The sequence below is a fragment of the Tauraco erythrolophus genome, chromosome 2 (assembly GCF_009769465.1).
Source record: "Tauraco erythrolophus isolate bTauEry1 chromosome 2, bTauEry1.pri, whole genome shotgun sequence".
Lineage (NCBI taxonomy): Eukaryota > Metazoa > Chordata > Aves > Musophagiformes > Musophagidae > Tauraco > Tauraco erythrolophus.
In genome coordinates this window covers 97443471-97515313 of record NC_141466.1, presented here as the reverse complement: position 1 = coordinate 97515313, position 71843 = coordinate 97443471, and positions in this window count along the sequence as shown.

Here is a 71843-nt window from a genome sequence, read left to right as displayed (position 1 = left end):
TATGCCTTTCAGCATAACTATTGGTGTCACATTGGTATTGCCTGAGAGTTTGAAAGAAAAAACGAATGATGTTATTTTACAGAAGCCACGTTTGAAAAAGCCACAATGGTTTTCTTGTCATCTTGCAAGCAAGAAAAGAAATAAATCATTCTTTGACCTTAAAATTTGAAAATCGACTATAAAGGACATTTTAAGTGCCTGTGAAAAGTCAGATCACAATGTGCCTTGTCATCTTCAGGTACTTCGATCTTTCATCATTACGAATGTCTTTTTTAGTTTCAGAAGCACAACAAGTTTTACCAGAAATCTGGGAAGCTCCAGACAATCATTGAGCATGCTATTTACCTACAAAAAGTCTAAGACTGCTATGGTCAGGTGCCTGCTATCTTACAGACCTCACTGTATGTGCAGCCATTGAGATTTTATCATTTCTCACATGCATTTGCCTAAAGTACCTGGTTTTGGTCACCTGGATGAATTCTGTTTGCATCCACACAGCTCAAGGAAGGTCCTGCCAGAAAGTGATCTGAACACCAGCAAGCTCCCTGAACCCTGCTCAATGCAGCCATCCCCACCTGTACGTGCAGGGCACGTGCAGGTGAGCACACCTGTGGCCACACGAAGAACACCCCACAGTCACTGAAACCACACCACGGGCATGAGGACAACCAGATGGACACCAGATAAGATTGGTCGTAAGTGCAGGCTCAAGCCCAGGCCCAGACACAAATTCAGGGGACACGTCCCTTATGAAACCATGGAAGAGGCAGCAGCTACCTTGACAGCAGCAATCAAAGCTCAAGTTTCCAGAAGGCTTTTAAAATTGTCAGACCTCCTGCACTAGCCCAGAGATGAAGGCACATTCAGAAGCTATTTATTGCACTTCAGGTTCTGTTTTCACTCCATAAAGAAAAAATGTTTTGGCCATGAACGCAGCCAGTTGTTGGCTTTTGCTATGCAGACGCAGGGAAACTTCCTAGTAACATCTTGCACTGTCATCAAATACCATGAATTTGTTCCTTTGCACTGAGCTAGGCTCAGGCTTGAATTCTCGATTCCTAGACTTAGGAATCTAGACAAGTCACTTAACTTGACTCAGGGTAGCATTGTTTTAGCTGAGGTTCACAGCCTCTTAAGGCTATAGAGGGCCATCCAGAACATCTCGTCTGACCTCCTGCTGCCCCTAGGCCACAGACTTCAGCAGTTCAAGAGCTATACTTGGTTTCAGCAAATTTCTGCTAGCAGTACCAGGAAGATCCCCAAGAGTTTTGTTTTTCAGTGAGGAGAAGGCAAGATATTTATTAGGTGTTTTCTGTAATGCAGCTTGACAGAAGGAGCCACAAAAAGACAGAAGTATGATAAAATCTCCATCACTCCAGTCCTTACACCACAACAGGGTGAGGACAGACCAGATCATTTCCAGTTGTTCTCCTGGGTCTCAATACAGGGCTCGGGATGACGCCTCTCAAGCAATTCTGCCATTTCTGATGCACAGCCCCTGGAGCACTTCCCTGCCTCTCGCCCCCACTCTCTCCACCCCATCCTTCCTCACTGGTGAACCCACGAGCAAAAACACCACCTGAAAAAACATTATTTCTGAAGGTTGGTTATCCACCCTAATAAAAAAGTCTGAGATCTCTGTGTAATTGCAACCAAGAAGCTGTGTTGTAAAAACTGAGCTCATTCATAAAGAAACAAAGGGAAAAGCTGTGTGCAAGGGATATTCACAAAGCACAACTCCATCAGCTCTGGCTTCAAACCCTTCACGGACCTTTGCTTTGGTACCCATGTACACAGGCTGTTCCCAGGAAACCTATATGGAAGAACGGAGAGAAAGGTGAGATGATCTTCTCTGCTCATAGGCATGAAACAGAAACTACGTGAGGATTTATGAGATACTTTTCTCTTGCTTTCACCATCTTCAGAGATTCATGCAAACTGTCTAGCTAGTATGAATGATCATGGCCAAATTCCTGTGGGAAAAATTCTTGCTGAGTCAAGCTGGTGGAAAAACAGAAATTCTGCTTTGTGGGAAATTCCAGGACCTCTGTTTTCTCCCTAAATTAATCGGAAAAGTCAGAAATAAAAACTTTCTGCAGAATGACATTTCCAAATATTTTTCTTGAATATTTGGAAAAGATGATAGGCCGGTCTGAGTTTTACAAGCCACAGCTCTGTGATGTGGGCCAAGTGTCAAACCTTTTGGACATTTCTGTGCTGCAATTCCAAAAGCCACACCAAGCTGCAGTAAATGAATGCCACACCAGAGATGGTGCTCCTAGCAGCATCAGATTGCCCTGCAGAAAACGTAGTGTCTGTGCAGGCAACATGTGTGACCTTCCTCTATAAAACACATCAGGTTGGAAGGAGATTCCCATCCTCACAGGGCCATTTGTTGGACTTTCTTCTGATATCTGTGCAAGGTGAAAGTATGTTTACATTGTGAATACTTTCTCCTTCCACTGTCATTACCTCTCCCACACACTGTGTGTGTTCCAGTGACGCGCAACGGAAGTTACAGCTGACACAGGAGAGGGACAGGCTTTAAGATGTTCCCCAGAGCCTTGAAATAAAGGCTATTACAAGGAACTGTCTGTGCTTCTTCCAGTGCGGAGAGTGTATGCACACCCACATGGCAGCTCCTGAAGCCTGAATTGTGCAATCCTGTGCAGCACCAGCGAGGCTTTGAGCAAATAGTCTTGTACAGCACGCGCTGAACTGAGCTCATGAGGCTGAGTAAGGGTGACTTCAACCCTGCATCCTTTCTCTGCATCAGGAAAAGGGAGTAATGGTCAGCAGCAGGCAGCTTCATGAGGTGGTGCTCAGTGGATGGACTGTTTCCAGCGCAGTAGCCCGCTGTTGGGACCACAGCCTCCAAGGCCCAGGCTGTAACTGGGAAGAAGGGCAGGAATAGACCAAGACCTGACACCGCTCCTCCAAGACAGAGCTGCACAGGCTTTCCCTAAGTCAAGCCAGAATCAAGCACAGATTCATTAAATAAGGCAGTCCTCAGACAAGGTCTCCCAAGTGCCCAGGCCACCACAGACAAAAGATGGTTGAACCGCAGTAGGATGAAAGAATTGATCTGTTAAATCCAACCAGCACCTCCTCCTTCTAGACTGCTCTGTGGCATATTTGTAACAGCAGCATGCCAGGGAGACTGCAAACACAGGCATTAAGGGTTACACTACGTGGTGCCGGAGAACTTTAGTTAGTTTAGGCAGTGAATTTACCGAGGACTGACTGGAGCACAAAGGAAGTGGTGTGGGGGCTCTTCACTGGCAGGCAGAAACAAAAAGCATAACAAATCACTGCAAACTCCTAATGGGAATCAGAGGACAGAAGGGCTGCAAGGCATATACATGGAGCACACAAAAAACAAGAAGCGGAGCCTAGGAAACCAAGTAGAAACCAAGTAGTTGAATTATTTCTTCCTAAGTTGGAGCATGAAGTTCCTGTCTTGTAAAGGTGCTGTATCATTCATACAGCCCATGCACCAGGAGAGCCACTTGGGGCCTCTTCAGTGGGCTGTAAGAGGAAGCAGCACAACTACAAGCAGAGATTTCAAATTGCAGATACTGCTGTCAAGGTGCTGCAGGGTTATAAACGCAAGCCCTGATTCTGCTGTGTGCTTCTCTCAGGTGCCTTCCCCTGCTCCACCTCCACATCTGGTTAACTCAGCGGTCCACTCACAAATTGCTCCTTGCGGGACCAGGGCCAGAGTTGTGTAAGCACATTCGGCTTTGGGGAGTCACTTTTAGTGAGGCTTAAAAGGTCTGGAAGAGAAGAGGTGTGAAACTTCTTGAAAGATTCATCATTCTCACTAATTCCACCAGACAGGAGAATCAAAGGCCAAGTGACTTGATCACATCCCTCTTTCTCCCTTATTCCCAGATCAGGAAAGAGAACAGAAGCAGCAGCATGCCACAGTGGTGAGAGTGACCCGTGGCCACAAGGTTACAGGGAGTAGTGAATACCCGGGAAGCTTTCACAGAGCTATTGCTAAGGGGTTTCTAGTGGCAACATCCTACCAAAACCGAAATCAGGCTGAATAAAGAGAACAAAAGAGGGGTGGAATACACTGGAGTGGCAGTCACGTGGTGCAAAGGGCTAGGTTAATTTGACGTTTAGCTCCCTTTAAATACATTGGGAATGGTTTGAGTATAAGTGAGATTCTTCAGTGAACTCCTGCCTGGTGCTACTTTCTCTGCAGAGGAGTGAATTCCCACCAATACACCACCCAAAAAACAGACTGTTATAAAAGTTTCCTAGCTCAACTACCAAACCCTACAGGGAGGAAAAATGAAAAAAAGTGGGACTGGCAGTCTACTGCAAGACTCTCCCCAGGTCTTCTACTGCAAGGGCCAGCCTTTACGATGAGCAGGGTTTACGCTAGCAAGGGTTCATCTGCATGGTGGACTTAACTCGTGTGGTTTACAGTCCAGTCCTCCTCTCCAGTTAGCTGGCTTTGCAGAAAAGCAGCTGTACCTCCCAGAGTCCCGAGTTCTGTGGGGAAACAGCATCATTCTACGAACCCTTTCCCAGAGAACTGGGAGGAATGACGTCTCTCTGACCCAGGGCAAGGGGGGCATTATAGGAAGCCCCTGGAGAACTTAGAAGCACGGGAGAGGGGCTAACCTGCACCCGCATTGCAAAACAGTTGTGTCAGCAGCCTGAGGGTTGTACTCTAGCCCATCTCCTTGGCTGGCCAGCCAGCTCAAGTCAAAAAGCATCTCTGATTTATAGGGATGTGGGTGTGGATAAGACAAGTTACCAGCAACACTGGAGTTATAATCTTATTAACTCTGCAGTGAACACCCACCCTAACTAAGCAGAAAGGCCAGGAAGGCAGGGTGACTCCAAAAGAGAAACAGGGCAGCCAGGCTTGCAGTTCTGGTCCAGTTGTAGCGCCTTCCCCCTATCATTCTCTTCATCTCTTCACCCACGCACCCAGCAGTCTCAGTGCCACCTGCACAAGGTGGGGGTAGGATGTGGCTTTCCTTTCAGTCTCCAGGACACAGGGCCTCAGCAGCAGGACCCCCTCCCCCTGTCCATATCGCAACCACTCCTCCCTCCTCCGCCTCCACCCCGAGACCCTGCAGCTGGGCCCAGAGCACACAGCCAGAAATGGGAGCTGTCAGCGCAATCACTGTGGGTTTCACAACCTCCGGTTACTGCAGCTTTAGTTTATTTGCTCTGTGTGCCAACATATGTGGACATATGCTCCTGCGGATATATGTGCATCTATGTGCCATGTCACCCACCTCCTAAACCACAGGGGAATGTCAGGCCTGTGAAAAGGTGAAGTCCATGGTTTGGCAGCTGCGTGTTTTGTGGTCGCTCTGTGTATCAGATGTGCATGGGAAATTCCTGCTCGACTCTGGCAACAAGTTTCTCCCTTGGCTAATTTTTAATGGCAAAGGTTTTGTAATCACCATCCAAGCCTGAGGAGCAGAAATTCCTGAGGGGTAATTGGCTTTGTCGGTCTGTTTGGTGCACTCAGCCTTGATCTCTTCAATTACTGTACGCATGTACCTACTCTCACACTGACATGCCGGTGAGGACAAGCCTGCCGGCTCCATGGATGGGTGCGTGTCTTCAAGCAGCGCAACCGCCCTGGTAGCTAATGCAGTGCACGAGACATGGGGCAAGGCTAGCAAGCAACACTGGTCTCACCTTGGTGGCAGCCACTTCAAGAGCAAGATCACAGAGGAGACAGGACCTGTGAGGATAGCGGGACAAATGAAGTGGGCCGCCAGTTGGTCTTTTTCCACCACTTGACTCAGGTTGCTGATCGCAAACTTCTCCACCTGCCACTATACAGGGCATCTTCTTATCGCCAGCAAGGCCTACTTCATACAGAAAACTGGTCTGCCACTCTAGCAAACCCTTCCATGAGACTCAGCTTCCACTCACAAAAAGTCTGCAGACGCCAGGGTGGCTTATCCCAGATGAATTTGCTGCCAGTAGAGCAGCACATTGTCTTAAGACTCTTGCCAACACAGCTGTATCAATGGGAGGAGCAGGATTACTTTTCCTTTGCTTAATGGGGTTATGCAGGCAAAAAATCATTAGGAATGGACCAGGCTGATGACCCCTTAATGCTGCCTCATCAGCACGCAGCATTTAAAGGATGTGTATGACATTGAAGCATGCTTTGAAGCCCCTCCATGGGGCCTGAGAGGGCTACACATAGGCACAAATCTTCAGGCACAACATCCGTTATATCAGATTACACAGTGGGGTCTCAGGCACAACAAATGAGGTCAGTGTACGCATGCATTATCCTCCTCGTGCACCCCATGCCTTCATCATGGTCTGACCAGAGCATTCCTCCGCACCTTCTCCCATTCACATTGGTCCCACTCATGTCCCACCTGTCCTATGTGTTGGTCCTGTCCCACTCTGTCCTCCCCATCTCCCTACAGCAAAGAGCTACCTCTTTTCCCTCTCTAGCCCTCAGGTCTGCCTCCCTTTCTCAGATTGGCCCCAGAGCTGCTACTCCTCCGCCAGCGGCCGGCGGATTGTTCCCGACTCTGCTGTCCCCAGAGTTCACCGCAGGCAACTTTCACTCCCTCGTCTTCTGTAATTGCGGTCGGCGCACCCCGAGCTGGGGGCACTCATAAATACCACGGCCGTGTGAGGGAGTCTTCCAGCCAGTAATTGACTAAACTTTCCAGATGCACTTCCAGCAAGAAATTAAAAAGCAATGTGACCCTTGTCAAGGGCACGGGCACCACCCGCAACGCAAACACCCTCTCCCAGGAAAGCCCATCCCCACATACATGGGGCCGGCGGGACCAGCAGGAGCCACAGCAGCAGGAGGCGCCGGGAGTGGAGGGGCCGTAAATCACCCTCTCCCAGCCCCCTCTCTCCCCCAGACCCTTATGCGCCACTCGGCATGGCGGGTGCTATAAGAAGGATGTGAGTGGGGCGAGTGCTGCCGCCAGCAGAGATAAGGTCCCACCAGGGCAGACCCCACTGCCCTGGGAGCCTCTGGACTCCGCAGGCACACAGCCCGGCCAGCGGCCACCCACCCCTCACTGCCAGCAGGGCAGCGGGCCTGGCCCTTCACAGAGGTCCCCAGAGTGAAGGTGCCTCCTCCTCCCTGCTCCCGGCACCAGCTCCCGACAGCACTGGGGCTGCTCGTTCCTCTGCCATCGCAGCCTGCCGTGAGCAGCCCCGGTGGCTTAACCGGGGGGGCTGTCGCTTCCCCATCCTCTCTCCCCTTTGTCACACGAGAAACAGCCTCAGGGATTAATGAAAAACAAACAAGTCAGGAGCGTTATGCTCAGGGAGCGAAACGGCCGCATTGACAAATGGGCTGATCATGTGCACCCCTGACAAGACACCCTCTTCCCCGGCATCAGCCCACAGAGGCCGCGCCAGCTCCCAGAGGGCCCGTCTTGCCAGGGTCATCCCGACTGCAAAACAATGCCATCACTTTCCAAATAGCTTCTGCTCCATCCAGCAACTCTGTGATGGGAGAGGAGGCATAGCAGAGTCGCTTTCCTGCTGGCAGACTAACTGTCAGCTCAGGCTCCGAAAAATGTAGCACGATCTGGCAGAGCTTCCACCTCACAGGGCTTTGCAAGACTCCAAGGAATTGGGCAGCGTGGGGCGCAGGGCAGAGAGACAGGGGACAGAGTGCAGACGGGAAAGAGCAGGGAAGGCAGAGGTCCTCGGCAGGGCTGCCTGCGATGGGCAGGATCTGGAGCCTCTCAAGGCCAGGGCCAAGGGACTGGAGGAGGCTTTGGGAGGAAAATGCATCCTTTGTGTGCCGGGCTTCTGCTCCTCTTCACTCCCCCGGCGCAATGACCACTAGGGCAGAAATGATGGTCTCCAGCTGTAGGGCTTGAAGACAGTGGAGAGGGATCCTGTCTCAGGAGGGCATTCCCTAGCACCGTGTGCAGTGAAGAGGCAAAACCGTGTGTGCTGTGGCTCACTCTTGGTCAGCCATGATTGGTGGCTGGGAAGTAGAGGCCAGGAACGGTGTGGGGAGAGCAACGGAGAGGTTCCTGCCAGGCAAGACAGGGCTCTCTGGACAGGGCACGGTGGGAAGTTCCTGGGGAGTGCCAGTGATTCACAGCATCATGGGCAGGCACAGATAAGTGGTTGAAAGGTCTCTTGCCCTGCTAATCCCACTTCCCTCTGATAGCTTTAAATCCGTCACTTAAAAATTCAATGTTTCTCTGTTGGAGAGCTGGGTGGCCTACAGGATGAATGGAGCTCTTCACCCCTGGGCAGCAGGGAGACTCCAGAAAACAGGGCCAGGAAGGTGCTGGCATGTTAGCACGTAGCTGGGTTATAATTTACATGCATACACCATATGCTTACTCCCATTAGCATCTCGACTTGGAAGGTACCCAGTCTCCTTTCACCCGTGAAGTAACCAGCCTCAGAAAGCACTCGGAGGCCTGCGTGGCTATACTTGCCTGCAAAATAGAGGCAGCTACGCCGAGACCAAAGGCAAGTCTTGAACATCAGGCTCGCTCCCCTTTGATGGAGTTATAAAGATGGCACTTTTCATGGAGGGCAATCTCAAACTGTCTGTTTTCCCTGAGGGGACACAGCACACAAAGACATCCCTGCTGCAATTTCAGTGACCTCAGGTGGCGTGCAATAGGGATCGTTTGGGTTTGCATATTTAAAATACACCTATGAGATTGCCCAAGGGTCCAGTAAAGATCAATTAGTTAGTAGGAGAGAAGTCTTTAACTGCATGGCTAGTCTGCATAAGCCACGACCTTGAGGGCACTTAAAATGAGATTGAGTCCATGGTTTTATTGAGTATGGTTTTATTATTGTCACTAGGCACCATTCACACTGAGTGTGACAAATACTATCCTCCTCTTGCACTCCTCTAGAAAGACGCAACCCCTTCAGAAGTCCCAAATAATCTGCAGAGGTAAGTGAGGCCCTCAAGGGTCAAACCGGTGCTCCCAGCTACATAGGAGGGCTTTGCCTTCAGGTCGACGTGTCTCCGAGCAGCTTACCCGCTCTCCCACCACCCTGGATGTCCACAGCCCCACACCATCCCCTCCTGTTCTTTTCCACTGTGTTTCTATCATCTCCGCTTAACGAGTGCTGTAAAGTCAGCTCCCTGATCTCTGTGGGCAGGCCCAGTGCAGGGTCCCAGATGGAGGGCTGGTGGGAGGATGGGTGCTGAGTCTGTATATTCTTCCAGATCTTCCCCCTGCACACTCCTCCACGCACAAATATCCCTGCTCCCATCAGCGGGTTTGGAGCTGACGTCCTTTGTGACGCGGGTAACATCCCGCAGGGACCACAAGGAATGATTTACCCCAGCCAGGCTCACGGACCCTGCCCGCTCCAGCTGGGGCGGCCACACGCTCACTCCGTTGCTGGCACTCACAGGGCGCTGCTGGGTCACGTTGGCTCACCGAAGGTCGGTGACAAAGTCGAGCAGCACCGATCTAGACCCACCCAGAGAGCTGCCCTTTGAAATTCTGTTCCTCTTCCCCCAGCAGCCAGCATTTTCCTTACTTCGGGCTGTTAAAAGGCCATACTGACGAAAGCCCTTGCATGCCCTCTTGACCAGCATTTCCAAGCATTGAAACCAGGACTGCAGGTGTTGAAAGCGCTGGAGCTTGAGCCCACACCCCTGACTGGTGCCTCCGTCATGTTGTCACAAGGAGGACTTGGACCACATACAGGAGCGGTGGACTATATACAGTCGTTGCTCCAGAAAAGGATAAAGACTCTCAAGGAACAGCCTCAAAGGCAGCCTTACCATCACGTCAGCATGTACCTACTGTGGAAAGGTGTTTCCAGAGACCCTGTCTCGTTCCCTGTCCTGATTTGACCACACAGGAACCTTTGCAATAGAAAGAAGCATGACTAAGCACTGTGGGACCAGGACAAAGGGAGCTCACATAGTGAATGCCTAAAGCGAGGTGCTGAAATCCTGTCATGCCTTGGTGCAGAAGGTCGGAGCTCTCTCACTAGCTGAAGAGCTAAGTTCTCTCATCAGCGTCAAGCTATGGCCTCGGGTCAAATGCAGCCTCCACCACAGTGAGAGAAGCAGCCTTTGTCTCTCCCTCCCTCCCTCCCTCCCTCCCTCCCCTCCCTCCTCTCCCTCCCTTCCCTCCTCCCTTCCTCCCTTTCCCCTCCTTCCTTTTTTCCTTCCTTCCTTCCTCTTCCCCTTCCTTCCTTCCTTTCCTTCCTTCCTTCCCCTTCCTCTTCCTTCCTTTTTCCTTCCTTCCTTCCTCCTTCCTCCTTCCTTCCTCTTCCTTTCCTTCCTTCCTTCCTTCTTCCTTCCTTCCTCCTTCCTTCCTTCCTTCCTTCTCCTCCTTCCTTCCTTCCTTCCTTCCTTCCTTCCTTTTCCTTTTCCTTCCTTCCTTCTTCCTTCCTTCCTTCCTTCCTTCCTTCCTTCCTTCCTTCTTCCTTCCTCAGCATCCCCCTCTCTCTGTCCCCCAAGCTCTTCCCTGTCTTACATTAGCAGCTGCAGGAGGGGATGAGCAGGGGATGGACATGAGCGAGAGCTCTACTCATCTCTCCCAGAGGGAATTTCTCACTCCCTCCATTCTGCTCAGCTGCCCAGGAGGCAGCCCTGTCACCAGAGGCAGCGTCTGGTCTGCTGTGTTGACAAAGTCACAAGAGATGTGGAGTGCACATGGAGATCAAGGCAGGGCTGACACAGGCTTTAAGCCTATTCCCCTTCTCTGCTCATCAGAGAAAGGAGGTGAGTGTGGGGGTGGCAAAAGGAGAAGGGTTGTCTTCTGCACTGTGCTGAAGCCCAGGAGCAAACCTTGGCTCCTCTATTCCCCTAGCTCAGCTGCGCTCAGCCACTCACACTTCTCTGTCCAGTCCTAGCTGGAGTCAGCACAGGGTTGACAGCTGAACACATCACTACATGACCTCTGCAGAGAGGGCAGACTTTTTCCTCATATCCAAACAGTTCCTGTGTCAAACACACCAAATTTTTGCTCCCAGACTCAACAGTGAAGCAGGCTTTTCTGACAAGCATCCACAGAGCACGTTGTCTTCTTCCATCTCTTCCGCTCTCCTATTGCACGGTTCCTCATCTGGATGATTCCTTATTCAGATGCTTATCTGCTGAGTTTGGCATCAGCCCTTAGATCTGAGCGCTCTGCCCACAATCCTGCTGCACCCCTGTTTGCAGAGGATCATGATGATGTACACTGTAACTCCCTGGCAGCGGAGGGCAAGTTAGCATTTGCCTGTCAATTGTCACACACATCACCCGACTGATTGGCAGTGCTCAGCCGTGCCTCCGTTTAGCACAGAGTTTGCTTGCCAGGAGAGGTTTGCCTGTTCCAGAGGCTGGGACCAGAACCATCACCAGCACCACCAGCAGCAAGAGCAAAGCCCTGCTCCGGGTGCCCCCTCCCCGCATCCTCCCAGACATCCAGGCTCTGCCCTTCCTCACAGCCTCCCAGCTGCTCCCACCCCTGCCCGCTTCGTTCCCCAGTCTGCCCTTACAGCTCACTTCAGCTAGGTGGGGAAGCTCAGGCGTGTTCCGTACACTCAGAACAGTCTCCCTCTGGCATTGCAGTGCTCCCAGCACTTTGTGCTCTGGTCTCTGGGTGCTGGGGCCTGGTAAGAGGTCGGAGTAGCCTGGTGGTCCCCCGGGCAGAGCGCACATCCCCAACGATCCCAATGATCGCACTGAGGGTGAGGCAGAATCGGGCCCAGAGTAGCCGGCCTTACAAAGCTCGCTCATCGGGCTTTGCAGAGGGGTGTTGGAGCTAATGCTGTCCGTGACGTTTTGGCAGATGGATGAGTTAGCAATAGCACTTCTGCTGGTGCAACAGTAGCTATTCTTCCCAGTATAGAAATGTTGCTTTTAAAGAAACCCCCATAGCCAGACATGTCTTAATTCCACTGCGAGCCTGACAATAATAAAGGCCAGCTTAGCCTGAAATAGCTGGGTTTTAATGGTACTTGACTCCCACTGAGGACAATAGCGAATCCCACTCCCGCAGGACAGCAGAAGTGATGCTGAAAAGCTGGCTCGTAGTGCTGCTGCTGCCGGGAGCCCCAGACGCACAGCAATGTGGTGGCAGGACGCCTCACCGTGAGAGAAGAACAATAGGATTTCTCCTTCCCTGGACTCTCTGTCTCCACCTTTGTATTGCAAAAACAGGTTTGGGTGTGATCCCGCCTATGCCCAGCAGCAGCTTCGGCGGTTGCGTGCACAACGTGCCCGCTCCTGGTGTTGCTCATGGAGGAGGAGGGCGTCTGTGCCCTGGGCACGTTCCTCCCCCTGAGGCACCATGCTCTCTCCCTCTCCAAAGTACACATGCCTGCACCACCGCCCCCTTGCCGGCAGTGGAACGGTTGCTTGGGGCCTTTTCCATGCTGCAAGCCAGGCTGGAAGAGGAAGGCCGGGCTCTTTCCAAGGTGCCCCGCCTCCTAACATGAAATCACGGAGCCGATTGATGCAGATGAGCACGTAGGGCAGTGGGAGGGTCAGTGTGTGCTGTCCCCCGAGTAAAAGAGCTTATAGTTTACAGCCAAACCTGGCTTGACCTCCTCCAGGATTTCCCCAGGGAGCCAGGCTTTCTTCTCCAGCTTTCCTTTTCTCATTTTATTGTTTTGACCTTTATAGCAATATCCAAGTAAACCCCTTAGGCTAGAAACCAAGGGGCTGCAGTTTTCCTCAGTGATCATTGGAAGTCAAGAACAAGGAGAGACACATACTAATTCACTCTGCTGCCTAAAGTAGCACACACAGGGACCAGGATCCCACCACCAGAAACTAGAGGGGGGTCACATCTGTACAATGCAGAGCATTAGGTGTCAGAAGGAAAAAAGGACCAGAGAGGAGGGACAGCCCTGATGCTACACACGTACGTCCCCAACTAAAAGCCACTGCCAGAGCAAACTGTGAAGACCCCAGGTCAGGATGAACTGAGTTACAGTAGCATCTCCATCCAATTTGGCTCCCATTCTGAGAAGTGCCTGTGGTAAGCAAGCTGGCAAAGCCTGCCAGAGCCAAGCTATACAGTAACATTAGCTGTCAGAAGCAGAGCCTCTGGGCTATTCCATCTGAGGTTTTTGATTTGTTTTTTAAGTCTTGCTCTGATTTTTCCAAACTCCAGACTCTGGCAAGCATTCTGGACAGCCTGGTAACTGTGTGCTAAGTTTGGCCTGAAAGCATATAATCCTAATGAGAATAGAAAGACCTGACTCTTCCGGGAGCTCCTGCTAGGCTTCAAAGGATCCAGGACTTACCAAGCGGTTTTGAAACCATCCATGACTTCTGCCCACTTTCTGATCGCTGCTGAGGAGGGAAGGCTGCATGCATGCCTGGGAAGCAGCATGGGCTAGGAGAGGAAAGCAGGGGTTGTTCAAAGGGAGGAGGGTGGGAGAGGTAGGGGTCTGTGCAGCAGGGGACGGGCTGGGGGAGTTCATGTGCCAAGAGGAGGAACAGGAAGGACGTGCACAAGTTCCTTCTTGTTGCTGAAGAGGGTGAAATGGCGTGGTGTAGATGAGGGGGTGGGAGGGGAAGGGAAGATATCCATCCTTTGGAAAAGGGAAAGGCAGGGCAACAAATGGAGATGCAGAGCTAGGGAAGCAAGGCTGGTGTCAAGGGATGAGTACAAACAGGAGAAGGCTAGGATAGACAGCCTGGGAGCACACACATTAGCCTGCTTGGATGTCCACATGCATGCTGAGCTGGGGCTGCTGTTTCTTCATCTGCCCACTGAGCATCAGTCCTCTGAACCTCACAGTACTGTAAACGCCTGCCCCAATTGAAAGCGCCTCCTAGGGCTGGAGAGGCTCCAAGAGAACAGGCTCTCTCATCCCAAACGCTTTCCACCTTACATTGGTTTTGCTGCGTATGTCAGAGGGGAGCAAATATGTGTTTGTTTCAGCAGGGACACCACTCTGTGCATAGGTAAGTAGGGGATGCAAATGTCCACAGCCACTACCAACACAACACAGGGGCCCTTGAAACTTTTGGAGGGTTCCTCTCCACCACCACTCTGACAAAGAAGAGAAATGCTGTGTGCTTTAGCAGAGAGATTTGAGGCTAAGGAGCGCAGAAAGGCGTGAATGATGAAAAAATAACACTGCCACACAGGTATTAGTACTAGCTCAGGATATCACATGAACTGAGGCAAAGGGGGAAACTGGAGAGTCAGGAATGCAAGTCCAGTCTCGCCACTGGAGAGAAAACAGCAGAGCCCCTCTGTGTATCGCTCCTCTCTTGTCAGATCCAATATTGCCCAAGTTAGGGCTGCACATGGATGTGCTGCTGATGGAGCACTGAGTGGGCGAAAGCCTGAGGCTACACCAAGAGGTGGTGTACCTCATTGTTAATGTGAAGGGGCATCATCACCCCCATAGGCACCACAGACACTTCAATGCCTGATCTCTCACGGATTTATACACTGGCCATCCCGTTGCAGGAGCGCCTTACGTGGAAAGCCAACCGCAACGCATCTAGCAGACCGCACAGAGATGCTCACCTGCCTGCCAGCTGCTTCCTGCTGCTCTGTCTGCTTGCTTCATCATCACTCCCTGCTTGTGAACATCAGCCTTTTCAACACCAGTCAGCAGCAGTCATAGCTGTTGCTTAATGACTTGCTGCACAGGAGCCTGCTTGCCCAGAAATACAGAGTTAACGGCCTGTCTTCCCTGCTCTCCATGGGTCCCACGATGCATCCCTGGGGAGGACCCAGCCCCACCACTCAGTCCCCACCCGGCAGCAGCGAGGTGGGTGGTGCGTGGCAGCATCTCATCCTACGGACAAGTGCTGCTGCACTCAATGCTCAGAGCTGGCAAGGCCAGTGCGTACCATTGTTCTGTACCCCAAACTGTAACACCTCAGCTCTCTTAGCAGCCCCAGGAGTACACACACACACACACACCACACACACACACACACACATGTTCTCAGCCTGGGCCCAAGTAGAGCCTCTGATGCAGACGTGCTCTCCTACCCAGCACTCATAGACAATGGAACTGGTCTTACCAAAAAAGCTGTAGACAGAATGAATCACAGCCTCCTGCGGGCCTAGTCTCTGGGCCCTTGCCAAGGAGATGAGGCTGGCAAAAAGCACACGGAGCTGCCTTCTGGCTTTATGTAGCACTGGGAGGAAACACCCTGCTCACCGCTCCAGGAACCAGGTTCACCCTGGGAAAGGAGCAGAAAGGAAAAGCGCTCCAGCAAGATGGTGAAGAATCCCCAGGTCCGGAGTGGGGGCTGCCAGCGAACAGTGCTCCTGGAGTCACAGCCCACTCAAGGAGCCACAAACGTGGAGGGATGCAGGCAAAGGTAATGTTGTAGCAGTGAAAGAAAACAGATCTCCACTGAGGAAAGCAGCCGCGAGGTTTTCCCCAGAAGGCGGAGGTGACTGTGTCTTGCTCTGGACTGGTCTGCTCTGTCCTAGAGAACGTAAGAACTAGCACTTATTTGACTTGTCTCTCTCAGTCCTGGTTTCGATTGCTTGTAACTTGCCACTTTCACCACTTGGGCTGACATTTTCCAGACCAGGCATCTGCCTTAGCCTGTTAAAATAAAAAGAAGGGGGGAAAAAAGAAAAAGATCCACACACGTTTAGGGATTTTAACTGTTTTCAGAATACAAGGAAGAAAAAGAGGTTGTTCTGTCCATGCTAAAAAAATCAGCGCTTACAAGTGGTTAACTGAGAGTTTACAGTTTAAAGCAAGAACTTTAAATTCGGCAAGGGAAGTGCCTAGCTGCCAAGAATATGTCTGTGCTGTCCCCAAGAAAAATATTCCTGAATTTTGATCCAGTTATGAGCTCGATACTCACACAGAACAGACTTGGCAGAGTTGGTTGCTCCACGCTGCAAAGTTTCTGCCCAAAGAGAGTGTGCTGTTTGTCCACACGCAGCTCCCAAGTGCAGAATCAAACCAGTCCTACACTGGAACATCTCTCCATGTCAATGTGTTTGGGGTGGGGGGCACTGACCAAAATTTTATTTTCTCTGCAGAACATAAGCATTTGCCTTGTAAAATCTTGCTGAATCATCCAGTACCAATTGCCAAACATTAACTGAAAACATTTTCCAGACGTATCCTAACTTCATTCGCTTCACACACCTTTTGATTTCTGCTGTGACCAAGATTGTGTCCCACAAACAGCTCTGGTTTCCTTCCTTAGAAATGCCTAATTTACATCCACCAATCCTGAGATCCGTGCAAGTCAGAAAAACCCACAGAAAAAATAATCTGATGATGTAACTATAGTATCTGATCTTCTATATGCACCAGGGAGTTAAATCCTAGATGCAAGGACAACCATAATTCCATCACTTCCTCACTGAGGAGGTTTGACAATATTTTTAACCTCTATTGCTATTGAGGCTCTTGCAGCACCTTCATCTCTGTGGTTTCTAAGCTAGTCCTAAGCAATAATGATGCTGCCTCTGATTCCTCTACCCTGCACCCAGGAGAGGAACCAGGGTATTTTGAAGCCTCTCATCTCAGGCATTATGCTTTTGGATAGAGTTGGTAAAGCCGGGAGCGCAGCCCATAGACATCCACTGCCAGAAGAGCTGGCCCTAGCACAGCAAGCCCAGACACCTGCACACCCTTGGTGCTCCTCAGGTCTAGAGAGGGAAGTTGGCACTTTTTGCCAAGGGCCACGGAGCTACATCTGTCAGAGTATTTGGAAGTCCAGATTTCCAGATTCAGCTTTCACATCAGCAGTCCAGAAAGCAGAAAGCAGAGTAAATCAAGTGTTAATGTACATAGCACCTTTCATACCAGGACCCCTAGGCACTTTGTGAGTATAAATTTCACCTCTCAGCCGACCAGAGAGACCAGGTAATAAATACTTTTTATTTTTGCAGAGAAGGAAACAGACACTGAACATGAGGCGAATTTCCCATAGACAACGGGTAAGCTGTATGCAAAGTTATGAGAGGAACCCAGGTGTCCTGACTCCCTTCTCTCTGCTCTGGCCATGACAGTGAGCTGGAATAGCAAATGCCACACACAGAAAATAATAACACAGGACTGTTGCCTTACAGAAATGCTACACCCTCTGATATTAGCTAAGACATTTATGTCCACATCTTCCTTGTTCTGCTAAATATTCATAGCTATGCCTTAGCCACACTGATAGTGATGGATATAGCAAAGGGAGATGGAGAGGAAAGAATCATGATCCAGAGTGATGAGTATTCATGGGGTGGGAGATGGAATAGGAGTGTTTTCCTCTCCTGTCCTCTTTATTAGCATGGCGAGATTTGCAGGGAGAGTAGTGGGGTTTTCTAGTTTTCTAATTAGACTGACTGATGTATTTGGGAAAAAACAGACAAGCTGTCAGGAGCTTGAGCTCTTCTTTTAGGTCTGAATGACACATCGAACCTCAAGCTAAGTACAGACTGCAAACAAGCATTCCAAGTTTAATTTCAGTGTGCCAATCAGCTAGGTGTTTTGGAGGAAAGGGAGTTGTTAGTGCATCCACAGCAGTAGGAAATATTAGTGAGGGAGAGGGGTAAAGGCTGTTAGTTTCCATATAATAAGTAAAGGCAGAAGTTCTTGCCAGGCAAATAGCAAGGAATTAGTGGAAGAGCAGGGAGCTGGGGAAAAACATAAAACCAGTATTGGTGCTGTATCCTTGGTGTCTAGCATCCATTAAAGTCACAAATTTTAATTCCCTACTCATCTTTTGAAGGTGTGCCATAAGGATCAGGATCAAGTCTGTGACAGTGTGGCTGTTTGTTCTGTGAACAGTGCTCTCCTGCCTGTGTAAGCCTGTTCCTGTCATGTACCAATGCCCCATGCAAGTTCATTCATGGCACAGTGGGGGTTTGGTCCCCTGCTTGTTTCCCTGAGGACGCAGGGCATGCTGGAGGACATGTGCCATGTTCTGTATGCCACTGTGATGGCTTCGAGACATCTTAGTGCTTGTATTCTCTGTTGCTGAAACAGAGTCTGACTCCAGGGTGACAATGGTTTGTTGCACCATAAAATCCCCTGCATGGATTGTCTTCCTCTGAGACCTAGCATAGGACTGGGAGCTCCCTGCAACATAAGCCTTGCGCTGTGCAGGCTGTCCAGCCTCTCTGCAGGGGTTACAAATGGTTATCCTGACACAGGCAGGACTGCACTCATCCTCAGCCTGCCCCAAGTGCTGGGAGCTGCCATCACAGCGACCACACTTTGTTACACTGGAAGCTGTAAATCTGGATGACTGTGTAGGAGGCATGGGGCAATTTCTCAGGATGAAAGAGGTGGTACCAGAAGAGCCTTCCCTCCAGCCTGGGGGACGGGGTCTGAATAATACTCTTTGCTGAGTAGTCCCCACTACTAATTCATTGCACAGAAACTTCTTGTTGTTGCATCTCGCTCTGTTTCAGACATCTCTCTTTCTGACTCTCTCATTTCTCTCTCTTTCAATCTCTGCTGTTTGTTCTATGAAGCTATTCATCTGGTAATTCCCACAGACGGCTCCCAGGCATCAGTTCACTCATGAACAGCTCTTGTAAGTTTGCTTGAAACACCAGCTGCTCTGAGTGGATGTGCAGGTGCTGTAGGATCTTTCTGTCCCCTGCCATGAGGGGAATTCTTTGGATGGCACAGATATGCTCAACTACAAACTCCAAACAGGTTCCCTGAGGCCACTCTCTCATGTTTATGTTCATGTCCCTTTGGGCACAGTGAACGCTCAAGGTGGAACCACCATGTCCAAAAGGAGTTTGCTAAATGAATAGCTTATGGCTCAGCTTAACCAGAGATGCAAACATCTCTGGAAGTTTTGACAGTAGGGGCCAGCAAGAGCTCACTCTCCAGCAGGCTTTTGCAATGTTTCCATAACCTTTACTAAATAAAGGAGCATAGAGGCAATAAATCAGTATCCACCGTTTCTTCCATCCGTTTTCCATGCTTTTCTCTGTGAGCACAAACCAGCTAAAGGCTTTTCTTGGGCCCATCCTCACACCACAGCTGAACTGGACTCCAGCTGAGATCACCTTGGTAGGCAGGCAGGATGATGGGCCTGCTTTCCTCTGAAGAGGACTTAAAAAAAAAACACAACCAAAGCCACTGCAATTAGACGTTTGGGGGTCTTAGAAGGCTCTTTATCTCATGAAAAAAGAGATTAAGCCCTCTGATAATTTATATAGTGCTTAAAAGTTTAAAGGGGAATTGGGCTTTATCTGAACTATCAGATAACATGAGCGAGGCAAAGGCCACGCACAAGGCAGCCCCAGGGGCAGTCACTTCATTGCAGAGAGCTTGTGCTTCCAACCATGGATCTGATCCCAGGCCCTGAAAATAATAGCCAGACTGTCAGGCTCTCATGGACTAGTAGCCAGGCCAGTCTGACATGTCCCCGTGGCTCAGACGTGCAGTCACGTAACTCTCGCTTAGAAAGTCCTCGGGTGTCCTCACTTTGTGGTGCCTGACAGCTCCTGCGGTGAGATGGGCTGGATGTCCCAGATGCCTTTGAGTGAACATCCTGGCGTTGAGGGCTTCTCCCACCACACCAATGGTCAGTGCTTACTTAATGAAGGTGTGCGGTGTGCTCAGCATGCCCTAAGCAATGTGTAGTTGGCCCGAGTGCTCTCAGAAGCTTGCCCAACCTGTTTTCATTTGAGTTGGTATTTCAAACAGCCAGTTATTATTTGGGTGGTTGAGGCCATCATTCATTACTCTCCTGGTAGATTTTTGCTGTCTTCCCAGCTCTCTCTCTGCTTATTATCCTCTTTGGTCACTGCTGACAATGGTGTCCCGGCAGGCTGAGACCACCATCAAACAATGGAGGGAGGAACGTGTGAGACACAGAGCGTGCCCTGGAGCTGGCCCTAGATGTTGGAACTCGCTCCTGCAGGAGACGGGGACTCCCAGGCTTGCAGCAAAATGCCAAGCTCAGCTATTCCTCAGCACTGCCCACACATAAAGGAAACAAGTTCCCCTTTGAGCAACAGGGCTACCAAAGCCTGGGGTTCCTGGGAAAAAGGGGGTGTCCTTTGTTCCCAGACATCTTCTCCTCACCTGCTTCATTAACCCTTGCCCTACAATGTGCAAGAGACAATAGTAGTGTGCATAATCTAGACCTAGATACCTGCTGGCGGTCAGCTCATGTTCACATGTGGTGACGGTGTGGCCAGCTGATGCCTAACAGAAAGTACAACAGCTGGGTTCTCCCTCTTTTCCTTCAGAAATCACTGGTTCGCATCATTTCATCTCCTCTGGCAGCCACAAAGTTAGTGGTTTTGAAATTTCTACTGCTCTTTCAATATGGTTGAAACTGACTGACACATTGCAGAGCTACTTGAAGAGGGAAGGATGGACAGCCAAACAGACATTGTTTCCTTCGGAAAATGAGTTTTAAAAATACCCTGCAAATAAACCAGACTTTCTTCCTTTGTGCTTACCCTCAGTTAAAGTGTGTACTTCACCCAGCAGGAAGTCCTAGCCCCAGTCATCCTAGCATGCAGACAGAGCCACCTGGCCAGGACCATCCTCACTGGACCAAACTCTTCACTCTCTCATGAGTGAATGAATTAAAATCTCCACTTTGCGTCTGCCTTGCTGGCAGCCCATAAGAGGATCAAAATGTTCCCAAACAAATGCATTAGGCAAATTGTTTGCCAAATATTCACTTGTTTTGAAAGGCCTTTTCGCAGACTTTCAAGGCCAAGTTGAAGGTGAAGGTTACCTCTGGAGATTTTGGGGGATCACTCAGGGACACAGATCTTTGTTAAGTAGCTAAAGCTCTGGTCTGAGGGTCAGGAGACCTGAGTCCCGTTCCTAGCTTTCTCCAGGACCTTCTGCATGATCTTCAACAGTTCCCTTTTGTATTTTCTCTCTCGGAGGTTATCCATCTACTTCATTTTAAACTGTTTTGTCTTTGGGGAGAAGGCCGGCCTTAGTGAAAATTTGCTCAGTATTTCCAGAGTGGGATCCTGAACTTGACAGACAGGCCACTGCAACACTAATAGCACAAGAGGATAGATAAGGACTTTGCAAACCTTCATTTCTGGAGAAATATCTGCAGAGAAAAAGTAGATAATATACCTCTAATGGAATATACACATATACATACACACACACACACACACACACACACAAATATAATGCTTACGTATATAAAGAGCCCAATAAAAAGGGTGGGAATTTATTTATTTAAATCTGATGAAGTCACTCTGCAAGAATGTTTGGAAGTGTTTGGTCAAGTCATCAGTACTGACAACGTGCACGGGACACAGAAAACTGCTAGCAATTAGTGAGATGTGCCACATAGTCGGGCCTGCCTGACACCTTCCATGCAGCCAGGTAAGGTTCGCTCCAGGTGCCACCGACTGTCAGTACTCAGTAGCCGACAGCTCTCGTCTGCTAAGAGGTTTTTGTGTGTGTCCATCCACTGGCCCTGCACAGTGCTGAGCGTGGGAGCCACTAGGAGATGGAGGTGTTCAGAACACCTCAGGACTTCTGAAGCATTAGAACATTTTTGAGGGCTGTGCTGTGGTTTGTCCTTTGGTTTAGTACACCACCAGAACCGGCCAAGAATACTTTAGCGTGCCAAAGTTCTCATTCGCATGGCCGGCATGCTAACATCCTCATTCTTACCTTGCATGTCTGTCAAGTGTAAGCAAAGTATCTATTAATTGTGTCTGACTGAATTTCAGCTGCTCTTCTAAAAGGTCATTGATATAAGTTTAGACAGTAGGCCAAGAAGCAGCTGTATCCCCATGGAGAACACGCAAGGCATTCTCCTGTGTTGCTGATTTAATAAGGAAGATTTCAATACACTCCTCTTTAGAAAGGCCCAAATACTTTGAAGGTTTCTGCTTGAACGGAAGTTGGAATTCACCTTGGCTATGCTCTCACCCTCTGTGTGCTCGCCTCCCTGCGCTGTCCCAGCCAAGGACTTTTACCATGGGGAAAATTTGCGAGGAATATTAAGGGTTGCTGCTAGCTTTTTGTGGGAAATCCCGTTTCCAGTAGGTACCTCTGCCCAAGTATGAGGCTTGCCTTTCAAGGCCAGAAACAAGAGGTGATGCATAAGACTAAACATCCAAGATCATAAATGAGGTGATCAGCTTTCCCAAGAAAATGAAGTTAACTCTATTTTGATGTTTTGGGGGATCTTCAAGAAACAAGCTACTGAGAGTTCATGAGGACGCAAGAGAAAATGTGTTACTTCAGATGACAAATAATCAATCATAAACTCATGGGCTGCTTAAAAAGATGACATGGGCTGAAATGCCCCAGATACATGATTGAAGTGTTACTCGCTTGGTTGCAGACATGACTCCTCAGGTCCACATGACAACCAGAAACTCAGCCAAGATCTCACCAAGTTGGCCCTAGCTGCCAACTCCGAGGCCCCTCCATTTAATCAAGTCCTCTGTGCAATACATGCTTCCTGCCTTATCCCTTGCCAAAGTCCCACTCATCTGCAGCTCACCCCCTGGCAGCAGATGGAAAACATTCACAGCAAGAAGCAATGGGAAAAAACCAGCTCCGGTTGGTTCCTTACCCCTAAACACGCTCCAAAGTCGGTGAGCTGTTCTTCCTCCCTATCCTAGAGAGTGCTGCCATTCTATTTTAACCGCCTCACATAAGAAGTGGAAAATTCTGTGAGGGAATTTTGCTTCTGAGAATGCTGGTAGGCACTGAGCTGTGAATAACCTCTCACTTGCCTGAGTCAGAAGAAATGCATTACTGAGGGAAGCAGAGCAGACCTGTGCCATGATGGAACATGGCACAGATGTCCTGCTGTAATCACTCTGTGTGTCAGATGCCATAAAAACCCATATCCTGTGCATTATATATATTATATACCCTTAGAAGTAGTCCCAAGCAGCAACACATGCCAGAGTCCGCACTACATTACACCTTTGCAGCAGCTCCAGATGCAAGGTACAACCAGGCACCACTCACTCCCTGGTAGAGTACCTCATGGAGCAGCGTGCTAAAATTCCATAAGTGCTGTGTGTCCCCAGCTCATGAACATGAACAATGCCGCGTGCCTAAGGCACCTGAGCAGGGAGGCTGTGCGTTATTGCAGCTGCCATAATCACAGCTTCGTATCTCCAGTGTGATAACAGACAGTTTCTGTTACGCAAACTGCACCAGGTAGGGCCAAGCACCCACAGTGCGGCATCACTGGCATTCTAGGAACGGCTCCGCTCCTCTGCTGCCAAAACACACCGCCCGCAGCACGTCCCAGTGTGGTGGCATGCAGATGGGGATCTACAAACACAGGGAAATGTCTTCCTGCGGCAACACGGGGTGCCTTTCAGGGCCGGCTAGTAGCATGTTTTGAGGGGATACCATGAAGCCCTGCTGGAGAAGGCAGTGGCTGAGCCGCTGTGGAGTAGCTCAGGCATGATCCAGCACCACCCAGGGTGCCTGTCGCTTGTACAAAACAGCTAGTAAAGCTGGTTATCATCCAGGCAACTCCTGCATTAGGTGTCAGTGGCCATGTGGAGGACTCCCAAAAACAATATATATGCCGGCTTTGCTGCCCAAGGAGAACGTAAAGTAGGAATTCAGCAGTTGGGTTTTGTTGGTCCTTTAACAGACATCCAGCAACAAACATGGAGCAAAGCTATATTCAAAAGGCACTTAAGTACGTGTGGATTAAAGTTAAGCATATGTTTGTGTGCTGTCCTAGATCATATCCATTGCAATCTCAGCGCCTGTGTCTGGGCAGACTTTGTTGGTGGAAGGCATGTTCTGATACAAAATGCCACCTACTGAGAATAGGCTTTCAACTGGGATGTCCACACTAAAGGGAGAACGTACCAACCAATATGCAGAGACAGGGAATTATCCCTGTAGGTGCAGAGGCTCCAAGCATTTTTGTTCATGCTCACCAGCAGAAAAAAACAAGCCCGTACAGCTGCATTGTGCTCCTGGATTTTTGTGAAAGAGCCTAGAAGGCACAAAAAGAGGAGGAGACAGAGTCACACCTCTGCCCGATGAGGACACATCCTTCCATTCCTTAGGGTGAGAATATACTGCAGTGTATTTATTTGCAACCAAAAGCCATGAGAGGCAGGTAGGTCTTAATGAAAACTCATCCCAGGAAACTGTTGCCATACATTACAAGAACTGGGGGCATCAAATGAAAGCAGCAAGCAAAACAAGCAGTAGGAGGTGTCCGTCTGTTTACACAACAGGTAGCTACACTGTGGAAGTCTTTGCCACAGGATGCTGTGGGTACTATAAGTTTACAGGGTTTCAAAAAACAGCAAGGCTAATGTATGGAAAAAGAAAAAAAAAACTCAAAAAAGATACTAGATCTGCCTCAGAAAGTCCACAAAGTACAAATTGTGGGAGGCTGGAGAACATTTGGGAGTTGTATCACTATATATTTGCCTTCAAACTATGCTCTTCATTGTGCATGCGCTATCAGCCATAGCTGGAGACGGGCTGCTGGGCTCCACCATCCCTTGGTCTGAGACAGCCCAGCTGTTCCACCCAGATGCACACGCACTTTTTGCTTGGTGGGGACAGAAAGGAGGGGCAGACTCCCAGCAGTCAGTGCCAGGGGGAACACCCAAGCCTTGGATCAGGCTCTGTCCCATAGCTGATTGTGCATGATCAGGGATAGATATTTTGCTCAAAATGAGATTGGGCAGAGGCTTGAATCTGAGCATCTCTCCAGCCGTTTCCTTAGGCATAAACAGTAGCATGTGCCCCTCATATTCCAGCTCTGAAAAATCTAAGTTTCAGTCTGAAAATCACATTTCACACAGAAAAAATGGAAATTGACACAACAGTCTTTCTGCCAGAATAGCTGAAATATTGTGGCTTTGTCCCAACACAGACTGAGAGCTAATTAGGAAGCTTTGAAAGTCGTTCCCAAACAGAACTGCTTTCCTCTGAGTATCTACCATGGCAGCCTCACTCCAGAAATACACAAATATGTCAAAAAAAGACAAGGACGGGTATCAGTAATTCAGAAATGTTTCTGGAAAAGAATGGCACAGTCTATTTACACAAAAGTAGGAGCATGGCTATGGTTAGAAGTTGAAGCCCTGAAAAGTACTTGAGCTCTCTTTTTCCAATGCAACAATAAGAAATGCCAAAGGCCACAGGTCGGGCAGTGCTGGGGGGATGCTGGCAGAGGGTCTGGGCTCCCCTCCCCATATCAGCAGCAGAAGGAAATGTCACTGGTTAAAAAGCACACCAGAAAGTCAGTAAAGCAACTTCTAAAACAGTAATGGCGATCCTTGGCACTCAAAGGCATAAATCAGGCTCAAAAACCTTCATGAGCTTTGTTTAAAAATGAGAAATTAAAATCCAGCATGGTAAGCTGAAGTTTTCATTTCTGCCACTGAGTCTTTAAACCTTCACAGTCCCAAGCTTTTCTTGAAGACTCTTAGGACTGGAAATGCATTTAAGAAAAACAAGAAATGTTTGAAAAATTAAACTGATTTAGTTTTTTTTCAGATTTAGGTCTTGCCATGGTCATTTTGAAATCCTTGCTGTTATGTGCAGAGCAGCTCCTTTCTAAGAAAGAATTTGGCCTAAATATTTACCCTGAAAAAGACTTTCAGAAATAGCAAGGTCATGGAAGAATAGGGACAAGGATCCATCCATGACAATCAACATAAGAATAAATTTTTTAAAAATTTGTAAGAAATACTTGCTAATTGTCTCTTTAAAAAAAAAAAATGTTAAAAAAAATCAGCAGTAGCGTGAAACAGTGGGGCCAAATTTTCTGGATTAGTTGGTGAATAAATCCACTCAAGTCAAGTGGCTTATGAGCAGAATAGCCTGCAGAGTGTTAGGAAAAATAAGAAACAAAGATGTCAGCTGGTTTTGCAACACAGAGAAAGAAAAAAAAAAAATCTTAAAAGTAGCTGCTGCTCTGTGTGGACAGTTCCTGACATTCGAAGTAATTACAGAATGATTAAGTTACCAACTCATTAGGGTTATTTACATTGTTTATGAGCATGTGACTAATTACACAATGAAGATACCAAAACATAATCACCTAATAACAGCATATGGTTGTGGCGCAGATGAATTGGATGAGCGGGGAGATCCCACCTAAGTGCTGCCAGCAAGCCCCAGCCCGCCCTGATCATGGGGCGCTCGGAGTGCTCCTTCCCCATCTCCTACGAGCAGCGAGTCCACAAGAAGCAAAAAATATTTCTAGGGACACTTGCTTTAGAGGGGCCACAGCCTGGAGGGAAAGCAGGGAGGGCTGCACGCATATCCTCGTAGGGAAACACAGGTGAGAAGCACCTTACAGAGCCTCAATACCAGTGCCACTGACTCGAAGGGTGTAATAGGGACAAGTGGTATTTGGGAGAGGTTCTCACTCTGTCCAGAGGCAAATTCCAACCCAAGAATTTGCTCCTGATGAAAAGTGTTTGACAGGCAGCCTTGGAGACCCAAGGCTTTAGTGTCTAAAGAAAAGGCAACACCAGTGCAAACGGAGAAATCATCTTTGTCCACAGCAGAGCCTCCACAGTGGCCTGGACTTTGAGGAAGAAACTTGTATGCAACACACAGTGAGTGTCCTTTGCAGCTGGAGGTTTTCCTCGTGTAGAAACTTGTCCTCCTGGACCAAGACTCTAGCAATGTTGAATTCAACACGATGCATCACTAAAGGGGCTTTGCATGTCCAAGGTTGCCCTAAATACCTCCCAGAAATATCCTGTTGCTAGTGACGCTTCTCATGGGGGAGCTGTCTTCTCCTTATACAGCTTTTGTATTCAGGCTACACAGCTTTACTTACCAGGTAAAATAAGTTACAATAATGAATTATCTTCTTACAATATCATGTCTCCCATCTCAGATAGACTTCCCCTAACCACTTCGCCATTTGAAAACAAAAAAGGCTGACATGGAACTGACTTAACCAAAACATATGTCTCAGGGTAAAGGGTGGTCTCAGGGATGGTAAGGGGAAACAGTGCTGCTGGAGGCCTAGCTCCATGCCAATACCAAGTTATGGCACAGAAACTGTGCAAATGCTGTAAGATGTTCCCTTTGTAGAAAAACCCCACGCATGAGGAACATTCACCAACAGCTCAGAGTGGTGTGAGCTCTTCTAGCTCAGCTGGGCTGAACCTCCTGTGCACAGGACGCCCTGAGCAGTCAGCTCCAGGGTTCGGCCAGGGGTCCCACGTGCATTGGACTTGCAGATGTGCTGTAACGGGGACACTGAAGCACAGCCAGGTAAGAGGAGTGCGAGACTAGATGTTCACCCACTAATGGCCAAGAAAGCCAGGGACCCCAGGGAGCTGTGTGTTAACCTCAATGGCAGCAACGTCTTGGATGGAGTTCCTCCAGAAGAAAGTGCTTTATGGTCAATGACAAAATCAGCCAGACTTATGGTACCAGTTATGAATATACATAATTTCCTGGATGCCATCCTGTCCGATGCTGTCGTGGCATCTGTGCATGTCAGAAAGCTGCCTGCGTCTCCCACAGTGCTCCACAGATCAGTAGCACCTGGCCATGGCAACTCACACACCCCGGCACTGGGGTCCAAATCTGTGACCCCTGACAGACCGATATGCCCTGAGTTGTGCAGCAGAGTGGTGGCAGAGACATTGTCAGACCACGGCCTTGGATATCTGAAGACACCTGCAAGGAGCTCAGTTTGCTGCCAGACTAATATCTGTTCTCAGTGGTGCTTTCTCCATTCCTCTTCCTCATCCAAATATTTTTGCTGCTGTTTCAAGGCACTGCGATGTGGAGGGCAGGAGTACATTGCACCTAGAACAGAAACTGGAAGTCTGACAGCACATCTAATTTTAAGTACGGCCCAGAAGGGCTCAGGACATTCTGGGTGGAAGTCACCCACTGTTTTACTGGAAGCACTGGACAGTTATGCATGGAGCATCCTCAGCATGATACAGGAAGAAGCAGAAGAAGAAGAGCTCTTGCCTTGTCTGGAAATGTTTTGTTCCATGCCAGCTTCCAGAAAGGAGATGAATGTCTCCCTGATGGGGCAGATGGTCAAGACGGACATGGAGGAAGTCTGACACCAGTTTCTTCAGGCAAGCTGGTGGCAGTACCACTGTGATCTATAGCTCCCTGTGCCTGCAAGCTCCTCATGCTGCTTTTATTCCAACCATCCCAATTCTTACCATGAGCTCCAACTTCCCATCCGCTGCTAGCTCCATCCCAAGCTTGTGCTTCCAAAGCTGCCAAGGATTTGTATCCTGAAGCCCAGGGAGCAGCCACAGCCGCTGCTCTTTGAACTGGCTCTTTTGGCATGAAGGCAAAACTGACGCTCCAGTGGGAACTAAACTGTCTCTGAAGGAACCGTGGGGAAATGCCAGTCAAACTCTGAACTCGCAAGGGAGAGCCAAAGGACCCAGATCTCTGAGTTACCCTCTTGTCTTCTCTTCCCTCCTTCCTAAACAGGATGGTTAAGAGGGAACATGCTGATTTATTAAAGCAGCTCTTGTGCTGAAAAGAGGCCCTGGGTGCAAGACTGCTGAGCTCAGCTGAAATTGGACATCTCCCACAAGCAGCAGGACAGGGAAACTCGTGTCAGCTGAAGAGTGACCCTGCTGCAAGACGTCCAGCTGTTTCCCCTCCCTCCTGGGTCCCACTTCCCTCCCCCAAACCAACCATCACATTTGTCACAGGCTACATTGGCCTAAATAGTTAGGTGTCACGTAGCCAGCAGCCTGTACGGGAAGATCTTACATAACTCAGATAAATGGGACAAGGTCAACGCCAAGACTGCAGAAGACCCTGCACCGATCAGTCCTCCCAGCTCTCCCACAACACATGGGGCTGCTAGGGATGGGGAGAAGCAGGGGCTTCCCGGGAGCCCTGGCTACTCTGTCCGCAGGCAGATCAAAGGGTACGTACAGGGTACGTGCTGATATGTACAAGAAGAAATTCCTGGTAGGATTTGCAGGGCTGGAATTTGCCAGCTTCAGCCAGTAACCAGCGGTGTCAGATCAGGTGAGAAGGTTTAGTGAAACCACAGGTGTGGCCCTTTGTCTGTGCCCAGTGCCTGGCGTGGTGGAAAAGTTTTACCTGGGTTACCTCACATCCCCTGCGCCTGCTGATTCAAACTCCTCTCTCTATTTTTAAACAAGGTGTTTGGTGTCACCCAGTCAGGAAAATTATTCTGCACCTCCAGAAATAGATGCTATACCTTATGCCTGCTCTGTCTCTGTCCCATCCCAGGGGAGTCCCTTATAGGAGGTATCATTTAGTGGCGCTCAGCGCTGCTCCTTCATGCAAGGGGATTTCTGCAGCGTCTGCTCTGAGACTGTGCAAAACCTGTGTTTGCCGGAAACACCGTGAAAGAAGCAAAAAGGGGGCTGAGTTGTAGGAGACCACAGCACGGGGAGATGAGGGAGCAGGGCTGTGCATTTTGCATTTTCATGGAATAAAGGAGGGAGGGTGAAAAACACAAGCTGGGGAGAGGAGCCGAGGAGGCTGGATGCTGCAGGCAGCACTAGTAGGGGTCAACAGCCGGCCAGTGCCGGGCCACGATTTGGGAGCACTGGCCTTGGGAGCAGGGCAGAGACCAGCTGGGGAGGACAGGTCTGGAGAGGGGCCTGCCCCGGGCAACGGGGAGAGAAGAGTATGGCCAAGGGGCAGAGGCACCCAAATTAGGATAGGTTGTCCTTAAAGCCCCTGCTTTCACTGAGGGAAGACATTTTTCAGGGCTTGTCTGAAAAAAAGAAAGGCATTTTCTAGTTGTGGTTTCAGAGGAAAGCTTAGAATTGTGTCCTGAGAGAAATTTTAAGGGTATGCAATTGGAAGTGAGGGAGGAGGGGAAGGGCTGTTAAATACAGATGCTTTACTTTACTATTATTTTTTCTTACCCTGTCAATTCGTTGCACACTTCAGGCTGGCAGTGTGAGATTTTAAGGGCCAGTACACAGGGTGGCTGCTCTTTGGTCTCCTTTGCCTTGCTGGAAAGTGCAACGAGGTTGCAGCACTGCTCTGGCTCCCTGGCCTCTGCTGCTCAGGGAGCGGCTGGCCTCGCAGCAAGCCCAGTGCCACCAGCTCACTTCCCTCTCCCACATCCCCATGTCCCTCTCACTTCAGGGAGTTCCAGCTCCTTTATGCAGAGCCCCTTTCATACATTGGCCCGTCGCGCTCCGCAGCGAGCCCAGGAAGCACCAAAGCAAGGCTGCGGCACGGCGCTGGCTTCATGACCCGGCGTCACCAACCCCGACCTGTCCGGGGACATGGGGCCAGCTACAGGTGTCCATCACCTGGAGGAAGCAGCCGGTGAGCAGTGTTTGTATCACGTGCCGGAGAAGGAAAACCACAGAGTCAGCCGGAGGCCAAAAACAACAGCCGGGAGAGGAGGAATTCATTAAAAGAAAAGGCTAGGGAAGCAAAGCGTGTTTGTGTTAAGGGCAGAGCCAGCGGCAAGCCGTCCCGCGACCCGCAGCCACACAGGGTCGGGGCTGGAGCCGTGCCCACCCAGCCGCCCCCACACCGGCTGTCTCCTCGGCTGAGCTGACCTGGAGAAAGGCGTTTGGGGATCCTCCTGGCCCCTCCCAGTAGGGACGGGGGGCTCTGGCAGAGGGGCTTCACCAAGCTGGACGCTTTCACCCCAGCAGCGTCATTTGTTGCTGCCTTTGGGGCACTTGGGCAGCAGCGGCCCCCGGGGTGGGCGGGTGGTTTTTCGGAGCCCGAGGCCCTGCAGGGGGGCACACTCCTGCTCCTTGTGGCTCCCCGGCTTAGCATCCCCTCTGGCACGCAGGCCAGTGAGTTCCCAGCAAAAGAGTTGGAACTGACTTCAAAAGGATTTACAGCGAGCAACCTTTCTATCTCTTGATCCTCTCAGCTGCACACTGGATTAGGGGCTGGCTGAAGCCACGAGCCCCCGGTCTGGGGCTCGTTCCCCTCACTCTCTCGGGATGCACCGGGGACCTGCTTATCCCCAAGTCTCAAACTTTCTGTTTCCCATGCTGGCCTGGCAGTCTGCAAGAGGGAAGTTCTGTCCCACGTCAGTGGCGTTTCCCGGACTCCAACTAGTGGGGGCACAGGGGCCCTCTCAAGGACATGGGACGGGTTTGCCTGCTACAGCATCATCTGTCAGAGAAGAGTAAGGCCACAGCATCTCCTCCACATGGAGACTCGGCTGTTAAGGCTGCCCCAGGCAGAACCTTGTATCAAGGAGGGAAAGCTGAACTAGCCCAAACCCCATTTTCCCTAACAGTATTTGCCAAGGCAGCCATCCCTGCAAACCTTGCACCGCCCTGGGGCTGAGCTATTCTGATTTTCAACTGGGCTGCCTCTCCTTGGGAAGTATATTGGGTCCTTCCATAGCACGCCCATGCCATGGGACTGACGCATCTCCTCAGGTCCCAGTGAGGAGGGAATGATGCTGGAGTAACACCATGAGGACTTGGAGAAAGGATTATTTCCCACTGAGGAGGGGAGAGTGGGTGAGGGAAGAAGAAACGCTGGAGGGGCTTCAAATCTAAATGAAAGGACTAAGCTTTCAAAATGGAAAAGGAAAAGGAAAGCTGGGGGGCAGTGTTTATGTTTTCAACAGACAAAAGACCTGTTTTTTTTGAATCATGAAAACAGGGAAAGTTTTTGAAAGGGAGAAAATTATTCTGGCTTAGATCAGTGTAGCAGAAGAGTGGTTTGAGCTCAGCATTACTAACTTCCATTTGCTCTGCAGGATGGGTCAGTGTGATGTAAAGTTTGTGTTTGAAAAGGATGTCCAGATTTTTTCCAATAGGTGGGGATGGGAAACAGAGGTGGAGTCACTTCATTAAGGAGATGAGGATGGGAAAGTGCTCAAGCAAAGTTCATACTGCAAAAATAGAGATGTTTAGCAATGATCAGAAAAAAACATAGCCAGCATAGTGGACTGGGTTACTGCAGGGCAGGACACCAGGGCTCCCCTCCAAAGTGGAGGAGAAGGGCTGAGCGGCAGCATTGGAGCAGCAGAGCAAGGGTTGGGACACCAGGGTCTGGAAGCAGCATTGCTACACTTGAAGCTCACGTTTGCCACTGACTCTCTGCATGGCTTTGTATAAATCTCCTTTGAGCCTCAGCTTACTGCTGTAAAACACAGGGGAAAAAGGTGGTGTGACTTTCAAGGGGTGGCGAAGGTGTCAAACACTACTGTCATGTGGTTTGGGAGCCGCTGAGAAAGGGAGAGGACTCCAACCTGCCAGTGCAAGTGATGGATCCGTCAGCATCTACTGGGATGAGCTTGTTTGCTGAGCCTTCGGCCCCTATCACACTCTCCCCACAGCTGGGCCAACCAGTGCTGGGAGGCCCACTGCACCGGGAGGTGCCAGGCAACCACTGGACTGAGCCGCCGCTGCTGTCAGTGCTGCTTCAGCTTGTTTGTTTTCCTTAATCCCAAGAGGCAGCATCTCTGACATGGCAGCAGAGTGATTAAGATGATCCAGCATTGCTGTCACAAGCATGTAATTACGGGTTTCCTGTGTCACTCCTGCTGGGAGGTCAGTGACTTGCCCTCCCTCACTCCAGCAGCGGGAGGGGACGGCTGCCGGCTCCCATCTGCCTCTTAACCCCCTGCCCAGCTCTGGCCTCCAGCCTCCGCAGCCCTGGCAAGGGGTGGGCAGGCTGTGGTGCAAGGGATAGCAGGCTGAGAGAGGTGAGTGAGACCCAAAGCAAACAGGAGGAGGATGGGGAAGACCGGGGAGATAGAGACTTGAAAGGGAGACCGCATAGGATCCCCCCATCGCTAGCACTCGGTACCCTTAGGTTTGCCCATGAGGCTCTGCTGATGCGTAAGACCTAGGACAACTGTGACCCATATGGAGGCAGGTTGACGGCTGCCAAGAAGGAGCCTAGCTTTCAAGAGGAGATGCCTGGTTGGGAGGCTGTCCTTCAGACTCCACAGGGGATCTGCCTGTTGAAGGGTGACCCTGGTCCCATGAAGAGGGGAAGCACTCTCCTCATGAGCACAGTGGCCTGCCAGGGGTGAGTATGAGGGCTACACTACCCATGGATGCAGAAAAGTGGAAACTGTGGCCTGTTCCCCCTCCCATGACCCTTTTAAGACATAACATAATACATCTGGGACCATCCTGAGAGACCTGACCAAGCTTTCCCATCCCCTACATCCACATAAAGAATGGGAGCTTTGCCACAGTCTGCCTCATGTTCTCCCAAAAGGCACTGCAAAATCATTTAGGAGGTCTCCAAGGAACCATCTTGCTCCTCAACATCCATATTTCCCTTGCAACTAGCAGGCTGGTCAGGGGTGCACAGAGGAGCTGCTCTCACCAGATCAGTTTCTGAAGCTGTTGCACATGGGATTAGCTGCAAATTGCAGCAGAGAAGGACTCGCTGCTGGCCTGTCAGAACAAGAAGAGGTTTTGTGTTGCATTTGCTCCTGGAGAAGGCAGGGTTTCCTCAAGCTCTGTTTGTTTAGTGACCCCCACGTAAGGGAATCCATCACATAGCCTCCTTTATTAATACTGGCAATCATCTGCAACCAGCTGTTGCCCAGCTGTCAGAGCTGGTATTGCGCGGGAATCCCTGCACAGAGAGCCATATCTCCTCATACTTACAGACCTAGGCTCCAAAAAAGACTTAAGGAAGAGCCTGGGAAGATATGGCAGCAGATACTGGTACAGACAGATGCACAGGACCTTAGTTTCTACTCACACAGCAAACTGCAGCTCAGCTGTTCCCCAGGCTGGCCGTGTCCCCGCAGAGCCCAATATCAGCGCTTATCCTTGGCAGGAGCAAAGCACTTCTGTCTGTGAGGAGCTGCCACATGGTCACTGGTTCTCAGCCCCAGCAAATCTTAGCCCTTTTCAAAGCATCACATGCCATGGTGCCCAAATTCAGATGTTCAGGCCAAAACAGATTTGCACTTCGTACGTAAAGCAAGCCATGAACCTGAGTCTCAGTTCTTCCCTTGCTGATCCCAACTATTTGCATCTAGCAAGGCATTCCTTCCAGAAGGGCATCCAGTTTCAAGCCAAAGACATCAAGAAACAGAGAAGCCACCATCACCAGCAATAGCGTGCTCCAGTGAAAAGTTGTCTTCACCATTGAAAAACTTCTGCCTTCCTCCTAGTTTGGATCTGCCTGACATGAGCTAAGAAGCAGGCAAACCATACATCAGTTGTGTTCTATATCTAACACAGTTACCAAGAGCTACATTCTTGAAGTAGCTGCTATATAAATCTACATGAGAGCAGACAGCAGCAAGGACTCTTGGAGGTTTCTTCTAGTCTACATTGCATAAGAAGATACATGAGCCTTGTCCATAGAGCATGCTGTAAGCAGGGGCACGATCTAGAACCCTACACACAGAGAAGGTTTCCTAATCCATGCCAGCAGCCATTTCAGCCATATGCCATGGCTCAAACAATCAAGGTTTTCTCTGAAAGGGAAAACAAGAGAGCACGGAGGTCCTTCAAGTGAAGTCTCCCAGGAGCAGCCTTGCATCACAAAAAGCTCCAGCTAATGCAGGAGCTTAGGGGTCACTGTGTGGTTTAGCTATAAAGAGCCTTCTTGAAGGGGTAGCGCAAAGCTAGCAGAGGGAGTGCAGAGACAAGCTGGAGGAGGCACGAGGCAGCTGTGTGGATCCTGCCAACCACCCTTCCCACTTCCTCCACAGGGAGCAGAGGGAAATGTTGCAGCACACTGGCTTGTGGTAAGGATTACTGCCGAAATCCTCAGTGCATGCCCCATGTAGTGGTCTGCGCACTCATACAGCCCTCTGCACAGACGAGGCCTCCACATGATAAGTAGCCGTCTTGCTCCTGACCACTTGCACAGCCAGTCCCTGAAACTCCCCTGGCTTCTTTCTTGCACCCCCAGCTCACATGACACCACATCTCCATGTTTCTGAATGCGCTCAGGGTGATTCATAGGCGCACACACAATGGCCTGTTTTAGCACGAGGCCAGGGAGGAGCTCTACCTGCCACGACAGAGATACTGCTGCTTTCTGAAACGTTTCCCAGGAGGAAAGCCCTTCACCTTGCCAAGGGCAGTGTCGTGCTGGCTGTGCCGCTGCAGGATTAGCGGTGACTGACACGTGCAGAGTCCCCTCCCAGGATGAGTGAGCTAATCACTTCCCTTGACCTGCCACAGCCCCAGGGGTGGGAACGTGTCCCATAGCACATGAGACCCGGGGTGCAAAGCCAAGAAGTGTTACTTCTGGAGGGGAATGGGTTGCTGCTCTATATTGAACCAGTGGAGGGGGACGCCAAATTTGCACACAATGAGGTAACTTTGAAAGCAAAGCAAAAGACATCCTTTAAACATCAGGCAGGGAAGAGGCAGGCAGCTGTTTGTAACCTACAGGACTATTGGACTGGGTAGGACCACCACTACAACTACAGACTGATCCAGAGCAATCAGAAAGACATTCAGCGTCACCCCTTCCATCACCCACATCATGAAATGTGTCATTTTTCTCTTCTGCGGTTCATAGGAACATCTCATGGTGCCCTGGGAAAGCAGATGATGCCAGGCACTACAAAAGGCTAAAAAATTGTTCCTTCCAATCTAATTTGCATGAACATACTTTCCTGATGCCAAACTTGGCGTTTCCTTAAGGTTAGAGCACGTGCATTAGACACGTCAGGCAAGTCTTGGAGGAGTTTCTGTGTGCTGTTAAAATCACCACGACACCCCACCGCATCTTGTCTCTAGCCATAGCCAGTGGCCAGTGCATCAGGGTGAAAAGAAAGCTTTTGAATCTCTTTTCAGTGTTCTTTCTGACTGAATTAAAAGGGAAAAATGTTTGCTGGTGGGTATATATGGGCAGCCTGAGATAGGGATCATTTAGCAGAATTGTGCGTATTAACAAGGATTAAGCAGTGCGCTGCACCAAACTGAAATGAGATCACTTTTCATGTCTATTTTGGCAATACCACCAACTGGAACATCCAAAACTCAATATTGCGAGCTTTATTCCTCCAGTCCAGAACCCCGTTATCCTGTCATCTGATCCCCTCCATAAATTCAGCAATCCTGCCAATGAATTATTCAGCTGTCCTAGGTCTTATGCATCAGCTGCTACCACCATGTAAGTGCAAGATCTGAATAATGGGAAGAGGGACAAAAAGTAAGACAGTTTGCTTTCTTTGTATCTAGAGAATGTCCTATAGCACATCCTAGAAAGAGAGCCAGAGCTCCTCAAAGTGCTTGCGTTCTTCTAGCTAAGATGCAGAATGGCCATGGGGAAGGGCAGCAGATTCATACACTTGATATGAAACTTTTAAATATTAAGACTGTTTGTTGAACTTGTACCATTTAAAGCTCACAGTCACTGAGATTTCTATCGAACACCATTTTTCACTCCTTTTTTTTTTTTTAATCTGTTTATCTAACCCACATATGTAACTGGTGCCGGAAGTACTGACAGGACATGACTCAGAAATACATACAAGCGTATCCCTCTACATTTACGCAAGTAAATTCCCAAGAATTTGTTGCTGAGGATGGCTGCATTGCACTGAATGGAACAGGTACTTGTACAAAACATCCTCAGGGCCCTCTGAGCTCATGTAAATGACATCTCCTTGAACACCCTGCAGTCTTCTACCATGATGGGAGGCAGCCATGCTTACTCAGAAATTGGCCTCTGACGGAGGACCCAACACCATAAGTCCTACCGCTTTCTGCTAACAAAATCAAGGCACGCTTTTGTGATGCTTCTACTCTACAAAGGGGTATACAGCCCAAAGAAAACACGATCCTCCCATTAAAAACCAATTTTTTCCTAGGAAGCAGAGTATGCCGGAGAGGACTGGTGTTAGTCACGTCCCCCAACAAGCTGATGGAGGATGGTATGTTTTAGAGCATGGGGTGAGAACATATCATACACTAGTTGACCCTGCACCAGGGAGTCAAGCCCAGTCTTGCCTGTGGTGGCTCTGCTGATCTTCATCTGCTAGAAATGCAATGTATCTATTCAGAGCAGAAGCTGGTGGGGAACCTGCAAAAGATGAAAGCTCAGCAAGGAGAGAGGAGAGGTGGGTGAACAATTGGTTGGCCCTGCCAGAGAAGGGCCGTTCCACAGCTCCACAGAAGTGGACTGAGACTGTGAGCTCTGCAGGAGAACAGGGAGGAACTGAAAGTCAGCCGAGGAAAAGCGAAGTTCCTTTATGCAATGGCCAACTGCTGAAAGAGACAGATCCCAAATGACAACAAAAGACAGAGGTTCTGAGAGTTCTGAAGTAAAGATCCCCACAGAGAACTAAAGCAGGACAAATATTGCCACAAAGACATAGGAAAGGCCCTGAAGAACCTGACCCTGCCACCAAGCTGTGCAGAGCAGCACCAAGTCATTAGGCCATTTCTACATGTGAGTATCATTTCTTCTTGAAGTCTGATTGCCAAGGTCAGAGCTCCAGAGAAAAGCAGAAGAACTTCCAAAATCCAATACACAAGCATGATAGAGTAAACACGAAGCAAACGTTTGATTGCAACACTTAACACCTTCATCAGGAATTCCAGAGAATTCCAATATGTTTATAACAAGAACCAGTTAAACTTTACATCTTTGCAACAAAGGCATTTCCATTGTATTGACCAGGAAACTGAAGCATTAGGAGATTCCAACTAACATTTCTAAATGTAGAAGCCTTAACTCAGATGTCTAAAAAGCTTGCAGGCATGTTAGAAAGGGTCTCAGTCTTTCCAGGATGCTTCATGTACTTTTTGTTGATAACTGAATAACTGCCAGTTGACCTACTTCGGGGTTCATGATCACAAACCTCTCCATAAACGTGACTTATTATTATTATCATATTATTATTATTATTATTATTACTACTACTACTACTACTACTACTACTACTACTACTACTACTACTACTACTACTGATAAGAGGGCCCAATTCAACCACTCTATTCTTCTAATTAATTCCAAGGCTCCCAATACCATTTCCACCTGATAAGACAGAGGAGAAGGCTGTCATATAATTTGTTTAAGATTTCCCCAAGTTCTCAGATACCTCTTGCACAGTTGTTTTTTTCCAATCTGAAGGCAGCAGAGTCATGCATGACTATGTGGGGCTGTTTGATCCTATCACTTTCAAACGAACATCCCCCTGGAAATCAGGTGTTAGCAAGTCCAAGCAAGAAAAATCTGTGTCCCAAGACTGTGGATGACTGTAGTAGAGATCTGTATTAACATGTCCTTCCCAGTCCAAAAGAGAATTCACAGCTTTTTACTGTAAACTAACTTTATCCAAACTTCTGGTTTGGATCACTGAATCAGATGTTTGAACAAATCTTCCCACTGCTCTTCTTATGGCAGGACAGCAAAGAGCTTATGTGACAGGGTTGATGCTGTTCTGTTAGATAAAAGTACACAACTTTTTGGACATCAAAAAGGTGACCCTTCATCACTTACAATGCAAGTAGGAATTCCTGTCCATGAAAATACTAATCTTAACACTTTCCCAGTCTGTATTAAATTAGTAGCTTTCATACGCAGCACTTCAGGCCATTTACAAGGGGCATTTCCTGCAATCAAAAACATATGTCCTGTAAATGGCTGAGCTCTGTCTAAGTTTGCTTTCCTAGAGCAGCTGGCCATTCCTGAGAACACAAAGGAGAATATTTAGGCAAGCGTAGTGTTCGCTGATACCCAGAGCTGGCTGGGAAATAAAAATCCCTTCCAGCGAGAAAGAAAACAATAGTAACTGAGTTCCTTTTTAAGGAAAATACTAGACTGAAAAATCAAAAATGCTGTTTTCATTAGAGTTCCACAAAAATCATGCTTCACAAGAACCGAAATGAAAACTTCTGGCTTCCGGGCTGCCCATCTGGTAGAGACTTATTTGATTTCTGGTGCAGGTGAGCTGTCAAAAACTTAGCAGGGCGACTTCCCATCTCCCAGCCTTCTTGCGCCTCTGGCTGCTCAGCTGCGTCTGTGATTTCTGGACATGAGGAGAAGGCTGGGTGGCTGAGAGCTGCACAGAAAGACAACTTCTGCTAGCTCGCCTACAGTGCTCTCGGCAATTTTATTTTCTCCTCGCAGAAAAAGAGCCAAGTATACTTCAGTTTGATTTTCCCAATGGAAATCTGCAACTTTCTTACAAAAACTGCTGAGTTAGTAAAAAGGGCATTTTCCATTATTCTGATGGAGAATTTCCCAACCAGCTTTATTAATACCCTTGACATTGTTTTGTCATTCCTCCTATTTGTGTATCAGTGTCTGGCCACTGGACCAAATTTCCAGCCAGGACTTTCATAGTTACTATTCTCAGGGGGCCATCTTGTAATTCTTGGAGTACACTAGACCTGAGATTTATTACAGTAACTGCTCTGGTGCCACACGTTAGGCAACCTGGACATGTATTTCAGTACTCCCTTTCCAATCAAGACGGCTCGGAGAGGCTGTGTGCTAAGCCCGTCTCCTCATCCTTTCATCAGATGCCTCAGTCAGGCCAGCCTGGCTCACTCTCAGTTTCACATTGTATCCAGGTACCTGTCACTTGCCAGGTGCTCGCGGTACCAGTCACCTACGTATTCCCACCGTGCTACCAGAGCAGGGAGTACTCCAGAGAACCTTGCCTCTCCCTAACAGGCTGCTACTGCTAACACTGAAGCCAGCGTTTGACATTTGCAACCAGAGCAAATTGTTTCCTCTTGAGATAAGCTGTGGTTAAACCGCTGACCTCCCGTGATGACGCGTGGATCTTTTCTCTGGGTGTGAGTACAGTGCTACAGACCGGTGCGAGCAAGCCGCAAGCACAGGTCTTTTCGGTATCTTACCCTAATGCCCAGCTTTCAGCATCAGTGTTTCAGGCTCATGGGGAAGTGCTGCAAAGCCAATTTTACAAGCAGTTTCAGTTTCTGATAATCCAAAATTCTTTACTTCATCTGGAGCCTTGGTACATCATGTGGATCAACATTACTTCTGTCCTTTGTGCACTGGTCTATTTAATGAGTGTAATAGTGTCGATGTATTGGGCAAGACCCCTCGGTAATAACTGTCTATCCCCAGAAAGGAAGATAATTGTGACATATCTTGTAGTTGAGGTGCCTTGAGAATATCCTCAAGCATTACTAGTGATTTATGAGAATCATCTGCAAGTCCCACAGCACATGGCCGAGCCTCTTGAAAATTCACTTTTCCCTCATTTGCTGTCCGACCACTCTTGACAGCCTCGCCGGTACCTCTGCAGACATCCCTCGTTTTCACTTCCATTAACCCATGTGTTGTCTGCATAGCTCTGAATGTTAAAATTACTTTACAATAGCTGAATATGGGTGTGGAAGCTATCCTAGTGCTAGCATGTTACACTGGAGTAAAACCTTGTATGCATTATTTACAGGGTATTTTTTTGCCATTAGCCAGAATCCCCATCTGGCTGATAGTTTTGCTTAGTCAAACTTAGGCAAAGGATACCTGTCTTTGTCCATGGCGACCGGGGAATCACCACGGAATGGAAAGCCCCCTCTTTCCTCCTCGCTGTCACCATATCCTCCTGAGAGCATTCCAGGTCCTGCCTATGTTGTTGTTATGCCCCTACACAGGTTGTCAGGCAGATGGGTCTTTAGGAGCACAGTGGAATTAAAAGCATGTTTCTCTTTCAAGCAAAGCTTTCTCTCATTAATGTTTTCAGTTCTGATATTCTCTTGAAAGTCTTTCACCCCAGAGAGGTCACTGTCCCCCAAAGGGGGAAAAATAAAAGTTTTGTTTCAGGCTGTGTGAAGCTGTTGCAACTCCCTGTCTTCTGGAGTAGCTGTATCCTTTGACACAGCAGTTCCTAGAGCACGTTTTAAGGGCAAATCAGCCTCAGTTAATAACCGTTTTTGTATTGCTTCATTTTACATACCACACACTAACCGCTCCCTTGACACAGCACATAAACTCTCTCCAAACTGGCAATACACTAGTAATTTCCTTAACCCCACAACACATATTTAGAAATTGTTTCATTTTCTTTTTTTTTTTTTACTGCATTTTTCAGGAGCTCAAATGCATTGTTATCGCAAGTGCCTTTATGGAGAGAGGATTTGGGGAAACTTCCACCATCTCAGCAAGCATCTCACCCACTGGGTTAACAGAAGCCACTACTCTGTGGTTTCCTCTTTAGCTTTTTAGCAGTCACTGTATTCCTGGATTATAATCCCACTCTGGCCACCATTTCATGTTTTTCTTTCATTCCGAGACATAACACAAAGAGCCACACGGTCACAAATGAATGCTTACTGAGTATACATAGCAGCTTCTCCCACTACAACTTGGACATGAGTACAGAGCTAATGTTGCTTTCTCCTTCAGCACTTTAGCCTCTCTTCTTAACCATGTGTTTGCTCCCTGGAGGCTGTTTAGTTTAGAGATGTAAAGAGCTGGTTTGATTATAGATCCTCTCAGAATATCTGTAAACTGATCTTGGGCACCTGGGATCTCCACGTTAGGTGCTGCTCTCGTGCCAGTGAATCCTCGCTGGGTGGAGTTCAAACAGCCAGGTTGTTGTATGTACGTGGTCAGTGGTGTTGAAGCCTCACCACAGCACACAAATAGCTCACACCACTGCCGGCACATGTCTCTGCTTGCAGCTTCAGGCCTTCGACCTCCTTTCTTCTCTCTTCTCTGTAAGGGACAATGTGGTATCTTTTCTTTCCAGTTCAGGGTCCTGCATGGCGCAGGCTGGCTCACACCTCCCCTGCCCTGCTCCAGGATCATCTATCCTAGCCCTGACCCACCTCGGCTCGGAGTCAGCCCCCACCTTCCTACAGCACAACATCAGTGCAGTAATCGCTTGGTGAAACTGGATACTGTCTCCCAGCTGCAATCATTCCATTGGTTTCCTTGCTCTTCTCTTGCTAGCACTCCCCTAAGCACCCCTAACACCAAAACCACTGGAGGCCTGCTGCAGTCCCTCTTGCTGCCACCATCTCCCAGTGCATCTCACATCAGGCTGCACCATCTTCCCAGGTCACAACTGTGCTCACCTTCCCTGCCACCGCCCTATAATCCCTGTGCAATGGGAGATCTCTCCTGGCACCACAGGAGAGTGGCAGGGGTGCCCTCTAGTTCTTGCTTACTCTGCAGGCACTGTCTCTGCTCATGGTCATGGATCATGTATTGTTTGGTAAGAAAATGTCTTCTGTGCATCACTTCTAGAGGGCACAATGGGGAGTGGAGAAAGGGGTCCCATGTGTCTTAGGGGAATAAGGGAGATGGAGGGATGGTCCACCCAGCCACAGGTACAACCCAGGCACCCGAGTGCGGAAAAGGCATTTTTCACATCTCCCTTCTGGCACTGCAGTATGTTCTGGCAGAGCTGTGGAAATTCACCTGCAGTGTTACATCATTGGGGCCTGGCATAGAAAGCTGAAAAGGAAGAGGCTTCACCAGGCACCCAAGTGCTGGCTGCAGGAACACCAGCGTGGTTGGAAAGGTACTGAGACGGCAGTGAGTCACAGGTACAGAGTCACGTCAGAAAGGGAACACCAGCTTGTATCACTGTCCCCTCCCAGTCAGGTTTCAGAAGGAGTTGTTGCCTGGATCCTGTTAGTGGCATTTTCCATGCAAACTTGGCAGCGCTGGCAATGCCCAGGATTAGCTTTCCCTGCAGGAGGGAGGGAAAGCCAGGTGATATTTGGGGTCTTCTTGCAAAAAGAAGGCCTGGCTCTTTCCAGGCTCTGCTGCACTCTCTCACCTGCATGGGAACGATGTCCCCCAGTGGGGCCAGGTCCAGAGGGCAGGGGAGAGATGGAAAAGCCCAAGGAAGTGACTGCTGTTGGCAGATATGCTATGTAGACTGGCCTGAAGCTACACCAGTGAGGAGCATCGCAGGATCCCCCCGATGCAGAGAGAAAAGCAGGCACTGTGACTGGTCATTTTCTGTGCCTCCTCTTTCCTCCCTGACGTGCTCCCACTCCCCCTTGCCTTGCTTGGGCACCATGCACAAGCCAAACCTCGCAACAGCTGCAAACTCTCACTGCTTGTATGGAAAACAGCAGGCCAGCAACCCCTCTGTTTTCTTTCAGCTTAGATATGATAAATGTCAAAGAAAAGATGAGGAATTACTTTGGCCTGAAGTTCAGGATGGACAACAGTGAAAGTCAGTACATGGGCAGTTTTGAGGCAATGATCTCACATTTTGCTATTTTGTAGAGGGTCGGTGTCCTGACCCCAGGAAAGGGGTATTGCCACCCTTCCAAAGGCAGCAGGCTAAGCATCAGCTCTGCAGAGTCCAAGGCAGCCTGTCTAACATGGCATGGAGCTCAAAGTCATGAAGCTATTTGGGAGCATCTCGGGGAGAGGAGCTGCAAACGAGGACTGGGCTATCACAGGCACTGAGGGGCTGTGAGGCAGGGGGAGAGCTGGGGCCCCAGGGCTGGACTAGCTGAGGCTGCAGGACAAGAATGAGGAGAAGGGCTTCGGGCTGGATGAGCTGCAGATAAGAATGAATGGCACAAGCTGAGCTGCACCGGTGACATCTCCAGTGACATTTCCACAGTCGCCGTCTGCAATACACCTTGCGCCTGCCTCTGCCCTTGGACTATTCACCCTCGACGAGCCACTGTTGTTTGTTTGTTTGCAGCAACTTCAAACTGAAGAGTAAAACTGGAGCTGCCCAGAGCAGTGCTATTGTCCACACACCAGCTGACCTCACGCATGTATAGCCGGGGAGGTATGCGCACCATACAATAACGACCCAGGACCTGCAGCTTTAAACTCCAGCTATAGGTGTTGCATCAGGTTATGTAAAGTTCAGTTGCATCACACGTTGTTGCACAAGCAGCCTGTGCCTGATGGCAGCATGCCAAACCTCACTTCATTCATCGATCAGGACTCATCAGCCGCAGCAAGATGGTCAGAAGAGAGATGTCTGCTCCTTGGGGTACCCCGCTGTGGGAACAGCCTCTCCCAGCTCGCCACACCCTCCCAAAACGTGCAGGGGGAGCTGCCACTGAGGTCTCTGTTGTGGTTGGCACAAGAGCAGCGCGAGAGTCCAGTGACTGAACAAGGTGCAAGCTGCCCAGGTGGCCTCCCCTTGTTCAGAGCTGAGACCATGTCTCCTTGGAGAGATCTTCTGCCGCCACTGCTTCATGGGAAGCTTTGCCAGGCAAAATGTACCATTTCAGAGCCCAGCACCCACCTCACGGACAGTGTCCTCGTGTGGCACCTTGTGCAGGTGGTCTTGGCTAGCTGAGCACAGCACTGTCCCCAGCTGATGTAGCCCCCCGGCACTGTACATATCCGCCCAGGATCTGCAGAAAGCATCTGCAGGTCAGCCAGGGCCAGGGCACGGTACCAGGATCACCCTGCTCCAGCAATTCAAGCCATGGGCTAATGGAAAACATTGTGAGTGTCCTTCCAAAGGGCCAAAGATGATGGGAATTGCCTGTCCAAAGTAGGTGGAAATCAGAGACCACCAGGAACACGTTTGAAGCCCAAAAGGGGTTTGCATCCATCTCCAGGGAGCCGCCAGCCCTCACCCCTGTCAGGCTCCTGTGCAACACCCATCCTTGGATGTGCTGGGCCACCCATGGTGTCAGGCTTGACGGTGTTCAGTGGATTCACCACTATTGTGTGAAATGCTGCCTTCTTGCCAAACTCCTCTTGCTCCCCTCCTCTGCTAAAAGCGCAATCCCACGATGACCCACTCCAGGGCGCGGCATTGCAAGCAGTGGCCCATCCACCAGGCTGAACTGGGTGATAGCCCTGCGGCATGGGAGGGTCTTCCCTGGGAGGGGTGGGGGGGGGACCTACCTGTGCAGAGAGGTGCTCTGTCCCCCTCCAGTGGCAGAGACCTTCAGGAACCAGCTAGAAGGCTTCACTTGCCCAGCTCACCTGGCCACAGCCATCTCACGCGTTCCACAGCAGAGCGTGAGCGTTCGGGACCACGAGGCAGCACCACACGTCCTAGCCATGGTGGGCTCCAAAGCCACCAAGGCATCTTGCCAAGAAAGTCCGGGTCAAAGAAGACACTCTGGCACAGTAGCCTGTGGGAGACCCCAGCCAGCCACAGCCCAACTCTGTGCAGACTTCGCCCTCAGAGCAGGCATACAGAGCTTCATGGCTCCTGTATTCACTTAAGGAAAATACAAGTTTTGTCTTCTATTTCTTCCCTTCTCAAGATACCATTGCTAGAAATGGAGGAAGGGAATCCTCAGTATCTCTGTATACAGAACTACAAATTTGGTCTTGCGTTTGTCATGCCTGCAGCTTCTTCATGGGGCTGTAGTTGAGCAGGGACATGGAATGATTGGCTGCAAGCCTGTCTGCCTCTACAGAACATGTCCCTCCATGGGGGAACATCTCAGCTCTCGTGGAAGACCACAAGAAAGCCCAGGACAACAAGGATCCACCTAGATTATGGCATGGAGATGCTCAGGCAATTTTCTTAGAGCAGTCACTAGTATGTGGATGATGCAGCACAGGCAGACATGAACCCAAGTACCCTGCAGACCCAATCACCTTCACGCAGCAGGAACATCCTCCAGGCTGGGCATGAACTTGGCATGGGGAGGATGACGGTGAGAGGTCTAGGAAGATAAGGGAGCCCGACAAGCTGGCACATCTAGTGTTTTACCTCTGTGCAACCACAGGAAGAAAACACGTCCACACCCTCATGACTGATTTTACCACCAAGATATCGTACACTAGCTGCAGCAGGAGCACACGCTGGGGAAGACAGTCACAATCAAGCCATGGCCCAACTCACCAGCAGCTAATTGCTCCCTCCAGGAAGTCACCCAGCAGCCACAAGCTGGCTTCGTCAGGCTTGCTCAGAGTGCTGACTAGTAGTAGGGTTTAATATCAGTCAGTTAGTGGTGAACTTGTTAAAGACATGAGGGCAGGCTGGGCTGGATGAGGGCATAGGGAATTTGTTGGACCTACTGTGACCTCTACTGGCTTGGTCTGAAATTGGTGTGCTGGTTGGCCTGGTCTTGCCATAGCGTGGTGGGAGCTGGTACCTCTGCTTTGAGGGTCCCAGGAGCTCCCACACTGCAGTCCCTGGGGATTGCTGCCTCCAGCGCAGGCTTCACCTCACTGAAAACGTACTGCAACTCCCTCAGCTCCTCTGGAAAGAAAATCAGCCTCTAATCCTCATGACAGCATCCTTCTGCGGTCCCTGGTCATGCCAATTTTAAGCTGTAATCTCTTCAGAAAGCTATGTGGGGTTAGGGAGCATCACACTGTGTGTGTTCTGCTCTGAGCGGGTCTGGTGATTCATGGGCTCCTGTCCCATTCCAGGCCTCTTCTATCCTGCTGCCAGTGTGGCCACTGTTAGGTCTATGCTATGGAAGGGACCCTCTTAGGGGAGACGCGAATGATGCCCGGAATACCTGTGACCATGGGAGGTCTGGTCCCTTGGGCACTTTTTGTGAGGATCGGATAAGCCCCAGCATCTGGGCTGAGTTCACTTAAGCATTTGCTCTCCCAATTACTCATCTCCAGTGGTACATATGGGGCTGAGTTAGAGCACTGCAGACCTCCAGCCCCATGGCACACCAGATGCTGAACCATCTGCTATGTGCTCCTCCTTTTGCGCCACATCCATCACCAGACAAGTGCCTGCCTGGGTCTCTTATGGACAAGCCCTGAAGAGGACATCCCACCAAGGTGAGCGGGACAGCTCACCCCTTTCAGAGCTGCTATCTCAAGGTCAGGTCTGGGCCCTTTTTCTAGAACAAAGCTAGTTTAAAAGTTTCCTGCCTCTCCCAAGCCTGGCTTCTTGTTCCTGTACCCATGCTGCAATGTACTGTTCCCTCAGGGGCATATCAATGACAGTTTTTCCTCAGCAGCAAAGCTGCTTATGAAGCTCCTGTCCCAGCCTGGTGTTTCTAACTCTGCACAGCAGCTTGTCCTGCCCCAGCCCCCAGCAGTGCCACAGCATTGCTGTACATGACCACAGAGAGAGCTCGTTCACTGAAATGGTTTGGATCAAAAGAAAAAAAATCCTTCTAAAATGAAGGCAACTTTTGTGCCCCTTCGTAACCCACTCCATGGTCCAGCTTGTGGACGACAGCAGTAGCAAAATCAAAGGCACAGTAAACCTCAGTGCAGGGGCCAGAGCAAATGCTGTGGGACAGAAGCCTCAGCCCATCTTTGCTGCCAGGCGAACCAAAGCATCGAATCCCACCCTTGGGGTTTCAGGACCTCAGAAGAAGCTGTTGCATCACTTCTCTTTAGCTCAAGGTTTTGATCTTTTCTATGTAGTCAGAGAGCAGGAAGCGTTCTTTTTTAAAGGAAATCTGAGCTTTCAGTTTAATCCTGTGTTTTTAGGAATGCCTGGGTCTTAATCCAAGCCTGGAGATTGGACTGTTTTAAATAGATGTTGTGTGACATTTCAGAGCTAGTTGCATTTAATTGGTGACCTAGAGCCCGTTCCCACTGCTTTGTACGAAGCTTTAGGTTATAGTTTGATGAAAAACGCTAAAACGCACTCACCCACATACCCTACTCCAGCCTCTACATATAAAAAGAAATATGGAGTGGGAGAGAGAGGGGCAAAATCATTAGCAAACCGGTAGGGTGCTGAACCTCTCTTTGAAAATCAAAAGCAGAGACTCATTGGTGATGACACATTAAAGTGTCACAAGCTGCTCCCATAAAAGACACCACAGAACTAGTTCTGATCGAGTGTTTGTGCTTTTTCCTACTGCCTCTAGAGCAACACAAATTTTTCTTGTAGCAGAAGAATTTTTCCAGTAGTTTCATGTTTTAGCACAATTCCCTCTGCAGCACTGAACAAGACTGAATGCTCATACAACTTCAATGGGGTTTGTACTCATCTGACCTCTCTCATAATCCAAATACTCTTCATCACAGCGAGCACACCTTCTTCCGAGCTGTTTGTTCCTGCTAAACATCGGTCAGACTCTCACCAATGCTGCAATATGTACTGAACAAACATTGTGTCGTGATTAAAAATAAAATCTAGTGAAATGAAAAACTGAGACATTTCAAATCTCCTAGAAGACATTCCTGGATTACGGGGATGTCTTTGGAAAAGCTGAGACACACAGACAAATGACACAACTCATCCTTATCAGCCAACCTTTGTCTTGATCCGTCAGACTGCTTCTCTCCTATATGATATATAGTACGGACTTGTGGACTTGACCTTATTGTGATGCTTTGGTAAGAGCCTAGCCTTTCTTTAGCAAAAGGGATTGTCCGCATAAACGAGGTGAAATGGTTGGTACACCTCCAGACAGCTGACAGTGCCGCAGCAGAAGGTTTTGACAGCAGTGAATAGTCGATGGAGAAAACCACAGGGCAGGAGGCTACATTATTACCCTTACTATTGCATTTTTGTTGCAAAACCACCTAGAAGATTCAAACACCCATCTTCAGGCCCAATGTGCCAGGCTGACGCACATTTGCCAAAAGCTGAGATCTGCCCCAGGCAGTGCATGAACTGAGACAGGCAGACGAATGAAGAGCACAGAGAGGGGCAAGAAAATGATAGAGGGAATTCCCGAATACGTGCTGTGCCCCATCCCAGGGGCAGTTGATTTCTCCGAGTTGAGCCAGTGTTGGTCTGAAAGAAAACTTACACCATCGAGAGAGTTATGATGGTTGTGACTGTGAGAAAACTATCCTGTGATATCAGTCTTGACCTCACTGAAGCAAAGCTCTCTGAGTCCATGAGGCAGGGTGGAGTGGAGCAAGATAACTTAAGGAAAAAGAGACTCAAACACTCTCAAAACAAGAGGCTTAATAACAAGCAAAGAGTGACTGAGCAGGAAGGCAGTTGCGGGCTCTGCCGTAGGCTGTAGGCTGAATCCCCAAAGCTGGAAAGTTCCTTTCGGTGTTCATATAAATATTTCTTTAAGTTATTTTTAAGTGTGTGTTTTGAAACTGAAATATATTTAGACTAGTTAAATGAAAATGTGGTTTACAGAAGGCTGCTTCTTTAGAAATTTCCCACGCTGGGGAGTCTGCTCAGCCATGCTTGGTCTATGCCAGGGCTGCCCAGTCCTGCAGGCAACTTCGCAGGCTGGCGCCGTGTGGGCAACAGCGGCAGCGCCAGGCAGAAGCAGGGGCAGAAGCAGGGGCACCTCTCTCATCAGGGAGGACAAGACAGCCATGCACCAGCCCCAGTGCTGGCAGAGGAAGGCTGGCAGCCCGTGCAACGCTTCTACACTGCTTTTTGATCCCGGCATGCAAGAATGGGTAAGATGCGGTGCAGCACACAAGAGAGGGGAAGGGCTGAGGAGGAAATCCTGGATCTAGAGAAAGCAAGCTTTCTCCTTCCTGTGAGCCACAGCCGAGTGACTTTCCCAGGGTGCAGCAGGGGTCACAACAATAGTCTCTTCCCAATGCAACACGAATCTGGGGTACTCGTCACGTGTGGTCTGATCCCAGAGCACTTGCCACAGAATCAGGATGTTGTTTTGGGCAGGCTCCAGCCTGGCTTGAGTGGCCAGCACCGTTTTGCAGAAGCTAGGGATCAAAAAAGCTCATGAGATGGACAGCACAGTCCCTTTGCCTGGTCAATGGAGGCTGCGCCTAGGACTGCAGCATTCCACGTTCTGCCTCTCTGTTTCCCTGAAGGAGTTTCAATGCATTGCAAACTTATTTTCCTTGAACATCCCAAGCCATTCTGCAATGCTGCTGTGTACACATTGACAGTTTTCTGTTCCATCCCAGAGAGAACTGCTTTGCAGTGGATGGTAAAGTCCTCCTACCTGTGTTTAAGGCTGAAGGAGAAACACAATTATTTATGCACTGGTTCACATAAAATAATGTTGGGAGTGACATCACACAGAAAAATGCTTTTTCTTCCATTTTGCTTGCTCGCATTATCAGTCTATCTCGTGAGCAAAATTCTCACAAGCCTTCCCGTGGATTTCAGCCGGCTGGGTTGATTTAGGAAAAACCTTTTGAAGCTTCTCCACTCCAGCCTGCACAGTTGGATTGCTTTTCGGGGGAGTTCTGGGAAGTGCACATCCAACAAAACCTCTTTCCAGGACTCTGATTTTCTTTCCAGCTTTTATAGATAGTCCAGCTGGAACAGCAGCATCCGTGTATGCTATAGTTTAGAAATCTGACCTAGTTCCTTTAATCCGCACTAGCCACAGGAGATCTCAGAGGGCTCAGAAACAGTGCACAGCCCCACCAGGTCACTTGCAACACAGGCTTTAAAGAAACAGTTTCATAGAAGAGTAAAAACATCCTTTGATGGATATTAAATCCACCAAAAATTGGGGGGGGCATTTCGAACTTAAAAACAACAGCAAACTTCAAATGTGTCCAGTTTCTTCTGCAGATGAATGAAAGCTATACTCTCTGAGATGTAGCCTGCATCACCCATCAGAGCTCCTTGCAGGGGAATTCCAGAAAACAGAGAGATGTATCTAGTAAATACAAATCAGGATTAAGAGCAACTGACCCAATGGCAGGACCCAAATCAAGCTGTTGAAATGAAATAGAAAGCTTATAGTAAGTCCCAGATTCCCCGTTTGCTGCACTGCATATCCCCAACGCTTGAGGGGCAACATTCCCCAGTTGATAGGCTGCCATCTGCAGAAAGGCTGTCGAGGGGGACAGCAAGACCGTCAAAGTGTTATTAAATCCCAAACAAAAGCAATGTTGTTGCTTTCTGCCCCTCCCCCAGCGCTATCCTTTGAGGTCCAGAAGTCACCTCTCTGAACACCATTTCTCCTCCCAAAGTCATCAGCCAAGTGTTTCGATGTTTATTTTTCCCTAACACAAGGGTTTCAGTTTTTCTTTGTTTCTTTTTTTCCCAAGTGAGGAGTTACTCCTCATAATAAAGGAAGACTGAGAAACCCACTTCTAGGAATCTTTTTCTTAGTATAAGCAGAGGTTTTTATAAACTATATTCACAGTCTGTTTGAAGTCTGGTCTCTTCCTATGATGATAGGTGCTGTTTAAAAAGTCAGAGGAGCAGACCTGATCTCCTTCTAGTTGAAGCCAATGACAATATTTCTTATCCTAAATCACCCTCATCTTTTCCCTCTCTCATTATAGAAGTGCTTTTCCCAGGCTCCCAGCCTTTCTCAATAGCAGTGCCCCAGCCCCCTCTGTTTCTTTTTTACCAGAGCTGAAGACTGTATTCCCTTCCCATGAGAAAATGCCATTATAATATTTGCTACTTTTTCTTTTTTTTCCCCTTCCATCCCACTCCCATTTTTGTTTTCTTTTGACCCCAGTGGCACATTGGGAAGAGCTTTCCACCTAGCCATGCCCACTGATACTAAGTCTGCTGGCCATGCAGTTACAGCTCATTTAAAACACGGTGCTGTGAACGAATGGTCCCTCATCATGCACCTTCCCCCGGCTTGGTTTGCTTCTCTGGACCTCAGGGTCCAGATGTTCCCACTGCCTTCTTCACGCCTCCTTCGGAGCAGAGATAACAGTGTGAAATGCTGGCCTGGAGAGGAAACCTCTGGGCCTCGTTAGTGATGTTGAGAATGTATTTTGGATGCAGTCTTCATCTTGCAAAGTATCCCAACAGCAGCAACATACTTGTCTCATTGCTTTGATCAGGCCAGTTGAGGAGAATATCAAGCCTATAAAAAGGACATTTGCTAAGATCAGGTATGAAAATTTAAGAGGTGGCCACTGCCTGCCCTGTGCCAAAATTCATCTTCCTACTCTGTGCAGGGAAACATTTGCAGGATCATCAAAGTTTTGTTTTGCTTGTTTTAGGCAATGGGAATTTCACTTTTGTTTCCCAGTATTCACATGCAGCTGAAGGGGTTTTCCAAAACAAAACCCATCCTCCACTACAACCTGCAAAAAGACGGACCCAAAGGGCATTCTGACTGCATAAAGCAGAAATATTATACAAATAGTAATAATTTGAATAGTGAGAACATTCAGGGTGAGACAGGTAAGCAGAAAGAAATAAAGGAGAGTTTTGGAAAGGCGTAGAGACCCTGCTGCTGCAGAGCTGATTCTGCCCTTGGATCCCCGGTGTCAGGAGAAACCCACCCCTGGATACAATCACTGCACAGCCTCGCTGCAGGAGTTCACGCACCTGTACCTGTAAAATGCCATCATTTGGCTGTGGTCGAGGAGAACCTGAACCCCGCTATGCGTGGCTGGACCCCGCAGAGGCGGTGAGCCCGTGGGGCCGGCCGGGTGCCTGGCACACAATTTTCCCCACCTCCCTCTTTTTGAAAGGGTCCTTTCTTATCATCCCCCCCTCCGCCCCACCTCCCCATTTCCACACGTTACTGGCATTCAAGGCAAATATTTCTCCCAGCCCCTTCAGTCTGGTGTGTGTGTCCCCCCCCATCCGCTTTTAGGAGGCCCCTTTATCAGGCAAGATGACGGCGAGCCGGGCAAACATTACCTCAGGGGCGCTGTGAATCGGGGCTGGGGGCGTGAATAGGCCCCACACATTCTCTCCAGCCTCTTCCCTTTCCTATAGCAACCAAGTTGGGAGCAGGCAGGTCACACAGCCCCTCCGTTGTGTGTAGAGCCCTGCCGGGGCCGGGGGGACGGCCATTGGGGCGCCCCGTCTGGGAGCGGGTCGCAGAGGGACAGGCTTGGGAGCAGGGGGACGGGGTTGGGAGCAGGGGGACGGGGTTGGGAGCAGGGGCCTCAGGGGGCCATGCTCGGCCCTGTGCAAATATGGCAGGGGGTGCCCTGGCTCCCCACTCAGGGCCCGGTCGGCAGCTGTGCCCCGCCAGCGCCTGGCTTTCTCTCCTCAATTAACTGAAGTCATCTTTTCCGGTGTGAAAGGGGAGCCACTCGGCTCCATCTCCATCTTTTCTGCTCTTCAGAGAGGGGAAAGGAAGGAAAGCAGCATTACAAAAAACCCATCTGTGTCAGCCGCAGATCCCAAAAGAGAGCACCAGGCAAAGGGGGAGGAAGGAGCAGGAGGAGTCTGGCAGATCTTTCCACCAACAGAAGCTCCTCCAGGAGTCTTGAAAAGGGACACTCTGCCAGCAGACCCAAGCCCTCACCCACTGCAGGAGGGCAGGAGTCACTGCTCAGGAGGGTCTCTCCAAGATGTTGTGCCTGCCTCTGCATGCCAAGCCCCGGCTCTTCCCGACAGACTTGTCTGGAGAAGCTCCTTGTAAGGCCCTCAGCCTGATGCACACAGCTGCGTCAAAGTCGGGGACATCTTCCCATGCCAGTGGGATTCTACTCAACGGGGGCTAGTGCCAGCTGTGCCTCTCACCAAACCTCAGGGCACAACGTGGACCTTGTTTCAGCAGTCCCCTCGTCCTTGACCAAGCACGAATACCAGCTCCCTCACAGTGCCCAGAAGGCTTTCTGCAGCTCTCTTCACAGACCTTCCTATTTCTTTACCCATCACAGGGCTCTGTACAGTTTCTTCCCAGGGGAATTTGCAGTGCACACATCACGTCGTGTTTAGCTAAAGGTGCCAAAGGGCCACCTGACCTCTCACTCTTGGCCTCCCAGAGGTCACCTCTCTCTTGGCACGCTTCCTTCTGTGAGCGTGGAGGAGGTAGAGTTTAAACACGGTTGCACAAAATGACCGTCACTCACCTGGCCCCCTTGAACTCCATGTCTGGGTGCCCTCAGGGATAGCAGACATGGTGCACACCCTTACACCAGCAGCGTGAGGTGGGACAGCAGCCATTGACAGCCTGGGAATGGGAGACGATTTGCATTTTCACAGGGGAAAGGGAAGCGGATGTCGGTTTAGCCCTGTGAAGCTTTCCCTTGTAAAATATTTATGATCTGATGTGACAGGGCTAGTCATGGGCAAAACTTCATGTCCAACAGCAGCCTCCCGGTGGCTCCGTACATAAGGAACAAGCACAGCTGTGTTGGGTCAAAGTGAGCATCCATCTAGCCAAGTGCTCTGTTTCCAACGCTGGCTGATAGCAGATGCCTCAGGGAGAAGGGAAGAAGAGCAGGCCAACAGTGATATTGCCTCCGCATGCTCTCCCAGGCTGATTGTGGCTCAGGACTTCCTGGGCCAGAGGCTGTCTTCATATTCAACAGTCCTTGAGGGACTTTTTCTCCATGAATCTGACTAGTCATCTTCAAGTGTCACAGATTTTTAGCACTCACTGCATTCTGATGCTTACCCGAGAGTTGTGTAAAGGACTAACCTCTCTTTGCTTTTGTACTCTACATGATACTGTCTACTCCTGGCATCTTAAATAAACCAAAAATAGCATTAATTGGGTAATTTTCCTTCTTGGAAGCATGATGTTGTTTGGGATGCCAGGGCAGATCCTTTGCCTTCAGGCTTCTGATAAGACACTGGATACACCCACCCAGTAACAGGCTGCACAGGCAAGTGAGCACAGTCCAGTGTCCTTTCTGTCACGCCCAGGTGTGGTGGGCCTTGCTGCCTTCCCATGCCAGAGCTGCAGCTCCTGGGGTTGATACCATGCTTGAGCTGTATAGGATAGCTGATGCTTCCGCCAGGGAGCCCTTCCAGGAACTCCTGCAGCATGCAACTGGCATCACAACTTTGGCCACGTTTTTGTCAGTTTTAATCTCCTCTCCTATTCTGTCTTCTGCACCTCTCCCCCAGGAGTCATTTCAGTCGCTGACACGGCAGACGTCTCACAGACGACAGCCACAGATGGCCGCAGTCCCTTCCATGAGCTCAGCTTAGCCCACCAGAGAGCTCCCAAGTCTAAAAACAGAGATATTGAACAAGACTTTGTTTTCCAGAATAGAAAGTAGGATAGATCGTAGAGGTGTAGATATGAAAGGGACTCTGCTCAGGTATCATCAGCACTATCTGGAGATACTAGTCTAAGCCTGTCTGAAAACACCACAGGATCTCCCATTGCACCCTTAGGTTGCTTGCTGTAGCATTAACTATCCTGACAGTTAGAAAGTTTTTCCTAATATCATACCTCAAATATTCATGAACACTTACGCACGCTAAGCCTCATACCAGCTGGAGCTTTTTCAGGACCTGTGGCTTTACTCCTAAGTATAGAGGGAAACTGTCAATTTGAATTCTCATCTGTTTCCAAAATGAGTGTGTTGTGGTTATTTTACTAAAATTTTTTTAAGTCACAGTAGCAGCCGTGAGGCACTATGAATTGTACAGATTGCAAAGGAAGTGTGGTCTTCCCAAAATCCTACGTGACTCATGGAGAATTAGGACACCGACAAAAGGTGGGTAGCACGGAGCAGCACGCCAGGAAAGCGATAGTGGCGGTGACTAATATCCTGAAAGGCAGGAGCCATTTTGTTTCTCCTACCCACGCCTGAGACCCTCATTCACTCTTGTGGTTTCACAGTCATATATTCCACTTTCTAAAAAAGCTTTCACTCTCCTCCAAAGGCTTGTGCAAGGCCCACCCAAACAACGGAAGAAACTCACTGACCAGAAGAAAACTGTTTGCACCCAAAGTGCTGACACATGCACTGCACGACACAGCCAGGAGGCGAGCACGAGTGTTTTCCTCCACTCCTGGGTTCCTGAGAACTTCACAGCTCAGCAAGAGGATGGAAACAACTATGCGAGAGAAGTGTATTTTTAAGTGGATAGCACCCCTTCAACAAGTTGCTACATCCTCTGTCAAAAGATAACTGGGCCTATCTCGGGATCTTTTGGGATGAACATCTGCCATCTTCTGCTGGTTCAAGGTTAGGGAAATCCCTCCTTTCTCTGGCTTCCTTCTTGCCTATGACAAGAAGTCAGCCTCCATCCCAAACCCATGGTCACTCACTGAGGCTTTCACTCTCCAGGCAATGGGAAAAAACAGCCCTCTGATCATGCACCAAAGACACTGCTGGCCATGTCACAAGGAAAAGGCTGGGGGACACAAAGAGTAGGCTGTCAGTTGCAGGAATGGTTTGAGAGCTCACAACCTGCTCTTCACAGGCCTTGAAGGGCTTCAGGAAAGAGGGGACTTAAGAAGGAGCAGGTCTTGTGCTGGACAATGTGGTCTGGCGGACCTTGGGCTGAGGACCGTCATGCCAGCTCCACAGGATGACATGATGGGGTATGGCAGCCCCACGTGCATGGTAAACTACCAGATGTTACACCAAGCATGAGACACAGGCTGGCACAATAATACCCTCCAGCATCACCTCAACCCACTCCAGAGTCAAGCCCTGCCCCAACTAGGGAGCGTTGCCACATGCAACCAAGAGAACCCCAGTGAAGGGTTCGTGCTGATTCCCAGTCCCCTGGCAAGGCTGGCAATCAGCTCTGAGAGGGGCTGACCACCACCACATTCCTCCCCCCTGACTCCAGGGCAGAAAACCAGGCACTGCCTGGCAACTGGCTGTGTTATTTGGGGTTAGGGTCCTGGCCAAGTTGGCAGGTTCAGTGCATTGGCCACGCTGCAGGCAGAGCTGGCTGCGTTCGCAGTGCAGCAGGGAGAACATGCTGCTAACAGGTCCCCAGCCTCAGCCCCGGAGGGCTCTTGCCACTCTCCTTCCACTAAAAAATCCTGCCCTTGAGGAAAGAGCCTGATGGAGAAGGCAGCCCCCAGCATTGGCCAAGAGGGTCCAGCGGCAGGCCCTTTGTCTCCGTAAAGCTCAACGGCTCGGCAAGGAAAATTATCCGGAGTCCTGAGTTGTCAGATGATGCTCCATCCTAACACAGAGGTGCTACCAGCCACAACTTTTGCCCTGAACCCCACAGAAACTTCGCACATCCCTGCATCATTCTCAGCCTTTGCCTCTTCACCAGGTGTCCCCATGGAGGAGAATACACGGATTTCTGATCAAAGCACTGGGCTCAGGGCTCTCTCCTCTGCTCGCAGCAGGCAAGTCCCCACTTGCCTCAGCCCCACCCTGGGAGCCAGGGCTGATGGGTCACTGCCCCCTTCTTCTGGGACAGTGGGAAAAGGAAGCTGCTGAGGTCTGTGTAGGCATCAGCCCCCATGCTTCCTGATGGGGAGCAGGTTAACATACAGCTCGTGCATCATATTTGCAGTTTAATTAAAATCAAAGACAGGGAGGAAAATAGCAGGGATGCGTTGGCTAAGGGCCACTTATCCTGCCACCCCCATGCGTGCAAAGCCTCTGTTTAAGGCATCTGTGCCTCTCCAGGGACATATCCTCTGCTCCCGAACTGTGGGCAGAGCCCTCTCATTCCAGCTACCTCCTGCCCCCCAGCCCTGAAATTGCCTGTGACTTAAAAGGAGCAATTCTTGATGCTTCTTTTGAAACCCAGAAGTTCCCACAAAAGGCGCTTCAATTAAAAAAAAAAAAAAAAGTGTTAATCTATGCTAACAGGAGCCTTCGGCAAGGCACCCACCTTTGTCTTCCTGTCTCATTGCCACCCACTCAAATCAGCAAAAGCAGTGGGTGGCATTTACAGAATATCTCCCTGCTGAGAAGGAAAAGCACTAGGAAGGTGGCCCAGCTACCAGAGTAGGAATTGCAGTGGTCTGCAAGCATTTGGCCTCAAATGGAAGTGGTTTATTTCTGGTAACTCAACCACAGCAGCTTCCAGTAACGCTCATAAAGCTCCTTTCCGCTTGGGAGACGGTGGCTTCCAAGGGCCATCACAGCTAGCGTTCCAGTTTGGGTTCCTTTAAAGCATGCTGGAGGTAGGCTGAAGTCAATGAGGGAGCTGAGGCTGCCCAAGGTCCCATGTGGGGGACACCAAAAATTTCCTAACGGAACCCACAAGGCACTTTTACACTATGAGTAGTGACAAGCCAACCTCAGGTGGTCTGGCTAGCATCCACGTGTTTGGAGAATGAGGGGACAGGATGGCTTATGAAGACTGCCTGCCCGTGTCATTCCTTAGATCTGCCTTATTCAGGCAGGGATTCCCAAAGGCCTGCTCTGAACAGGTTGCTCACATCACCTCACTCCCATCAAGCCCAAGACAGGACAGTCTTAGCTGGGTATAGCTGTGGCTTGCCTTACATCTGCTCTAGACCTAATGATGTCTTGCATCTGCACTGTCCCATGGGGAAGCTGGGATGCTGCCTGAAAGACATCTCCTAGGGGAGCTGCAGGAACAAAACCACAGCACATCAAAGCCCAGCCTTGCCCAGAGCTGTTGTACAACTAGATCCAGTGACTCCATGCTGTAAAAATGCCCCCAGAGCTGCATCAAGGTGGAGTGTAGTGAAGCTGAAGAGAACATGGTCTAGCCAGCTACCAAAAATCCTTCTCTTGCCATGCCAGACCCAATCATTGATTGCTAGCCTGCTTCTCACCAACTAGAAACAGGAGATCTCATCTATCCTGGTGTCCTGCCTCCCTGCCACACTGGAAAATAGTAGCAGGGTCACAATCAGAGGACCAGCTCCAGTGAGGCAGCTCTATGCAAAGCATCACCTCTGCTCCTCACAGCACCCCTTGCTCTGCGCACAGTTTCTCCTGACTGCATGTGTCCAGCTCCTCACCATTGCCACAACCAGGCACTCAGCCCTGAGAACTTGACCCTGACCAAAGTCCCAGCAGATCCTGGCTCCAGTGGCTAAAGAGCACTACTGGGGCATTTTAAAAAGCAATTGGCTAATGCTGCTTGTTGGTCATTAAAAATATTACATGTGTTCCGCACTTTATTGTTCAACTAGGTTCGAGGGTTGCACAACCACCCCTTTTATCTGCCTGGAGTTTGGCCCCTCAGCCTGTGCCCCCTTCGCCCGAAACTGAAAGCTGTGACACACCAGACCCTCCCTGGGTTTCTCTACATCGTCCATTCCACTACCACATTGGCCCTATTTCCTCTTCTAGCTACTGACAAGGCCACAGCGCTCCCTTGCTTGAGGCCATGCACTTTTCACATTGCACCCTGTTTTGCCTCCTGCCTTGTCATTTTGGGGCTCAGAGCTGGTCATGAGGCTCTGAACAGGGATGGAGCACCAAGATGGGGAAGGATGGAGCAGCAGGAAAGACAAAACCTCTGCCCACAGAGAGCACACCTGATGGGTACATATAGCTCTGCCCAAGCAGCATTCCACTGCGTTAACAGACACACACATGCAAACACACCAGCAATGCACACACGTACCCAAGCACCACCATTTAACACCAGCACACTGATTCCAGAGCCCAGGTCAAGGGATCTGCCCTTGAACCTCCAGACACTGCTTTCCATTTATCCCCCCTCCCAGAGACTCGCCAAAGCACTTGCTACCACTCATCTCCCAACCCAGAAGTCAGGGGGGCAGCACCAAGCAGGTTGTCCCAGCGGATCCCATCTCCCACTCGGGTAGACAAGCGCTGCTGCTTTGCTGGGGCCAGCCAGGGGCGGTTGCTGGCAAGGGGAGAAGAGATCTCATTCCCAGCTGACCTGGAAATGATGGAGATCAGCTGAGAGTCCACCCCCACCCCCTCCACTGCTTCAGGCTGTGTTCTGGCCTTTCCTTGGGGTAGTCATTTTAATGACTGAGCATGTCTCAGAATTTTCTGCCAAGTTTTAGTCACAGGGATGGAGAGAGAGAGAAATACATTCAATGAAGGGGAAAGGGGAGCGAGGAAAGGGCGGGAGAGATATGTTATCTTCAGCACGTCAGCTGCAGAGAGAAGGGCCTGAGCAAATGAAGGCAAGCAAAGCAATGTGTACTAGCAATGGGTGGCTTCTCCCTCAAGCCAGCGAAGGACCAGAGCTGAGCAGGTAGGTGAGATGCTGCAGCAAGGGAGAAACACAGCAGAATAGCAAAGAACCCCAATGGGCAAGGCAGAGGAGGAGAGAGAAAAGATGAATAAGGTTGTCAGTATCTCTTTCCTCCCCACAGAGTCCTAGTAAGCAGGAGTATCTAGGAGCCTTCAGGATCTAGACATTAGAATTAGTGAAGAACCCAAAGCCTCTTCTGCTCATGCCTCTCCACCTCTGCGATCCACTCACGCCACTGCCCCCACCCTGCCTTGGTTCAGACTCTGGGTAAGTGAACCTTGAACTCGTCCTGTCCTCCCACAGTGACCAAATTCCCCCAGGATATGATTGAATTGCCTCCCCAGGTCAGCTATGTTTGTTTGTCACTGTGGCATTTTGTCAAGCCAGGGCCTGAGTACAACCCAGCCTGGGCTCCTACAATCCACCTGCCTCCCTGTGGGACCCACATCACTGGCCTCCAGCTCACCAAGGAAGGCAGGAAAAGCTTTTTTTTGTTTGTTTTGGAGAAGGAAAAAAAATTGAGAAGCTGGTAAAAAGAGAAGAGCTGATGGTATCTGCAGTGCCACTTCTCTATGCAGACTTGGGTTCCTTCTGCCTTCAGTTCTGCAGATACTATGCATTGATATTAATGCTAGTGTTTTAACTATTATTACTAATAACATAATTGCTATTAATAAACAGTGCTATCTGAGGACTGGAGAAAAGCAGACCCAGAGGAGAATGAAGTCAAGGAGAAGAGAAACTCTCCCCTCGCCACATTACATAAAAGAAGAGCTATGCTTCCTGCTGTCCCCCTGGTTTTATTTAACCCACAATGCACGACCCCTCTCAAAAAACTGCCAAAGCCCGAGTCTTGACTCACTAGGCCAAGGCTGCTTATGTCCAGCTCTTCCGATGAACATCTTCCCCCTCCTGAGCGCTGCTGCCTCTGCTTCACGGGTGGATACCCCACGCCTGCACTCCCTGCACCACGCTCACCCTCCGTGCCACTGCTTCCCACCACCCCACAGCCCCTCTGGCATATCCTGAAGAGCACCGTGGTGTTGGGACAGAGACGGTGTCCTGGGCTTCCTCTCACCCCACTGGGAGCCACAGTGCTGAGTCCTTCCTCGCGGCAGCGCTGAGCTGGCCTGGAAACTGCTGCGAGTGGCCAAGGAGAGGAAATGAATTCCCAGGCCCCTCCGCCACGAAGCCTGAGAAGCTAATCGGAGAACTTTATTAAAAAATAATAACGGCGGTAAAAAGGGAGAAAAGTAAGCTGCCTTGGAAGCTGTTCAAGCGCAGGGAGCACGGGAGGCCCTTTCAAAGGCAAAGCCGAGCGAGCCTGCTCCGGGCGCTCGGGGCGGCAGGTTGCAGTTATCAGCCGTGCCGCGGTCCAGCGCCAGACCACTTCTGATCAAAACCAGCCCCCGCTGGCTCTGCTGGGAATGAAACACATCCCCTCGCCGGCTTTGGCCAGGATCGGTTCCCGCCTGGACGGCAGTGAATGAAAGCGTTTCACAGAAGCTGACGGTGCCTCTTCCCAGCAGTTTCCCTCTCCACAGCCGGGGATTCCCCAGCGGTGTGTCTGAGGCTTACCCAAGCCCTGCTCTGTGGGCAGCCCAGAGCTCTCCCAGCACCCAGTGATGCGGCAAGACCAGAATGATCTCAAAACGCTTTTTTAAAATGTTTTGGGTTTTTTTTAATACTGTTTACAAACAAAGCATCGCTTAGAGGCTCAGGATGCACACCTGGATCTCCCCTGATATCACAGAAATCAGGTGTCCGATGTCTCCGGAGGTACTTGCACTTTGTAATGGTATTTCCTAACCTCTCCCTCCCCAGTACTCACCTCACCACCACTGCTAGGAAGGGTGAGGAGATGGTAAAGTCCTGCTGATTTCCCTCTAGCTCATTCTCCAGCTGGGGAGAGCATGACTGAGACCCATGAACCGTCTCATCAATTTCTACCCATACAAACAGGGAGAAGCCAGCCCCTTCCTGGGGATAAGGTCCCTGGACTCAGAAATGCTGCCTGAAGTCCAGCCTCTTCATTTGTGTGGTGCCTCTCCTCCTCACAGCTGTCCTGCTTCACCTCTGGATATGATGGCTCTTGTGCCCTAGTTACTAGCCTCCACCTATCTCTGACTTGGGCTTCTCTCTAGCAGTTTCCTGTTGTCTTTTTGGTGTCTTTCTGCTCAGGTGAGCTTGCTCGACTTCAGGGAAGGGCTCCCCTGATTTACCTTTTCTGCTCTGGCAGGTACCCTGCAGGTCACAGTGGAAGAAGCAGTCCAGCACATCCCTCACATCTCTTCGCACTGCAATCCTTCATCCTTCTGAGGATGCTCACAGTTTGCATCTCTCACAGGAGATGTGCTCTTTCAACAAAGCGTGATGCTCAATTTTCCATCACACTTGGAGTACATCACCCCATCAATGAAATCCTCCAGGCAGAAAAAGGCAATTCACCATGCCTTGGTGTAGGAACAGTATCTTCAGCATTAGTCCCTGGGATGGTCCTGTCCTCATGTGGATTCACCCTGCCTGTTCTCTCACTAACAGCTAATGGACAAAATGGGCATTTCACAGAGGTGAAGCCCCTATGGCAGAAAATCATCTCGAGGCAGGATGATGTGCTCCTCCAGGAAGGGTCTTCTCACTCCAGGAATGAGGGTGACCCAGGCAAGAGGCAGGAGCTGAGAGGGGAGCTCAGGGACAGAAGAGGCAAAGCCATCACAGGGAGCAGAGCTACTAGAGAAAGGGACACTACCATGGCCCATGAGCAGCTGGGGCCTCCAGAGTTCAGTCTGCCACCTGTCAGAGCCATGGCTGTGGTTAAGCCATCACCATTGTACTGGGTTTGGCTGGGGCATCCCAGCCAAGGTGATGCTGTGGCCACTGGAGATGAAAACTACTTTTCTGTGTCCAGATAGTGCACGTTGCCCTCCACGTTGATCCTGCCCATCCAGCCCCTTTCCTCTGCTCCTCTGCACGTAGCTGTCCCACAGTGCTCGCCAGCAGGAGAGCCAATCTGGCTCCCAGGAGCCAAAAGCACCTTCCAGAGAGGTCCTCCTCTGCCTGGTCAGGACTCTGTTCATCAGCCTGAGTCACTGCTGAGACAGCCAGCAGCCCACCTCCCTGCAAACACAGCCAGTGCTGGGGCAGAGTGCACAGCCTTGTCACTTCAGGTGCCTCATGCGTGAACTTGCCTGCAAGCAGAAGAAAGAGGCAGAGAAACCATCAGATAAAAGAAACCACAAAGCCCGTCTCTGCACCACCCCATCCCTGCCACCTCTGTACACACACAGTGTATCGTGCGGCAGTGACAGGAGCTTATCGCCTGCTTCCTCTGTGAGCCTGCCCGTACCTCCCAGCGCTCAGCTCCACGTAACAAGGAGAGGTGCAAACAAACTGCCAGCTCATACCAACCTCTTCGCTCCCGAGGTGGCCTCCCGAGAGCAGCTCTCCTCCCCTTTCCCTCCCCAGGTCACAGTGAAAGCAGGAGAAAGAGCTGCTCTTCTGTCCCAGGGAGGAAAGAAAGCTGCAGCCCACACTGCTCCAAACCCAAGCGCCTTTCCAGGGGTTTGTTCCTCTCCAGGCAGCACTTGTCAGGCTGTCGTGGTTTTAGGCTGATCCAGCAACTAAAACTCACACAGTCTCTCCTTCTCCAGTAAAGTAGAGAGGAGAGGAAAAAAAAAAACCAAAGGGACTGAGGGTTGAGACAAGAACAGAGGGAGCACCCACCAACCATGGTCCTGGGCAAAACAGGCAGAGCTTTTCTCAAAGCAAAACAGTTTATTAATGATTACTTAGAAGGATAAAGAGAAACAAAAACCGATTACTTGAGAGGACAGAAAGAAACAAAACCAGATCTTAAAACCGACACCTTCCCCCCCCTTCCTTTTCCTCCCGGCTCTACCTCCTCCCCCCAGCAGCACAGGGGGAAGGGACTGGGGGAGTACAGGTCAGTTCAGTCCGTGCTGTTACTGCTGATTCTTTCTTAAAGGAGAAGGAGTCCTTACACCCTTTTCCCCTGCTCCAATGGATCCCCTACCCACGAGGAAAAATCCACAAACTTCTCCAGCGTGAGTCCAGCCCACTGGAAACAATCCTTCCCCACAGATTGCTCCAGTGTGGGCTTTACCACAGTCTCGGGTACTTAGGGAGCTGTAGCCACTCGCTCCGGCGTGGGTCGTCACGCAGACTCCAGATGCCTCTCTGCCGTGTCGTGCACCCCAACACAACCATCCTCAGGCTCAGGCATCTTCTCCCCACGGACTGCGAGTGGGTCTCTGCTCCACCGAGGCTGTCCTGGTTGCAGGGGGGCCGCCTGCTATCTCACCATCAGCCGCAGGGGAAACTCGGCTCCAGCACACCTCCTCCCGCTCCATCCTCACTGACCTGCTGTCGATGCAGCTGTTTCTCTCAGGTCTCAGTCCTCTCCAGGTGAACTCAGCCCAGTGGGCACCCCGGGAGTGGGGTGCCCCCGAGTTCCCCAGCTGGCTCCGCCGCCGCCATTCTCCGTGGGCGGCGCCGGCCCAACGCAGGCAGCTGCCCGGCCGGGAGCCAGGGAGCGGGGGCAGTGCCCTCCTCCCTTCTCTGCTCGATCCTGGGCGAAGCACCTTTTCCGGTTCCCTTGTCCTGACTTAAATAGGGCAATTCGCAGAGGCGCCCTATTGGCTCAATCCCGAGGGGGATGACAGTCTGATCTGGTGGCCAGAACTAAGCCTAACCCGGTTCCAAGACCGGGGAGGTCACAGGGACCAAAACCCCTCTCCTGCCACCAGAACCATCCCCCGCTCCGCATCAAACCATGACACAGGCTCAGCCCCCACTGCATTGTCAGCATGGCAAGGAATCGCTCCAGCCTCTGGGCTTGTCTTTCTCCCTAGCCCCAGGGAGTTGCACCGGAAGGAGACGGCACAGGCATTTAGGGCAAGGGGGTTAACAGCCACTGAAGGTCACAGACAAACACCTCAGCTAGGGGGAATTGGCACTGGGGTCCACTCTGCACATCTTGGCCACTGTCTATGAAGTTTTCCCTCCCAGTCTCTGTTTTCCTTTGAGCCAACCCTCACATTTTTAAAGTCACAATCTCAGCATGAGTCCATTGCTACTTCTGCGATTTCCACGTGCGGTCCATTACACAGATGGATGTCTTGGAAGTAAAAAGCAGCTCTCGAGGCTAAATCAGCTGTATTGCTGCATGCTTTGTCAGGGTAGGGAGTTTTCATCTTGAGGGAGAAGCGAAGTGACAGAGGTCACAGCGCTGCCTCTGTTACATTAAACGCAAACTTGACTGAGGCTCTCCTGGAAAAACAGTCACCTGGAAGCTGTGAAGTGCCTCCGGGGAGGCCTGCACAAGGCGGAGGAAGGCTAAGAGGGGAGCAGAGAGCTCACCCACAGAAATGGAGTGCATCTCTAGCACTGAGATTAAATAAACCCCATGAGCAAGTCCTCCCTTTGCCCAAGGACAACCTCCCAAGGGAAAACACATGCATAGCTAAGTACTGGAGACCAGCTGCTGCACCAAAAGCCATAAACTAATCCTTTGCCTTCACCTACAGGCAGAGGAGATATTCGCACCTTTCACTGAAAGCCTACCACATTTCCCCTTCCCTCTGCAGCCCACCCTGCCTGGCAGAAGGGGTCAAGGTAGGGATGCTGAAGTGGCTGCCCCAGTCCCCTCAGGCTCTTTGCACCCCTCCACCCTGCTCCTGGGCTCCAGGACATCACTATCAGCCACAGGTGAACCCCGGATTAGCTCTCACCACCCGCAAGGCTGCTGCCATTCACCATCCATTACGAGCCTCCTCAGGGGCAACCTGGCTTTCCAGACCCCCCCCGTAAGTTTGTCAGGGATGCCAGGACACACAAAGGGTGGTGGGAGCCCTAACCGATAGCCCGTGACAAGCTAATCCTGGGATTAGCTGGAGTTCAGAGGCTAATTACAAAGGTGTGGAGAGGAAGAGGGGGAGAACAGGGACCATGGGAAGAGCCAAAACGACGCCTTCGCCTAGGCAGCAAGCCTGGACCCAGCTTGGCTGCAGTTTCTGAAAGACAGCGTGAAGGAGGAAATACTCTGGGAGGACATGATCTCCCACCTGGGGTCAGAGAAGCTGGTCCTCCCCCATTTCTGATCCATCTCTGAGCCTCCAAGCATCCCCCAGGCCCCAGCCTATAAAACTAGCACAGTCCAGCTCACAGGGGGGTGGCAAAACTAAACCCACTGGAGACTGTGCACAGCTCTAATACAACACAGACCATGCAGGAACATTAAGTGAGGACGTGCAGGACAGATATTTCAGCGGAGGCAGCAGGATTTACAAATCTTCCCACCCAGACTGATTTCTCAGACATCTCTGCAGCAGAGAGAGGCATCATGCAGGGAGACCTGAATGGGCTCCCAAGCGGGAAGCAGCGTAAACGCTTCAACCTCAATTCATTATCAGAAAACATTGCTAATTTGCTCCAGCACAACCCTACTAAGTGCGGTTTTCTGGCTTCCAGGCTGCGAAGTAGCTATCTCTGCAGGACACTGCTCTTGGATTAAGTAACTACACACCAGTGGAGAGCTGCCTGGGTGCCCAGAGTGGCAGAAGCAGCCCTGTGCCACCCTCCAAGCCCTGCTGATCACAAGGGAAAGAGAGGGACAGTGGAGGGTTTCTCCGCAGCAGGGGTCTCCAGGCAGCAGCCCTTGGGGAGTCAGTGCTGTCAGCCCACCAACAGGTTCCTGGCGTGCCCCTCGCCCGCCCTGTCACTGCCGCATCCCCAGGGCTTTCCTCGGGGATGTCATTAGTCAGAAACCAGCATATGACCGCACATCTGGAAGGAGTTAGATGACGAGAGCCTCTGCCAGCTGTCTTCATTTAGGTTTGTTCATACTTGGAAGAGCTCTGCAGCGTGATCTGTAAAATAAAAAGTTGTGCTGATTGACACGAGCGGAGGGTTTCCTCTGAGGTGCTCCCTGCCCCCATCACCTCCGCCCAGGACGCCAACATGAGTACTTATTACATCCTGGAGGCCGGCTGCGTACAACGCACAGCAGTTAACCATCACCTTTCTTCCTGCCAGAGCATGGCCAGCTCTGGCAGGGACAGGGTGCCCATGGGAATGTCACCCCCCGTGACACCAGGACAGCCCCAGTGACACCATCAAGCCTCACTGCCCTAGGGGTCTCAGGCACAACCCTGACGAGAATCCAGAGCTCATCCCTCAGGGACTTCAGCCCATGCTGAGTGCTGCAGCACAGGAGGGTCCTGTGGGCTCTGCGGCAGCTGGTTCCTTCCTCATCCCCATTTCTGTATGTGGAGCTCCTTCAGCCCCCTTCCCAGGCCCCAGCGACCCCCTGAGCTCATGTTCTGCTGGCGGAGGAAGAGACAGGAGAGCCCCTCACTGCAGTGACTGGGGAGGAGGCTGGCCTTGCTCCAGTCCTTCCCTCAGACCTCCACATGCCGGACTAGGGTGGCTGGGCAGGTCATGCTGCCTCCACTCTAAGGAATGAGACGGGGAAAGGGACACCGGTGTTGTGGGGCATAGAGTAACACAGCAGTGAGCATGCTGGCAGCGATGTATCAGTGGGGATGTGCACCCTGACATGACCGCAGCTCAGGCTTCACTCACCTGTGAGTTCAGCCTAAATATCCTGGATACCTACAACAACACCGAGCTCAGGAAGGGCTGCAGAGCTCACTGGAGAAGGAGATGGGATGCCCAGGGAACCTCCCTTTTCCACACCACACACACCAGTTTGCCATCTGAAACTGTTTCCGCAGCCTTGCCCCTGGGTGCAGCAGAGATTAACAAGGTCTGGGGCCAAACAAAGGAGACTATCAGGAGAGCAGGGTCTAAGCTTCACCGAATTTTCTTGGATTTTTCAGCAGATTTAGGATCAGCTGTTCCCAATCTGATAATCCAAGTCCCACACAGGCAGCCAGAGGCTGCCGGGAAAACAGCTGATCTGTTTTAGGATCCCCCAGGGTTGGATCCTTCCCACAAATGATGAAGCAGGACACGAGCAGCCAACTGCTGACATAGAGTCTTCCCCCAGAAAAAAGGATACTGCTACACAGGCATGTGGGGAAGTGTGATGCTGGGAGAGTATGTACCCCTACAAGAGTGCTGTGCATTTGCACAGTCTCCCTCAGCTTCCACAGGGCATGTGTGACCTGCCCAAAAGTAGCACGAGGAGCTTGCAACAGAGCCCGGGCAATCATCTCGTCTGTGTGACACATGATCTCCCAACGAGGCTGCCAACGCTGGGCCCCAGCCAAGGGATCGCGTTCCTAAGGACGTGTCTTCAATTAATGTCTTTTCTTCCCCATTTTGTTTAAAATTGGGGTTGAGCTGCTTCTAAACAGATGTGTTGGGGTAGCCAAAATATTTGCCTTTCTGCTGGCTGCTTGTTTGGCATCCGTGCCTGGCTGATGCTAAAATATTCTTTTCTCCTACTCACAGCGAGTGAGAAGCAGCTCGGGTGGTGTGGTGGGCACCTTCCATTCAGATACCCAGAGGGCCAAATTCAGCCAGGTCCCTGCTGCCACCATATCTCATCTGCAACCCCAGCGTCTCCTACGCCGGCTACATGCTGTGGAAACACAGGAAATGCGAAAGGAGATTCTCCCCTGGGAAATGCAGGGGAAAAGGGACCAGCGCTGGGTAGAGTGGGCAGGATGCCAGGCAGGAGCATCCGTGATGGGGACAGGGCAGCAAGCAAAGCCCTCCCATAGCACCACGACACTGCAAGCAGCAAGCCCTGCTCACTCTGCTCACCCCGTGGCCCCTTCACCCAGCCCATGCCAAAAGCACCCAGAGAAGCAAACCCTCCATCAAAGGGGTTGCAGCAGCCCCCACCGTAGTGGCACAGCTGCACGCAGCCCCAGTCACCCCAGGGGCTTTTCAGGCACCCGCTCAGCAGGCCAGCAGTGCCAGGGCTTGTCTGCCCAACAGAGGGAGATGGTTTCAGAGACACCTTGAACTGCAGGGAGTAAGGATGCACTTGGGTGAAAGGCACCATGCCATGGGGTGCAGGACAGGCAGCACCCTCTGTCCCTATGCTCACTACAGGGATGGAACCCACAAAATGCAGCAAAGCCCCTTAGTGACTTCCACCCACTCAGGGACATTCTCAGCCTCGGCTTGTCCAGAAATGTGCCTTTGGAGACGATTTCCAGCTGCCTGCAAGTAAGCTTCTCCGCACGCAAACCCTTGCGCTGGGTGCTGGGAAATCCCCCCGCTCGCAGCCAGGACCCGACCTCTGTGATTCAGAGGCCGGGTGGCCGGAGGGACAGTTTACGTGCAGGCACGGATGAAGGCGTGCAAGCGCACCGCTAGTTCTGCTGCGTGCCTCGGGAAGGAGCCGGGCTGCGCAGCGTGCAGACGCTCTGTGACTCAGAGTATCCTCGCCAGCCCGGCGTCAGGCTCGGGCTGCAGCTGGGGAGCCCGCCAGCATCACGGACACCGGCGAAACCTCTGCCTGTCTCGTCCTTTCCTTAAGAGGCGTAAGGAATAGCATCACGCTGCCCCCTCCTCCTTCCTCCCGGTGCAGACACAGACCCATTCGTGCTGGCAGAAAACTGCAGTCAGTTTTGGGGTTGGGAGTGGAGCTGTTTCCGCAGATTTCATCCTCCTGGCACGCTTTTGCTACCTGCAGGGTTAAACACAGCCTGATACCCTCACAAGTGCTCTCACCAAAGCTCCCAGAGCTTGACACGCCAGCTTGACTCTGCGACAAGCTAATAACCAGTGGAGAGAACATTAAACCAACTGCTCCGGCTCAGCAGCCAGATTCATCCCTACTCAGTCACGCACCTGGACACCCATCCATGATGCAGACAACTGTTGACGCCAATGCTTTCAGGCTACAAACAGCCCTAGCACATCCTCTGGCCCTGAGCCTGAGAGGCCACAGTAGGAGGAAGACATTTCAGTGTTGCAAGCTCCTGTCCCTTTTGCTAAGAAATTTCACTCAGTGGGGAGAAATGCTGCTATCGGTTCTCCCCAACCACAGGCTGAGCCATCTCTACCTCCTTCTACCTTTTTTTTTTCCTTCTCCCATTTCCCAGGTTCTTCTTTCCTCACTCATTACTGCCTGGGTCCAGATGCTCAGGATAGACCTGGATACCAAAGATAAAAACACGCTGGTCAGGTCAATCCCCAGATCCTATCAGCAGCTATTTGGGTCTCACTCAGGGGCTTATTCTTGCTAGTGGCTTATACAACCATCAAATCCTCAGATCTGTGACTGCAGCACCACAAGGTGTCATGATCCTGAGGAAGAGAGACATTTTTACACTGGCCACTCGACAAATTGTTTGAGACTAGAATAAAATTCACCTCTAAGCCAGCAACCCACAGCTCAACACCTCAGTGATGTGGCAAGCCATAGAAAGCCCTTATCCAAAACAGGAGGATCAGGAGCTGACCTGGGAACATGTCTCTTGCTATGCTCTCACATAAGTTTTTTGAGTTTGGATGCCAACTTTTTGGATTGAGGTGTTTCTAAGCTTCCCTTGATCTCTGTAGGCTTCAGTGTCTCTGCTACACTATTTTTCCCTGAAAAAAAACAGTCTCATCTGGTCCTGTCCTCCAGCAACAGATCTGAGCAGACCACATATCCCAGTGCTCCACCTCAGAGACAAGTGATTTAGTTTCAATAGCAGTCTAGATGTCGAACTCCCCTGTGGGTCTGGCTTGCAGTGTCCCCCAGCTGGAGGTCTGCTCTAGACCTGATATTCAAGCTCTGAGCCACTCAGGAGTTTCTTTGCAACTCACCAAAGACTCGGCGTATGAGGACCTGCATTTGGCAGTGGATGAATCCAAACAATGAGAGATGGGAGTCAGTGGCAAGGAAGAAGCAGCAAGTGGTGGGACATGCTGGCTGCAGACAAACAGTTGGCACCTCTGGTCAGGCTGGTCAGAAGTGCAGAGCCAGCAGATTAGCATAGTCCATCTCAAAGGGACGCAGGGATGCGTCCCAACTCCTCCTTGCTGCTCCAGCTGCACAGCAGCCTAGTGCCACCAAGGGCTTGAAAGTCAGGTAGGCTCGTAGACAAACATAAATCAAGGCCTGGCAGCTATATCATAGATGCCTGTGGTAGCTCTGGCTGCAGAAACACATCAGATCAGACCATCGTTCTGGATGAGACTCCTGTTTGTGTGAATAGTAGGGAGCACATTCACACAGCAGAGAGGAGGTGTTGGTAACCTGAGATCACTCATGGACAGAAGCCCTTAGGTGACGAAACGTGCAGGGCTCCAGCCCCATGGCAGAGTCAACGCGGGGTTCACTCCTCTCTCATGATATTCTCACAGCTCCCTGCTCTTTCCCTTCACTGAGGTCTTGCCTCCTCTCCTCTATCTGTGAAAGGCCAAGGGGAGAGGACAGTGGTGCAGCAGCCTCAGTCACAGTATTATACCCCAGAGACACCCTGCAGCCTCCTAACTACCCTGCCTCTTTAGTCCTCCCAGTCCAACACATCAGGAGACCAGACATCTCCCCCTTGCTGTTTGGCCCTTAAGGCCTTAAGTTTGCAAGTGTGAAGGGGTGAGGTGTAAAGGACATCCCTGCTGATCCCACAGCTGGGCCAGCATGGGCTCCTTCAGCAGATGGCCCTTCGAAGAAAGGGCCACAGAGCCCAGGAATATCCAGTTTCTCGCCTGCGCTTCAGATCACTGTGGGCTCTCTCCAGAGCCCACCAGCAAAGACGTGGGCATGTTGTGAGTGGGCCCCACAGCAGCATATCGTGACCCAGCTGCACACAGCTGGCAGCACTGGCAGCATCCAGAGCCTCTCAAGCGGAGAGGAATCACCAGCCCATGTGTGTTACATGGGTTATTCCTCTGGCTTTGAGGACCTGGTACCCCCCTCCCAGCCTTTGAGACATGAGCTGGCTGGTCCCCTGTGGAGGATATCCCTCAGCAGAGTTTTGTGTCCAGATGCCACCACATAGGAGTATCGAGTAAGGAGGGAGGATAGTGGCGGGCCTTGCCTGTTCCCAGCTCACTCACTGCCTCGTCATGGTGTCCCAGACAGGTCGACCTCCGGTGAGTGCTCCCCCTCAAACAACCATCAGGATGAATTCCTGAAAGGTCTCATGATGCAATAAGACTTACGTTGTTTCCTCAATACCTGAAATTTAGGGCTTTGATTGCCCAACACTCGTCTGATGGGCTTGAAAGAAGGAGGAGGGAGGTCGAGACGGTGTCCTCAGAACTGATGAGTATCATCCCAAAACAGCCTCGAGCATGTCATAAAGGTCTGCCTCGAGTCATTCTCTGTTGAACTCAACACAGTCATACAGTAAACATCCCAATCTTCAACTCAACGTCAGACGCCGAATGTCCCGATTGGCTGCTCACGTACACTACTCAAGCATTGCTAGAGAGCACTCACATCTTCATCACAGCGTGAGAGCGGGATTGTATTTTTCCAGTCTGTCATGAATCAGTGGTGAGCAAGCGGGGACGTGCGGACTGTGTTCAGTGATGGTGTGCCATGCATACGCACGTCTGGGAGGGTAATTAGATGCAT